Source organism: Hordeum vulgare, chromosome 6H, assembly GCF_904849725.1.
Source record: "Hordeum vulgare subsp. vulgare chromosome 6H, MorexV3_pseudomolecules_assembly, whole genome shotgun sequence".
Classification (NCBI taxonomy): Eukaryota; Viridiplantae; Streptophyta; class Magnoliopsida; order Poales; family Poaceae; genus Hordeum; species Hordeum vulgare.
In genome coordinates this window covers 446,124,064-446,196,152 of record NC_058523.1, presented here as the reverse complement: position 1 = coordinate 446,196,152, position 72,089 = coordinate 446,124,064, and the positions used below count along the sequence as shown (strand labels likewise).

At 44.7% G+C, this 72,089-nt stretch overlaps 2 protein-coding genes, 1 long non-coding RNA gene and 2 pseudogenes across 3 annotated transcripts; 3 read left to right on the top strand and 2 right to left on the bottom strand.

Annotated features, from left to right (window-relative positions):
* The first annotated feature begins 37,066 nt into the window (after positions 1-37,066).
* Positions 37,067-46,140, top strand: LOC123405581 (helicase sen1-like). Its single transcript, XM_045099218.1, is given in 9 exon segments — positions 37,067-38,572; positions 38,639-38,966; positions 39,091-39,295; positions 44,637-44,675; positions 44,677-44,691; positions 44,793-44,983; positions 45,132-45,190; positions 45,770-45,970; positions 46,096-46,140. Coding segments are annotated over 9 exon segments (2,361 nt in total). The 5' UTR covers positions 37,067-37,294.
* Positions 46,141-46,687: 547 nt separating this feature from the next.
* Positions 46,688-48,146, top strand: LOC123404323 (annotated as a pseudogene).
* A 22-nt stretch (positions 48,147-48,168) lies between these two features.
* LOC123404324 (protein SLOW GREEN 1, chloroplastic-like) lies at positions 48,169-49,364 on the bottom strand. Its single transcript, XM_045098245.1, has one exon. The coding sequence runs from the start codon at positions 49,178-49,180 to the stop codon at positions 48,485-48,487; it is 696 nt and encodes a 231-aa protein (XP_044954180.1). The 5' UTR covers positions 49,181-49,364; the 3' UTR covers positions 48,169-48,484.
* Positions 49,365-50,068: 704 nt separating this feature from the next.
* Positions 50,069-51,464, bottom strand: LOC123404686. The gene is made up of 3 exons (XR_006611893.1): positions 51,303-51,464; positions 51,099-51,196; positions 50,069-50,398 (listed from the first exon to the last, which is right to left on the bottom strand). It is a non-coding gene; the product is annotated as an uncharacterized LOC123404686 (long non-coding RNA).
* Positions 51,465-53,418: 1,954 nt separating this feature from the next.
* LOC123405580 lies at positions 53,419-55,062 on the top strand (annotated as a pseudogene).
* The last annotated feature ends 17,027 nt before the right edge of the window (positions 55,063-72,089 follow it).

The window sequence follows — 72,089 nt, the reverse complement described above, 5'->3', positions numbered from 1 at the left end:
TTATGCAATGCACCTGCCACCTTCCAAAGATGTATGATGGCTATATTCTCTGACTTTTGTGAAAAGATTGTCAAGGTTTTCATGGATGACTTCTCCGTTTACGGGTCTTCCTTTGATGATTGCCTCAGCAACCTTGATCGAGTCTTACAGAGATGCGAAGAGACCAACCTCGTCTTGAATTGGGAGAAGTGTCACTTTATGGTTAATGAAGGCATTGTCTTAGGACACAAAATTTCTGAAAGAGGCATTGAAGTTGATAAGGCTAAGGTTGATGCAATTGAGAAAATGCCTTGTCCCACAGATATCAGAGGTATACGAAGTTTCCTAGGTCATGTTGGTTTCTATAGAAGGTTCATTAAATACTTCTCTAAGATTTCTAGGCCTCTTACCAACCTCTTGCAGAAGGATGTTCCGTTTGTTTTTGATGAGGATTGTGAGGAAGCCTTTGAAATACTTAAGAAGGATTTGATAACCTCACCTATTGTTCAACCACCTGACTGGAACTTGCCCTTTGAAATCATGTGTGATGCTAGTGATTATGTTGTTGGTGTTGTTCTAGGACAAAGAGTTGATAAGAAGTTGAATGTTATTCACTACGCTAGTAAAACTCTAGACAGTGCCCAAAGAAACTACGCCACTACGGAGAAGGAATTTTTAGCAGTCGTGTTTGTATGTGAAAAGTTCAGATCTTACATAGTTGACTCCAAAGTCACTATTCACTCTGATCATGCTGCTATTAAGTACCTTATGGAGAAGAAGGACGCTAAGCCTAGGCTGATCAGATGGGTTCTCCTGCTACAGGAATTTGATTTGCACGTCGTTGACCGAAAGGGTGCTGATAACCCTATAGCAGATAACTTGTCTAGGCTAGAGAATGTCCGTGATGACCCACTACCTATTGTTGACAGCTTTCCTGATGAACAACTAAATGTCATCCGCACTTCACATAGTGCGCCTTGGTATGCCGATTATGCAAACTATATTGTAGCCAAATACATACCACCCAGTTTCACCTATCACCAAAAGAAGAAATTTTTCTTTGATTTGACACGCTACTTTTGGGATGATCCTCACCTTTATAAGGAGGGAGTAGATGGTGTTATTAGACGTTGTGTACCTGAACATGAACAGGGACAGATCCTGCAGAAGTGTCATTCCGAAGCCTACGGAGGACACCACGCTGGAGATAGAACTGCCCATAAGGTATTGCAATCAGGTTTCTATTGGCCCACTCTCTTCAAGGATGCCCGTAAGTTTTCTTGTCTTGTGACGAATGCCAAAGAATAGGGAATATCAGTGAAATGCCTATGAACTATTCACTTGTCATTGAACCATTTGATGTCTGGGGCTTTGATTATATGGGACCCTTCCCGAGTTCCAATGGGTACACTCACATCTTAGTTGTTGTGGATTAAGTCACTAAGTGGGTAGAAGCTATCCCCACTAAAAATGCTGATCACCACACCTCTATTAAGATGCTTAAAGAAGTCATTTTCCCAAGATTTGGAGTCCCTAGATATCTGATGACTAATGGCGGTTCACACTTCATTCATGGTGTTTTCCGCAAGATGCTCGCTAAGTATGATGTCAACCATAGAGTTGCATCTCCTTATCATCCTCAGTCTAGTGGTCAATTGGAGTTGAGTAATAGGGAGATCAAATTGATCCTACAAAAGACCGTCAATAGATCTCGAAAGAATTGGTCTAGCAAACTTGATGATGCACTATGGGCTTATAGGATTGCCTATAAGAATCCCATGGGCATGTCACCGTATAAAATGGTTTACGGTAAGGCCTGTCATTTACCTCTTGAGCTGGAACACAAAGCTTATTGGGCAATCAAAGAGCTCAACTTCGATTTCAAACTTTCCGGTGAGAAGCGGTTGTTTGATATCAGCTCATTAGATGAATGGAGGGCCCAAGCATATGAGAATGCCAAGTTGTTCAAGGAAAAGGTTAAGAGATGGCATGATAAACGAATACAGAAACGAGAGTTCAATGTAGGTGATTATGTCCTGCTATACAATTCTCGTTTGAGATTCTTTGCATGCAAGCTTCTCTCTAAATGGGAAGGTCCCTATGTTATCGAGGAAGTATATCGTTCCGGTGCCATCAAAATCAATAACACAGAAGGAAATTTTCCTAGAGTGGTAAATGGGCAAAGAATCAAGCATTAGATCTCTGGTACTCCCAGAAATGTTGAGACCAATATCATCAATGTCATAACTCCAGAGGAGTACATAAGGGATGTTTATCAGCCTGTTTCAGACCCTGAATATGAAGAGGTATCTATTTCGGTAAGAAATTGGACTCCGATGCTTTTCCAATAGGAAATTTCCTCCGTTTTGAATTTTTTGGAAAATTAGAAAAATATAAAGCAGTCCGGAGAGCGCACGAGGCGGACACAAGCCCTGCCACCGCCCCCTACCCCCTGGTGGCGGAGGGCAAGCTTGTGGGCACCTCGTGTGCCTCCGAGACTCCGTTTTCTTGCGGAGCACTCCTTCTGGTCCAGAAAAAAAATCAATATATACTCCCTCGAAGGTTTTGATCTCCGTATCGCGCAGTTTTTCTCTGTTTTCGTTTCGAGCCTGTTTCTGCCGTAGATTTAGGTCAAGATGTCTTCTCAAGATTCAGAAGTAGAGATCTATGTGGCCGATGATCGTGCTAACTCTAGGATCTATGGGGACTTGGAATCATATGGCTGGACCACTGATGAGGAAGAGGACTATGAGCCCAAGGGGAAGGAACAAACGAGTTTCGATGAAGAGGAGGCTCCTCTACCTCAACCTGCAAACACCCATGTGGAGTTCAAGAAGTCAAGCCTCCCCAACTCCAGGAGGAAGCCTAAGACCATATTTATCCCCTCTCGTTTCTTGCAGGAGAGTAAGCAGGAGCTTTGCCATAGAGTGTTGAAGCTTGAGGAGGAAAATGATGATTTAAGGGAGCAGAACTTTTTGCTCAAGTGGAAATTAGACAAGCTCAAGACTGTTTCAACAACTCCACCACCATCACCACCAAAGGAATACAACTACGCATTGGTATGGGCAATCCCCTTGGCTTCTGCCAAGCTTGGGGAGTTGCCCTGGTATCTTATCACCTTTATATCTTTTGCTTTTACCTTTGTTTTAGTTCTTTCCTTTTCAGTTTTTATTTCTTCTCTTAGAGGAATAAGTCTTTAGTGTTTAGTTTGAGTCTTTTGCTTTTGTCTCTCCCCCGGTATATTCGAGCTTACGAGCTATATAATAAAGAGTATCTTAGTCAAGGGCTTTGCTTTGTGCCATGATCAATAGTATGAAAAGAACGATAGCATGAGAGATCATGAGACGATCTTATGGAAAGTGATGACTTCACTTATGACACGTATGATGATTGAAACTTGTTGAGAAGAAATCAACATAGACCTCAGTCATTGTTGCAATTAATAAGAAGTAATAAGGAAAGAGAGGTTCACATATAAATATATCATCTTAGACACTTTTTACAATTGTGAACACTCACCAAACTATTACATGCTTAGGAGTAGATGTTGGACAAGGAAGACAACATAATGAATTGTGTTTGCTTGGTTCCAAACAATGTTATATGATTAGAGATCCCTTAGCATGTGACGATTTCTTCCACCTCACTATTAGCGAAAACTCCCGCACCAAGTAGAGATACTACTTGTGCATCCATAAACCTCCAACCCAGTTTTGCCATGAGAGTCCACCATACCAACCTATGGATTTAATAAGATCCCTCAAGTAAGTTGTCATCGGTGCAAGCAATAAAAATTGCTCTCTAATATGTATGATCTATTAGTGTGTGGAAAATAAGCTTTGTACGAACCTGTGATGAGGAAGACATAAAAGCGACAGACTGCATAACAAAGTTCTTTATCACAAGAGGCAATATAAAGTGACGTTCCTCCGCACTAAGAGGACACGCATTCAAACCTCAAAAGCGCATGACAACCTCTGCTTCCCTCTGCGAAGGGACTATCTTGTACCTTTACTTTTTACCCTTGTAAGAGTCATGGTGATCTTCACCAATTCCCTATTTTTGCCTTTGTCTTGGCTACTGTCACATGTTTGGGAAAGATCTATATTCATATATCAACTTGGAGTTGAGTACTTATGCTTTATTATTGTTGACTTTACCCTTGAGATAAATCGTTGGGAGGCAAAACTATTAGCCCCTATCTTCCTCTGTGTCCAGCTGAAACTTTGACACCATGAGTACCACGTGAGTTGTAAGAATTGTGGAAAACAAAAGAGATGATTGAGTATGTGGATTTGCCTTACAAGCTCTTATTTGACTCTTTCTGATGTTGTGATAAATTGCAATTGCTTCAATGACTATGGATTATTGTTGGTTACTTCTCGGTAAGGTTTTTGCTTCATGCTTTGCTTTGTGAAGGAATTTTTACTTTCCCATAAGAATCTTTATGATGTATTGTTGTTCTATGTGTGATCATGATGCCCTCATGTTCGTATTATGTTTTATCAACACCTTCGTCCCTAAACATGTGGACATGTTTATGGAACTTGGTTTTCGCTTAAGGACAAGCGAGGTCTAAGCTTGGGGGAGTTGATACGTCCATTTTGCATCATGCTTTCATGTTGATATTTATTGCTTTATGGGCTGTTATATTACTTGTGGTACCATATTTATGCCTTTTCTCTCTTATTTTGCAAGGTTTATTTGAAGAGGGAGAATTCAGGCAGCTGAAATTCTGGACTGGAAAAGGAGCAAATCTTAGTCCACTATTCTGCACATCTCCAAATGCCCTGAAAAGTTACGTGGATTTTTTTGGGATTATATAAAAAATACTGGGCGAAAGAACTACCGGAGGGGGGACACCAGGGCTCCACAAGCCCTGCCACCGCCACCCCCCTGGTGGCGGAGTGGGGGCTTGTGGGCTCCCTGACGGCCCACTAGCCCCCCTCTTTTGCTATATGAAGGGTTTCGTTCCAGAAAAAATCAATCAGGAGCTTTTTCGTGGTTTTGCCGCCGCCATGAGGCGGAACTTGAGCAGATCCAATCTAGAGCTCCGGCAGGACGATCCTGGCGGGGAAACTTCCCTCCCGGAGAGGAAAATCGTCGCCATCGTCACCACCAAAACTCCTCTCGTAGGAGGGGAGGCATCTTCATCAACATCTTCATCAGCACCATCTCCTCTCCAATCCCTAGTTCATCTCTTGTAACCAATCTTTGTCTCGCGACTCCGATTGGTACTTGTAAGGTTGCTAGTAGTGTTGATTACTCTTTGTAGTTGATGCTAGTTGGATTACTTGGTGGAAGAGTTTATGTTCAGATCCTTGATGCTATTCATTACACCTCTGATCGTGATTATGATTATGCTTTGTTAGTAGTTACTTTTGTTCCTGAGGACATGGGATAAGTCATGCTGATAATAGTCATGTGAATTTGATATTCGTTCGGTATTTTCATATGTTGCATGTTGTCTTTTCCTCTAGTGGTGTTATGTGAACGTCGACTACATAACACTTCACCATATTTGGGCCTAGAGGAAGGCATTGGGGAGTAGTAAGTAGATGATGGGTTGCTGGAGTGACAGAAGCTTAAACCCGAGTCTATGCGTTGCTTCGTAAGGGGCTTATTTGGATCCACTAGTTTAATGCTATGGTTAGACGTTCTCTTAATTCTTCTTTTGTAGTTGCGGATGCTTGCGAGAGAGGTTAATCATAAGTGGGATGCTTGTCCAAGTAAGGGAAGTATCCAAGCTCCGGTCCACCCACATATCAAACTATCAAAGTAACGAGCGCGAATCATATGAACATGATGAAACTAGCATGACAGAAATTCCCGTGTGTCCTCAGGAGCGTTTTTGCTCCTATAAGACTTTGTTCAGGCTTGTCCCTTGCTGCAAAAGGGATTGGGCCACTTGCTTCACCGTTGCTACTACTTGTTACTTGTTACTTTTTGCTTGCTACGTTTCACCTCGCTACACAATCACTTGTTACCGCTACTTTCAGTGCTTGCAGTTATTACCTTGCTGAAATCCGTTTATCAAAGCCTTCTGCTCCTCGTTGGGTTCGACACTCTTACTTATCGAAAGGACTACGATTGATCCCTTGTACTTGTGGGTCATCACCAAGCATAGTTGTTTATCGTCTTTTGGGAGAGAGACATCACTAGTGAACATCATGTGACTCCGGTCCATATCACCATCATTGTTTACACCTCCACCATTTACCGTTTTCATTTACTTTTCTGTTGCAATCACTATTACTATTCCCGCTTGTGTTTTGATCCTTTGCAAAGTACAAGGCCGGAGAGATTGACAACCTCTCTGTACTTGTTGGGAGCAAAGTTATTTGTTGTGTGTGCAGGTCCACCTCTTCTGCTAGACAGAGGCAGCGTACACCTGCTTGTTGATCCTAGGAGTCCTCCTAGTTCGATAAACCTTACAGTCTCCATGTGAGGGAAAACTTCCTGCCGACTATATCTCAACCTTCCACTTGGGGTAACCAACGAGGAGCGAGAAGTATATACATCATCTCGTCATCAATGACCCGACCCTTGGGGGCTATACGAGGATATAGGGAATGAGTTATTGCCGAACAGCATACCTCATATCTTTTCTTCATCATATTCACCAGGCTGGCTTCCATATCCCGGTACATGGAGAGGCGGCTGAAATATCCACCATGCAGTTCTTCAAAGTCAAGTTTTTCAATATTGGTATGCTCAAGTTTACCTTTCCCTTTCTCTACTTCGGTTGTCGCACCCTTTAAAGTATGCTTAGCCAGCACGGTGAAGACGGGTGCGGTGTGGCCCGTCCCAGTAATGACAACAATTTCTTCATCACACACATCATCTTTGGTTGTCTTTGGAGGACTTGACGGATTAAGAACGTTTTTCTGACTCGACTCCATGGTCGTATTGTCAACTTCTACCGGATTAACTTGGACATCAGGAAGATCGTCAATAACATTTGTATAAGTGTCAGGAAGCTCGCTACGAGTGTCAGTCAGTTCAATCGAAGCTTCAAGGATAGTAACATCCACTTCCTCCTCTCCAGGCGCTTCACGATTGTGCAGTGACCCGTCAGTTTTTCTTCTCTTGGCCTAAGCCCCAAAGGAAAAAGGTTGAGACATACATAATGAAGTATAAGTACTAAGGCAAGTGCTGGATATACAAATAAGGAATTACCCTAGAAGACGAACAAGAGGTGGAAATTTTGAAGATGTTGAGTCGCCCGATGAAGGCGGTGATACCTATTAAGTTGAAACTCAGAAAGTTTGAGCAGTCAACAAATATAATTTATTGATAAGAAAGGAAGATCTAGGATGAGAAACACCTCATTTCAGGCTTTATGACTAGTTGTTTTCTCGGTCAAACCCGCCATAAGATCGCCTGAGGAACTACGGGTGTGGCGCTTTTGAGTATAAATAGCCTTCTTCAAAAGGAAGTCAGGATCCAAATAAGCATCCAGATTAGTCATTGGAACTTTCCTACAAACCCGCCTTGGAGGCCTTGTGAAGGAAATTTTGAGACAAAAGAGATTGAAATTACCTCGACGTCCTCAGCATCGCTCTCAGTGTCATCCTCCTGAGATTGAACAAAATGTTTAGTACAACACACATCAAAATAAAGGGATAGATGAAACATTTACTTAATATTGGTCTTCGACGGTCTGTGACTCGCCCATAACAGATGACTTGCCACTAGTTGCTTTGTTTTTCCTTTTCTTCTTCGGGGCGGCTTTGACCTTCTTGACAGTCGTTTTCGCTAGTTTCCGCTTCCAGAAGGGCGAGTTTTGCTACAACAATATTGATAAGAAAGTAATTTCTCAAAGGTGTAAAGGGAAGAATACGCAAGGCGAGTAATGGCTAAAGATATTTACCTCAGGAGCCAGGTTCTGGATACAGAATGGCTTCGGTCCAGTGTTGGAACAGATTTCTTTAGGCTCGCCACATAGCTTCTTCACAATGCTATTGACTTCATCAGAGTGAAGCATAACATTGGAGAAACATTGTGTATTGTTTAAGTTGCCATCATATTTTCACATCAATCCATCCCGGTGGCTTAAGGGCATAATTCACCACTCCACTCAACACCGGATCAAGTCAATTTCGGTTAAACCATTGGCGTTTAAGGCCCTAAGTTTTGGCCAGACAAAAGCAAGGGTGGCATGTTCTTTTGTAGTGAGTGAGCCAGGAAGTTTAAAGTCCATCGGAAGGCTCTCCTCTCTAAACCCTCGCAGGGGATTCTTGTTGGCAGTTGCATTAATCTTACAATAAAAACCAAGTTTTTCCCCGGCCCTTGGGGTGACTGGGAAGGGTAACAACAGGAAAACCACATTCTCGCCGCCTTTGGATTGTGACTCTGCCAAGTTCTAAGCTAGGACCATCGGCCCATTCCGTCTGGCGGGTCAAGTTAGAAGAATTCCCTAAACAAGGGAACAGTGGGCTCTATCTCCAAGTATGCTTCGCAGAAAACTTGAAATTGGCATAAATCGTTGATTGAGTTGGGGGCCAGGTCTTCAAAGTGAAGATTGTAGAAGTGTAGGGTGTCTCGAAAGAATTTTGACCCACGGGGAGAAAAGCCTCATTCAAGGTGATCGATGAAGACCATAACTTCTCCTTCGGCGGGTCGTGGACGTACTTCTCCAGCGGCGGCTCGCCATCCGATTTCTTCCTTACATGACAAAACTCCTACAGTTACGCATTGCTGAAGGGAGACGTCAGAAATGTCTGACGGCACTCAGTCACATTTTGAAGGCTTTGACATATTGACATGTTCAGGAAGGAAAAGAGTTGCAGAAATATGTTGGCGGGTTATCTGGATGGACATGATTTGTTTTGAAAAAGCAAGGGACTCGGGAAAGAAAATAGCCTACAATGTTCAAGTCGCCCTAACATAAAGACGGTTTACCTAGATGACGGGTTACGATCATATCAAAGGAGGTGGTGTGAACATAAAGGTGACTTAAAGGAATATAATGACTATAGTTTCTTCTAAGCATGGGACAAACCGATTCCTATTGAAGGGCACAAAAATATGGATCTACCAATGATTCCATAAAAAGGGAAAATTCAGTGGCGCTTGGATGACAGTACAGTAAGGAGCAACAGTAGTTCATTATTTGAGTCCAGATTCTGCAAGGCATTTCAAACAAATTACAGGAAATGGATCCCTACATCTAGTGCAACACATACAATTGGGAAAGTTTTCATCGAAGAACTAAGCAAATCTGTAATGGCGATGAACACAGATGAACTCCAACGAACCCTACTAAACCATGGTGGATTCATAGATGAATCTGGGGGAAAGAAAGAACTTAACTGACAGCACTGATGGTGGCGGAGAAGACCCTCAACTCGAAGGGAAGTCGCACGGCGAAAAGCTCCTGGACCAGATCGGCTAATGATCGGGGTTCTCTAGCGGCGGTGTGGTGAAGATATGGGATCGAGCAGGAGGAAGAAGATGGGAGCAAGGTAAAACTAAAAGATGTCCTCCTGAGTATTTAAAGGCGAGAGCTAAAGTCAAAACGGTAGGCGCAGAAATCAAGGAGGCACAATAAATTTCAAAACTGATGGCGCCTTGATTTTCGGGCTAAGTAGATAAGCCAAGAGATCCGTTGGAATGACATCATTAAGATCCCTAAAATTTTGGGGCGGGTGACATCGCTGACAAAACAGAGCAAGGGCTTCAGTGGACATTTGAAGCCCACATTTTTGCCTAGGAAGGTAAGACCCGGGTTGTACATGAGTCGCCAAGATTAAAGTAAAGTTTATTGCCATGAATAAATTCAACTCAATCCGGGGCCTAATGTTGGGGATACTATCCCGCCATATGACCCGCCCTAATAGGTCGGGTCAAGATGGTGACGGCTCAAAGTTCCTACTCAATATGGGCCCTGACCTACAAAGCGGGAGGCGCAAGGCGGTCTACCAACGGGAACCGGCAGCATCCCAAGACATGAAGATGGCGGGTCATGGCCCACAAGTGAGAAGGTCGCCAGGAGTTTCCTTGTTCAAGGAGCAAGGCGAGTTAGAGACATAACAAGTCATAGATCATAATGTGACCCGGACTCTTGTAAACCTAAGGGTCTCGACCTATGTATAAAAGGCGAGTCTTTAGGGCTGGTAGACTTAAGTGACAATCGATCGACAGCTAGGTCACGCGAATCTGCACCCTTGTAATTGATTTCATCATCAATACACGCAAAGCAGGACGTAGGCTTTTACCTCCATCAGAGGGGCCGAACCTGGGTAAACTCGTCTCTCGTTCCTGATCAACCCCTTTTAGTCGCCACATAGTTGCGATGGCTCCACTACTAAGTCCTTTCATGAGGACATCTGTCGTGACAAAACCACGACACCAAGTACACCAAGGACTTAATCAAGAAGTTCAACATGCAAGAATGCAAAGGTATGAGAACCCCCATGCCTACTAATGGACATGTTGACCTCACTAAGGAGGACAAACCAGTTGATCAAAAGGTATATCGATCAATTATTGGTTCATTGCTATATTTATGTGCCTCCCGTCCTGACATCATGTTGAGTGTTTGCATGTGTGCCTGATATCAAGCGACACCTAAAGAGTGTCATCTATTGGCTGTGAAAAAATAGTGAGATACCTCATACATGCACCAAACTTTGGCATATGGTATCCCAATGGATCATCTTTTAATCTTGTTGGTATTCCGACTCGGACTATGTCGGAGACAAGGTTGATAGAAAATCCACCTCGGGTACATGTCAATTTCTTTGGAGATCTCTTGTGTCTTGGTAATCCAAGAAACAAAACTCGGTATCTTTATTTACTGCCATGTGAAATATATTGTTGTTGGATCATGTTGTGCGGAATTACTATGGATGACTCAAACTCTTAAGGATTATGGCATTCATGTTACAAAAGTTCCATTGTTATGTGATAGTGAAAGTGCAATTAAAATTGCCTATAATCCTGTGCAACATTCTCGAACAAAACATATCCAAGTGTGTCATCAATTCATTCGTGATCATGTTGGTAAAGGAGATATAGATCTCAAGCATGTTCGTACTGACAAATAATTGGCTGATATCTTTACCGACCCACTTGATGAGAAAGTGTTTTGTCATTGGAGGAGTGAGTTGAACATCATTGATGCTTAAAACTTGAGCTAGACTCACTCGGATGCATGCAAGGGCATTAGCTTGATAGCCTATTCCATGATGCTATTGATTTGACTATCTCATATCTTGGAAAACTATGCTCCCTTGTATTGCATCTAATATTTTGTAGGTACCTTGAAGAACTGCATTCCACAAGATTGCAATCAACTCTCCTCAAAAGCAATCTTGACATGGCCAAGTATCAACAATCCCTTCTTCGGAGATGGAGGAAAAAGACAACCAAAATCATATCATTGACTATCATTTGTTGCATTCATTCACTCTTTTCATTTGGATATATTATGGTCTTCCTTGCATGACTAACCAGTGCACGTGAAAAGTGAACCAAAACGATAAGGATTGCTCCTAACTCAAGATGATCTTCATCAACTTTGAGAATCCACAACAAGTTCACCTACATGCCACATCATGAACATCATTCGAAGGTATGTACTCGTATCATTGATAAAGCTTTACACCAATTCATGAGGAAAAGCAACTCAAGTGATATGAAGAAATTGAAATGCTTAATCGAAAAATGGGTCGCTTAACGATAATTATGACCTATGATCAAGCATTCTTTCTTGACTCCTCAAATCAAATACTCTAATATAGGTGACCTAGTCACCGCCCAACATCTAGATGGATATTCTTGTATGGTTCATGATTTTAATGTTCGATTTCTTGGAACCATTCAACATTCATCTATATATGTTTAAAATTTTCAAAAAAAATATTCTTACTGTGTCATCCTGATCTGTCTCAATTGGAATCTATTACAATTGGTAACCCATCAATTGGAATTTTCACAATTGGTATCTATTCAAGGAGTTGATCTACAATGCAACTCGGTTTCACCGAATTGGAACAATCGGTCCCACCGACTTCTTCTAGAGGCCTTATTTCACATACTCGGTTCTACCGAATCACAATGCCTCGGTAACTCCAAGAATTATCTCTGCCTATCTTTCTTCGTGAAAATTTTCTGAATATTTGCCAAAGGGAGAGAAATATTTTCTCTGATCCCATGTTTATAACCTCCTAAAATTAATTGAACTCTTCACATTTTCAAAGGAGGATATAATTTGTTCCCCAAATCTTTCAAAAGAAAAAAGTTCACAAGAGGGAGAAACATCTAGGATCCCTAACAAACATGGGAAATCTTTCTAGGAACTCTTATCCATTAAAGGGGAAGATGACTCAATGAAATCATATCCATATCTAAGGGAGAGCAATATTTCAAGGAACCCTTATAAGAAAGAGATGCATCCAGGATCCCTTACTCTCAATGTGCCCTTCCCTCTGACCTTTTTGGAAATTAATGCCAAAGGGGAAGAAATATCAAAGCTTCCAACTAAACCTATATAAAGGGGAGAAATATCACCAATAAGCTTACAAGAGAAGGGGAGATATATCAAACCTTACATATTCAGGGGGAGCAACACCATTAAGGGGGAGAGAGATAAAATTCTTTCAGATATCATTGCCTTACTATTGTTATTTTCTGGATTGAACTTGTCTCACCCTATCTACTCCCAATATATTTAAGTGCTCTAATTTGGGGGAGAAGAAATCATATATTCTTTCCTAAGGGGAGAAAGTTCCAAATATTCTTGGATGCATATCTATTATCAAATCATATTTTCTCATATGTTCTCCATATCTTGGTATTCTTGAAGCTCTTTGCATCTTTACAATAGTATACTCTTGTGTTATCTAACAAATGTTTTCTCAAGTGTACTCCTACTGCTAAGATGCTCAAGATCCTCAAGGTAAGTATACGCATCATATCCTTGTTCATGATGATCTCTTGTTTCTTGCACATATTGTTTGCAAGAGGGAGTCTTGAACATGGAAGCTCTTCATTCACATGTTTGATGCATATAGCCTGGATGTACATGACTTGTCTTGTCCTTTATACCATGTGTGTGCCCATGCATTCCCAAGTAACTATCCTTTTAAAAGGCGATTGCACACACTTAGGGGGGGCTTGTACTAGTCATGTATCTTTCAAAATTGTCATATTCTAAAGCCTAACTTTATTTGAAGCTTTGATTGTATGTTGTCATCAATTACCAAAAAGGGGGAGATTGAAAGCACATATGCTCCCTTGGTGGTTTTGATAATTCATGACAACATGCATTGTCTATTGGACTAACACTTTTACCTAGTATATTTTAGGACTAGTCCATAGAGAGCATTGGCTAAAGGCTTATGTGGAGATGCCCCTTGATGCAAGAAAGGAATAAGATTGGCCCAAGCTTCAAACTAGAAGACTTTTCATTTAATATTTATGAGAAAGCACTTTTCGGTCCATATGAAAGTCGATACTATTAAAAGGGGTGAGGTATTAAAATGAACTTGATGCTCAAGTGCTCAGAGTTGGCCACTTTAAGTGTAACAGTTAGATTTTGGGGACTGCCTATATATACCCCTCCACCATCTCTCATTCGAGAGAGAAGCACTCAGAACACACACTTCATTGCGAGATCCATTTTTCTGAGAGAGAGCCACCTACTCATGTGTTGAGACCAAGATATTCCGATCCAATCATTTGAAAATTGATCTCTAGCCTCCTCAAGCTGCTTTCCACCAAATCAATATCTCCTGCCCATGTCTATTCTGTAAGAGAGTGATTATGTGTTGAGGAGACTATGTTTAGAAGCACAAGAGCAAGGAGTTCATCGTTCTACCACATTTATTACCTTTTGGAGGGCGATGCCTCCTAGATTTCTTATGTGTCGCTTGGGAGCCTCCTACTTCCTCTTGTGGAGTTGAACCAAGATGTTTGTAAGGGCAAGGAGATCGCCTACTTCGTGAAGATCTACCGTGAGTGAGGCTCGTCCTTCGTGGGCGGAAGCCATGGTGGAATAGACAAGGCCGCTTCTTAGTGGGCCCCTTGTAGGTGGAGCCCTCTGTGGACTCTCGCAGTTGTTACCCTCCGTGGCTTGAAGTCTCCACTAACATGGACGTATGATAGCGCCACCTATCAGAACCATGCCAAAAAATCGTCGTGTCAACCTCTTTGCGTTTGATCTCCTAAACTCTACTCCTTATGACATGTGCAAAGTCTTTACTTTTCCACTGCCATATATGTTGACTAGCATGTGTAGGGTGTGCCAGACTTGCCAACCATAAAATTGGGAAAAGTCTAGGATTTTGATCTTGTCAAGTAGTCTATTCACCCCCCCCCCCTCTAGACACACCTTCTATCGATCCCACACAATGATATGATGTAGACAAAGACAATCCAATTAATATGAATTAACCCCATTGTTTTATCCTTAGTGGCAACAATGCAAAGATGTGGCTTGTTCCTTTTTGTCACTCGGATGAAGAGCACCGCCATATTTAACCCACTACAACGCACCCCTCTCATTGAAGATAGATTAATCCAGTTTGCCAAACTACATCAATAGATCAGGGAGATTTCCGAATCTATAATAATCATGCAAAGAAGAATCATATAATTCAAAGAAGACTCAAATATTTTATCATGAATAATCTGAACATAAACCCACAATTCATCGGATCCCAACAAATGCACCGCACAAAGTTATTATATCGAATAGATCACCGCGAAGAGGCGATGAACTTTGTATTAAAGATCGAGAGAGAGAGATAGCCATCTAGGTACTAACTACGAACTTGTAAGTCTGAGGTGAACTACTGACACATCACCATGGGAATAGCAAGGTTGATGTAGAGGCCCTTCGTGATTGATCCCTCTCCGACAGGGTATCTTAACAGGGCTCCAGATGGGCACACGGCGAACAGAGACTTGCGGCGGTGAAAAAGTGGTTTGGGTTGCTCCGTAGGGTTTTTAGAATATATTGGAATTTATAGGCCAAAGAGGGGCATCGGGAGATGCTAGGGGGGCAGCACACAACAGGGCGCACCACCCCACCTGAGCACACCCTAATGTGTGTTGCCTCCCTCGTGCGGCCCTCGGTCTCCTCCCGAAGCTTCCAGGTCTTCTTTTGGTCTACAAAAAATCATCAAAAAGTTTCATGGCAATTGGACTTCATTTGGTATCGTAAACCTGAAAAGCCAAAACAAGGAGAAAACAGCAGGTGGCACTAGGCGCTTGGTTAGGAGGTTAGTGCTAAAAAATAATATGAATCAGCAAATAAATGCCCAAAAGGTATCCTAGAATAATAATATTATAGCATGGAACAATAAAAACTTATAGATTCGTTGGAGACGTATCATCATCCCCAAGATTAGACGCTTGAATCTTCCTAGAATTTGACTTGTGGTGCCTTGGGCATCCCTAGGCTCTTTTCCACTCCTTATTCCTTCATCCATCGTGATAGCACCCAAAACTTGAAAACTTCACCACACAAAACTCAACAGAAAACTCGTGAGATTCGTTAGTACGATAGGCGAACCATAAACTTTAGGTATTGTTATAGATTGATTCATATTTTATTATTGCATAAGGTACTGTATTCTAACTTCTCCATGACTTATACCCCCTATATAATCAATGTCATCATGAAAACAAGTAAACTATGCAAGAAAAAACAGAATGCGTCTAAAACAGAATAGTCTTTAGTGATCAGCAAAATCACCATACTTCTGTTACTCCGAAAATTTTGAAAATTTCGGATAACTTGAGGAATTTGTATACCTATACTATGTAAATCATTCACATCAAAAATATGTTTCAATAATTAGAGAAATTCCACACTGGATGTAAAAGTTTTTGTTTTTGCACCATATCGATTCTACTTATCATTCAAATCACCCCAAAGGTTTTACTTGCCACAAACACTAATTTAAACATGAAAACACAATGATTACAGTAGCAATAATCATGTTGACTCACACAAATAGAGAGTGGAACAATAAAAATAAGATAACTATTCGGTTGCCTCCCAACAAGTGTTATTTTTTTATGCCCCTAGCTAGGTATAATGCATAGATATCATCTACCTTAGCTACTTTAGCGGTACCCTTATCGGATCCCGGGGGCTCCTTCCTTTATTCATAAGCTATGAAAGGGAAGTCACCAATTTCTCAACCGACTCGGTTTTTTTAATGGAGGTAGTGGGAAAAGAAATCATACGATGAAGGCTAGGGCCTAAAGTTTTTATAGGTTCACCAACCTTTTGTATTTCACTAATATTTTTCTGCAAACCTCCCAACTTTTCTTATATTTAGATTCACTCATGTGTAAAATAAAATATCTGAGGTAATGGAGGAGTTCCCACTATCCCTTCTACTATTTCATATGCAACATTATGATCTAATTCGGTAAAATTTCCTTTTGCAATAAAGTCAAGAACTTGTCTATTGGACATTCATAGTCCTATATAAAAGTTACGAAGAAGGATCTTCGTATTAGTTTTTATAGTAGCATTGCAGTGAGACTCAATTATACGATACCAATCATCCTTCATACTCTCACCCTATTTTCTAAAAAAATAGAGTACTTCTAAATCAGGGGAAACATTAACGGATCGTGCAGACATGGTAACGAGCAAAGCAAGTAAACTAGCAAGAATAAATATTTTTGTTTTTTTATAGCAAGAAAAATATAATATCAAATAAAAAGTAGGACAAGTGAATGATAATTTGTGAGAATATACTTGATAGGAGATGATATTCCATGGCAACGACGCCGGAAACCCTTCCACATACTTCTGATCTGCGTTGGGTTTTTCCTCAAAGAGGAGGGGATGATGCAACACAGTAAAAGTAAGTATTTACTTTAGTGAGAACCAATGTTATCGAACTAATAGGAAAACCATGAAACTTCCCATCTTCAAGGCCTACACACAAAAGAGCACACGCTTGCACCCAACGCGGGCAAGTGGGTTGTTAATCCCCTTGAACTCATTACTTGCAAGCGATAAGTAGTGATAGATAGATAGTTTAAATACATTGAATATAAAAATTAAATACAAACAATAAAATGCATCAAGGTATTTAGAGTTTTTGTAAATATATTTATGAATAGATTCGGGGGCCATAGTTTTCGCTAGACGCTTCTCTCTCTCGTATAAAGCATACGATGGGTAAACAAATTATTGTTGGGCAATTGATAGAAAAGCACATGGTTATGCAATATTCTTGGCAATGATCACACATATAGGCATCATGTAAGTAAGCAAGTAGACCGACTCCTGCATGCACCTATTACTATTACTCCGACCATCGACCACTATCGAGAATGCATCTAGAGTATTAAGTAAAAACAGTGTAATGATTGGAGGATAATGACATGATGTAGACAAAGTGAATCAAATTAATATGTATCAACCCCATCGTTTTACCCTTAGTGGCAGCAATGCAATATGTGGCAGGTCCCTTTCTATCACTGGGATTGAGCACCGCAAATTTGAATCCACTACAACGCACCTCTCCCACTGAACATAAATCAATCTAGTTGGCCAAACCGCATCGATAGATCAGAGGGAATTATGATGTTGTCACAATCATGCATATGATAATTCAGAGAAGACTCAAGTATTATCATGAATAATCTGAACATAAAATCATAATTCATCGGATCCGAATAAATGCACCATGCAAGAGTGATTACATAAGATAGATTACCGCGAGAATCATGGTGATCATGGCAACGAAGAATATAGAGAGAGAGATCGCCATCTAGGTACTAACTACGGACCCATAGGTCTGTGGTGAACTACTCACACATCACCATGAGAGCAGCAAGGTTGATGTAGAGGCCCTCCATGATCAATCCTCCCTTCGTGAGGGCATTGAAACGGGGCTCTAGATGGGCACACTACATAATAGACACTTGTGGGGCGGAATAAATGTTTCGGGAGGCGCCCTAGGGTTTTTGAATATATGTGAATTTATAAGCTAGAGAGGGTAGGGTTGGAGAGCTGGTAGGTGGCCCGAAGCCATCAAGGCAGCGACACCCCCTTGGGCACGCCCTATTGGCTTGGGGCGCCTCATATGCCCTCCGGTCTTCCTCCGAAGCTTCCAGGTCTTTAATTGGTCCAGAAAAATCATCAAAAAAATTGTGGTATTTGGACTTCGTTTGGTACAGTATTCCTGAAATGCTAAAAACGTACACAAAACAACAACTCGCACTTGGCACTGGGTTAATAGGTTAGAACACGAAAAATATAAAACAGCAAGTAAATGCCTAAAAAGCATCCTAGAATGATAATATAATAGCGGGGAACAATAAAAAATTATAGATGCATTGGAGACGTATCACAGGCCTATGCCGGGGAAGGCGGAGGCACGACTCAGACGACCACGTGCGAAATCGTTGCAAGATGGGACGCCCTCGCCACTTATTACTTTGACAAATCGCAAGCCGTCGAGAGAGAAATACCAGATTGTAAGAGCAAGTGAATCGACAGATTAATTGTATAATGGGATTTGATGGACATTGTATAAGATGAAGATGAAGAAGAATCTGTTGCCGTGGGGTGGTGAGGCACTTGGTTTGGGAAGGATACCATATGAATCATCACAGACGAAAAGAGAGGTGCATAAGCAAACTCCCTCGTCGGTCCTACAGGAAGTAACTGAAGCTAACATGGTTGTTTCATAGTACGCTCATGTGGGAGTGATGATGTTGTGGATAATATGCATGTCAAGAGAAATAGTATAGTGGGGATGAACTATTTGTACATTATAGATTAGTTTTCTCTCTTGTGGTTTCTCCCATGCTCATCATGCTCTTCGTGAGTCCATCACAAATCCACCTCCTTTCTCATAATCCCCAAGTGCAAGGAATCATCATAGCACTTTCCAAAGATGGAAGTGGTAAGTATGAAGTGTCGAACCCACAAGGAGCTAAAGATATAATCAATATTCTCTCAAGTCCAGTCTGTCACTGATACGACTCTACGTATACCGAGCGCTTGCTTTTATCTAGAAACGAGAAATGAAACTAGGTTGTGGGTACGGAGAGGATAGCTTTGCAAGATATCGGAGAACTAAAACATAATAATAGGTGCTGCCTAAATAAAGTTAGAATATATTACAAATAGCTAGTGTGAAATAATGATGGTATGGTGTGCGGAATTATCCTAGGCAATTGATAACAAGATTGATAATCATTATTGTAATTTTATATGAGGAAGAGACATGAGCTAACATACTTTCCATATTTGGATCATATGAACCTATAATTGGACCTCTAGCAAGCATCTGCAACTACTAGAAATCATTAAGGTAAACCCAACCATAGCATTTCATATAAAGTCCCCTTACTCTCATACGCAACAATCCCCTTACTCGGGTGTAAACTTCTGTCACTCTGGCCACCCAGTATAAACGAATCATGAATGTATTGCAAGACCCTACAACGGGAATCCCCGTGTGTGCGTGGCACGAAAGACATCATATGACAATACCAAAAGAAAACATAAAACTCAAATCAATCAAGATCATCAATCAACCCAAAGGACAAAAGAAATTTACTCAAAGACCATAGAATGTTAGCACATTATTGGATAATAATATGTGGCATAAAACACCATGTTCAAGTAGGAAATTACACGGGATGCGGGAGAGTGTAGCGCTAAAAAGAGATGAGGGAGGTAATGAAGACAGTAATGTTGATGAAGACGATCACAATGGCGATGGTTTCCCGACCGACACTCCGGTCCCGCCGAGAGAGTCTCCCCCTTAGACTTCCTCCTCCATGGCCTCCCCCTAGATGGGGAAAGGTTCTCCCCTTTGGTCCTTGGCCTACATGGAGTCTAGAGGGGCGAGGGGCCCTCCGAGAATGGATCTCTTTCTCTGTTTTTTTTCTCTGGTTCGCGTTTGTTTTTTGGCCTTTCACCATTTCTTATATTTTCGGAGATCCGTAACTCCGACTGGACTGAAATTTTGAGAACATTTTTCTCTGGAAAATATCTTTCTAGCGGCGAAATAAGGGCTTCAACCGCCTTACGAGGTGTCCACAACGCAACACGGCGCGCCTGAGGGGGTGGTCGTGCCGGGATACCTTGTGGGTCCCTCAAGCATCAACTTGCGTTGATTCTTCTTTCTAAAAATCACATATATACCAAAATAATTCTCTGTAAAATTTTATCATGTTTGTACTACGTATGGTATGATTTTCTGTGAAACAAAAAAATATAGAAAACAGGAACTGACACTGGACACTAGGTCAATATATTAATCAATGAAAATCGTATAAAAACCATATAAAAGTACACCAAAATCATATAAAATTATTATTAACATTAATAAATACTTCACAAATTATACTCCCTCTGTTCCTAAATATAAGTCTTTTAAGAGATTTCACTAAGGGACTACATACGGAGCAAAATGAGTGAATCTATACTCTAAAGTATATCTATATACATCTGTATGTAGTCCTCTAATGAAACCTTTAAGAAGACTTATATTTAGGAACGGAGGGAGTAGATACATTGGAGACGTATCATTTTTCATGAAGATCGGCACAACTGGGCATAGATTCACGCATGATACATTTTATTTCTTCTCTACGGAAATATTTGTACTTTTCATAGACTAAATTCGTCTACTAAAACTACAAATATTTCGGTACTGGGGATACTTTGCATGACACGACAATGCATAGAATGTACAGAAATCTCTAAATAAGGGAGTATTTAAATAAAAACTACCATAATTTATGAAACCATGCCTACAAACTATCATTTTATGATTTTGTCCCGAAAACTATCATTTTTTTCCTAACCTATGACTAAAAACTACCAAGTCTGAAAAATGCTAGTTTTTAGTCACAGATTAGGAAAAAATAATAGTTTTCGAGACAAAGTCATAAAGTGGTAGTTTGTAGGCATGGTTCCATGAATTGTGATAATTTTTGGTTAAATATTCCATTCAACCAGAGTATAGGTCGTACATTTGTTTAAGAAATATGATGATGGAGTGGATGCATACAACACGAGTCATCTTCTTCAAACCGGCAACAATATCCGCTCTAACTATGTGTTGCGTTCATTATAATGTATGTATGCCCAAATTAAATGCCAACAACGTAACAATGCACACGCAACCAGGGTATATATCATTCGATTGTAGCCTGCAGGATTGCCTATTTTAGACTATTGCATGAGAATTTTTTAACTTGTGAGCTAAGCTTGACTCAAGGTATGGACGAGCCCAAAAAGTTACCTCGGCATTGTGAGAGTTAAACACGTTGCCCCTATATATATAGGACTAGATTGTTGGTGGCGCGCGTTACTGCGCCCATCTATTTTGGCTCTTAGTTGGTAGGATATAAAGTTTGCTAAGAGATGGATCTTTAGTACTTACTGAAACAAGGAAAATTTCATGAGACATGCAGCCTATCACATAATAGATCTTTACAACCTTTTCAGTAAATGAATGGCATATTATTTAGCCACTCAATTGATTGTTTCTCTGCATCTTCTTCGATCGTTTTAGACTAAGTTCAAAGGACTTTCCATCATCAATTTCCAGAACCTTCTTGATGACCAGCATGACACATGTTAGTAGTTTCATTGCAAGTTGAATTACATGTAGTTACCACTCACTTAAATCCAAGTGAGCACACAAGCACAAAACAAAGAGATTGGAAATTAGAGCAGATGTATCATAGTTGCTCGAGAAAAAAAAATACAATGCATCTTGATGACAATTGGATTATCTTTTTTGTTTTGTTTAAGGAATCACCAGTGGGGGAGATCTCCAATCTGAATGAATTACAGCCAAGTCTATTACATAGACACGCTTGGGCATGAAGAGAAGTACAAGCGCCAAGAATTGGGATCAACCTTATGATCCGGTTTCATCAAAACGAAGGGACCAAATAGTGGAAGCCTTCAAGAAGAGTGTGATTACCATTAAAGCACATAAGATTACATAATAGCAACTACATAATCCAAAGATTGGATTTTAAACAAGAGGAATATTCATTGTTTAACCTATGATGCCTCGGTTGTTCACCAATAATATTGTAGGCAGTGTGGCATTGCAAATATAGTTTAGCAACCAATGTCCTTTTAATTAGATAAGGAAATGAAAAGTACCACGTGGTCGACGTGATTTATTTGACTTGATTGAGTAGCACACTCGATCTCTTCAACATTGCCTCCAAAATAAGAAGCCAGCTTTTTCATTGCACAATGGTTCTGCTTGTTATTTATGAAGCATCAAAACATAAAAAGTAGCAAAAGAGAAGAATTTTTGGATTTATACAACCAACAGAATGCAAAGTATGTACATGACAACACTCTAATAGTCTAAAAATTGCACAACTTTTTGCGATGAATCATTGTAGCATTTCTGAGCTTGTTCACAATAGTGTGCATAAAGGTAGATAATGGTTCTGCTTGTTATTTATGAAGCCTCAAAACCTAAAATATAGCAAAAGAGAAGAATTTTTGGATTTATACAACCAACAGAATGCAAAGTATGTACATGACAACACTCTAATAGTCTAAAAATTGCACAACTTGTTGTGATGAATCATTGTAGCATTTCTGAGCTTGTTGACAATAGTGTGCATAAAGGTAGATAATGATTCACACCATCTTGGTGCTTTCTTCTAATAAAAATGGTAGACACTTCAATGTTCAAATCAAGATGCTACTTACCTAAAAAAGCAAGATCAAATATATTCTCTATTTCCATGCGAAGATTTTAGAAGTGATGAACTTCTAAGACCACATGTGATGCTATTACTGGTTGAGAAACTTCTCAGTATTCACCGCATAATCTTTGTTGTCTTGCATCATAAATTCATAGGCACAAAACTCTGATAACTAAGAATGTTGTACTGTAAATATTACCTTGCATTTATTGTTGATGGCATACACTTATTAGTAAGGTTACCAACTCTTATATAGAATGACATGACATCCAATTACCTCTCGCATATTGCCAAAGATAGAACATGATGATATATATGTCCTCCTGGATTGCTCCCATCGACCATTCAGTAATTCTTCTGCAGCTGAACCAAAGTACCTCCTCGCCCATCTCTTGCATCGTCCCCATAAATCAACAACCATGCCTTTTTTCTTGTAACTAAAATAGATCAAAGTAATAATTGTTGGTCTATAGAAGCTACATAATTTCAAATGGCACAACAAAAAGCAAGACATGTCGTGCAGATTAAGTAATGTCTATACAGAGGTGAACGGAAGATCATCAATGAAGTTACTATTTTTCTAAAATGCATCAAACATAGTGAGCACTTAAAAAAGTAGCGACGAGACTGTGTAAACAAACAATAAGATACCTGCAGTGGTGTGGTTCACTCACTACTGTTCCATATGTCAACCTTTGACTGTCCACAGATTGACATGGAGAATACTTGAAAAAAAGATGACGATAGGGAGGGGACAAGTGGATGTGTTGGGATGAAATAAAAGTGAAACATGCACACAACAAAAATGAACAGAATTACTACATCATAGGATGTAGGTATTGGTAAACAACCGGACCTGTTCAGCAGCCAGGGTTGTAGTTACCGCATCACACTATGAGCACGGAAATACCTGTAACAACAACAAGAAGTCAGCTGGATACATATGCAGCATGTATACGACATTAGAGGGAGTGAGAACACATAAAGATAGTGGGAAAAGTGGAAAATATAAGCAAAGAAAATGTCTGAACAATGGCTAGAAATCCAAGACAGAATAGAGAAAGGAATTTATCCAGTGCATCATATTATAGGAGCAATGTGAGGATGACTAACACATCGATAATGATCAACAAGAGGACTTACCAACACATTTATGGAGGAAATGATTCACCGGGAGGGAGACAATCAATCTTTATCAGCACATGCAGCAGAACAGTAAAGTACCTCCATCAGTCGCTGTCGGCGGTTGGTGCATCTCAGTTTTATTGTTGAGTGGTTGTTAGCACCATCTCCTGGAACACGGACTTTTAATGGCAATCCATCCCATGCGAATTGCCCTAAACAGGTATATGCTACTCCGTGATTTGTCATGCCATCCGGAATAGCTATATTACCTCAACGATATCTCTTGATCATTATCTATTAACAATTGTATGGAATAGGTGATGGGCCCTCATTGTCTAGTTATGAAGTTGTACTTTCTGAAATTGTTGATTTCTTGGGTGGCTGATATATGTCAATGGAATCAGAGGCACCCCTGCAAAAGCACACAGCAATGATATTCTTTAGGAGATTATAAGCAGATTTGTCTATAAGGCGCCCTCACTCAACGCAGTATTTTCCAAAGATTGAGGAACAATAGGAGATTCATTAAGATAAATATTTCTCAACGAGGAAATCTAAACAGTAACATCAAATCACAAACTACACGAAAGTTTTCAAGTTAACGACAAGTAGAGTTGATGCATGTATACTTATTAGGTTCTCCTAATATTTGCAGTCACCCACAAGGTAGTGGTTGTTGAGCGTGAGGTTCCAAACTAATCCATAGGTCCAATCTGAACTTCAGCCCAAAATATAACAATGAAGTTATGGTGGGGCAGAGTCGAGGTGATGGGATCTGGGATCCAACCGTGCGAGGAGGTGTGTGTGGGGGGGTGTGCGATACCTCGAGGTGGCCGGTGTACTGGTGGGATTCTGGGTCGCAATGGGGATTGCAGTCGGGGGCGCTTGTAGTAAATTCAGGATCTCGCTGGCTTCAGCACCGCGACGGCGGCGGTACACCACCAGTTTGTCCATCAGTAGAGAGAACGATAGGTCGGGGAGGAGGTCACCTGAGGGAGGAGCAACGAACTAGGAGGTGGCGGCGCTTGATCGCACACATTGTGGGAGAGAGATGAGAGGTCGGGGAGACGGGAAGGCTTTCTTCTCCTGTGTATCGAGCACATCCCATCGAGCGAACAGTTTTCATCGATCGGCGTGTACCTAAATGGGCTTGCATAACAACCCATAGAAGCCCAATTAACCACGGGCCTTAGAAAAAGTCTGCAGAATAGCTGCCTATTAGGACAGCCAGCCCAGGTCACGGTAAACACCCACTTAGATGATGATCTGACGGCCAGAAACTAATCAAACACGAAATCCGACGGCTAGAAACGTTGGGGCGTGAAAGAGCTTCCTTTAGGCTCAGTATCAAATCACAAACTACACGGAAGTTTTCAAGTTAACGACAAGTAGAGCTGATGCATGTACACTTATTAGGTTCTCCTAATATTTGCAGGTCACCCACAAGGTAGTGGTTGTTGAGCGTGAGGTTCCAAACTAATCCATAGATCCAATCTGAACTTCAGCCTAAAATTTAACAATGATGTTATGGTGGGGCAGAGTCGAGGTGATGGGATTGTTGGGGAACGTCGCATGGGAAACAAAAAAATTCCTACGCGCACGAAGACCTATCATGGTGATGTCCATCTACGAGAGGGGATTTCCGATCTACGTACCCTTGTAGATCGCACAGCAGAAGCGTTAAGAAACGCGGTTGATGTAGTGGAACGTCCTCACATCCCTCGATCCGCCCCGCGAACCGTCCCACGAACCGTCCCGCGATCCGTCCCACGATCCGCTCCGATCTAGTGCCGAACGGACGGCACCTCCGCGTTCAGCACACGTACAGCTCGACGATGATCTCGGCCTTCTTGATCCAGCAAGGGAGACGGAGAGGTAGATGAGTTCTCCGACAGCGTGACGGCGCTCCGGAGGTTGGTGGTGATCTAATCTCAGCAGGGCTCCGCCCGAGCTCCGCAGAAACGCGATCTAGAGGTAAAACCGTGGAGGTATGTAGTCGGGCTGCCGTGGCAAAAGTTGTCTCAAATCAGCCCTAAAACCCCACTATATATAGGAGGGAGGGAGGGGAGGAGGCAGCCTCAAAACCTAAAGGTTTGGCCGAAATTGGAGGTGGAGAAGTCCTACTCCAATCCTACTTGGAGTAGGATTCCACCTTCCCACTTGGAAACTCTTTCCACCTTGTGTTTTTTCCTTCTCAAACCTTATGGGCCTTAGTGGGAACTTATTACAGCCCACTAGGGGCTGGTTTATCTCTTCCCATAGCCCATGAGACCCCTTGGGGCGTGACACCCCTCCTGATGGTCCCCGGCACCCCTCCCGGCACTCCCAGTACACTAGCGATGAGCCCGAAACTTTTCCGGTAATGCACGAAAACCTTCCGGTAACCAAATGAGGTCATCCTATATATCAATCTTCGTTTCTGGACCATTCCAGAAACCCTAGTGACGTCCATGATCTCATCCGGGACTCCGAACAACAATCGGTAACCAACCATATAACTCAAATACGCATAAAACAACGTCGAACCTTAAGTGTGCAGACCCTGCGGGTTCGAGAACTATGTAGACATGTCCCGAGAGACTCCTCGGTCAATATCCAATAGCGGGACCTGGATGCCCATATTGGATCCTACATATTCTACGAAGATCTTATCCTTTGAACCTCAGTGCCAAGGATTCATATAATCCCGTATGTCATTCCCTTTGTCCTTCGGTATGTTACTTGCCCGAGATTCGACCGTCAGTATCCGCATACCTATTTCAATCTCGTTTACCGGCAAGTCTCTTTACTCGTTCCGTAATACAAGATCCCGCAACTTACACTAAGTCACATTGCTTGCAAGGCTTGTGTGTGATGTTGTATTACCGAGTGGGCCCCGAGATACCTGTGCGTCATACGGAGTGACAAATCCGAGTCTTGATCCATACTAACTCAATGAACACCTTCGGAGATACCTGTAGAGCATCTTTATAGTCACCCAGTTACGTTGCGACGTTTGATACACAGAAAGCATTCCTCCGGTGTCAGTGAGTTATATGATCTCATGGTCATAGGAACAAATACTTGACACGCAGAAAACAGTAGCAACAAAATGACACGATCAACATGCTACGTCTATTAGTTTGGGTCTAGTCCATCACATGATTCTCCTAATGATGTGATCCCGTTATCAAGTAACAACACTTGCCTATGGCCAGGAAACTTTGACCATCTTTGATCAACGAGCTAGTCAACTAGAGGCTTACTAGGGACAGTGTTTTGTCTATGTATCCACACAAGTATTGTGTTTCCAATCAATACAATTAGAGCATGGATAATAAACGATTATCATGAACAAAGAAATATAATAATAACTAATTATTATTGCCTCTAGGGCATATTTCCAACAGTCTACCACTTGCACTAGAGTCAATAATCTAGTTCACATCACCATGTGATTTCAACGAATCCAACACCCATATAGTTCTGGGGTCTGATCACGTCTTGCTTGTGAGAGAGGTTTTAGTCAATGGTTCTGGAACTTTCAGTTCCGTGCGTTCTTTACAAATCTTTATGTCATCTTATAGATGCTGCTACTACGTGCTATTCGGAAATGCTCCAAATATCTACTCTACTATACGAATCCGTTTCACTACTCATAGTTATTCGGATTAGTGTCAAAGCTTGCATCGACGCAACCCTTTACGACGAACTCTTTAACCACCTCCATAATCGAGAAAAATTCCTTAGTCTATTTAGTTACTAAGGATAACTTTGACCGCTGATCAGTGATTCAATCCTGGATCACTCTGTGTACCTCTTAACAGACTTGCTGCAAGGCACACATCAGGTGCGGTACTCAGCATGGCATACTTTAGAGTCTACGGCTAAGGCATAGAAGACGACCTTCGTCTATTCTCTTTATTCTGCCGTGGTCGGGTTTTGGGTCTTACTCAAATTCACACCTTACAACACAGTCAAGAACTCCTTCTTTGCTGATCTATTTCGAATTCCTTCAAAAACTTGTCAAGGCATGCATCTTGTTGAAACTTCTATTAAGCGTTTTGATCTGTCTCCATAGATCTTGATCCTCAACGTTCAAGTAGCTCAATCCAGGTATTCCTTTGAAAAACTCCTTTCAAACAACCTTTTATGCTTCGCAGAAATTCTACATTACTTCTGATCAACAATATGTCAACCACATATACTTATCAGAAATTCTATAGTGCTCCCACTCACTTCTTTGGAAATACAAGTTTCTCATAAACCTTGTACAAACCCAAAATCTTTGATCATCTCATCAAAGTGTATATTCCAACTCCGAGATGCTTGCACCAGTCCATTGAAGGATCGCTGGAGCTTGCATACTTTTTAGTATCTTTAGGATCGACAAAACCTTCTGGTTGTATCACATACAATGTTTGCTCAAGGAAACCGTCGAGGAAACAATGTTTTGACATCCTATGTGCAATATTTCATAAATAATGCAGCAACTACTAACATAATTCTAACTGACTTTCAGCATCGCTACGAGTGAGAAAGTCTCATCATAGTCAACTGTTTGATCTTGTCGGAAACATCTTTGCGACAAGTCGAGCTTTTCTTAATAGTGACTTATCACCATCATCGTCTGTCTTCCTTTTAAAGATCCATCTTTACTCAATAGTCCTATGACCATCAAGTAGTTCTTCCAAAGTCTTTTGAGAGAAACCTTTCCTCGAGAAAGGATCCGTTTCTAGAAACAAACACTTTGCTTTCGAATCTGAGATAGGAGATGTACCCAACTGTTTTGGATATCCTATGAAGATGCATTTATCCGCTTTGGGTTCGAGCTTATTAGACTGAAACTTTTTCACATAAGTGTCGAAGCCCCAAACTTTCAAGAAACGACAGTTTAGATTTCTCTAAACCTCAGTCCATACTGTGTCATCTCAACGGAAATACGTTGTGCCCTATTTAAAGTGAATGCGATTGTCTCTAATGCATAACCCATTAACGATAGTGGTAATTCGATAAGAGACATCATAGCATGCACCATACCAAATAGTGCGTGGCTATGACGTTCAGACACATCATCACACCACTATGATGTTCGAGGTGGCATGAACTGCGAAACAATTTCCACATTGTCTTAACTGCGTACCAAAACTCGTAACTCGGATATTCATTTCTATGATCATATCGTAGACAGTTTATCCTCTTGTTACGACGAACTTCACTCCGAAACAGAATTGAACTTTTCAATATTTCAGACTTTGTGATGCATTAAGTAAATACTCTTGTATCTACTCAAATCGTCATTGAAGTAAGAACATAATGATATCCACTGCGTGCCTCAGCACCCATTGGACTGCATACATCATAATGCATCACTTCCAACAAGTTACTATCTTGTTTCATCTCAATGAAAACAAGGCCTTGATCATGTGGTATGATTTGCATGTCACTAGTGATTCAAAATCAAGTGAGTATAAAGATCCATCAGCATGGAGCCTCTTCATGCAATTTATACCAACATGACTCAAGCGGCAGTGCCACAAGTAAGTGGTACTATCATCATTACCTCGTATCTTTTGGCACCAATATCATGAACATGTGTAACACTACGATCGAGATTCAATAAACCATTGAAGGTGATTATTCAAGCAAATAGAGTAACCATTATTCTCTTTAAATGAATAATTGTATTGCAATAAACACGATCCAATCATGTTCATGCTTAACACAAGCACCAAATAACAATTATTTAGGTTTAAGACCAATCCCGATGGTAGAGGGAGTGTGCGACATTTGATCATATCAACCTTGGAAACACTTCCAACACGTATCGTCACCTCGCCTTTAGCTAGTCTCCGTTTATGCCGTAGCTTTCATTCCGTGGTACTAATCACTTAGCAACCGAACCGGTATCCAATACCCTCGTGCTACTAGGAGTACTAGTAAAGTACACATCAACATCATGTATATCAAATATACTTCTTTCGACTTTTGCCAGCCTTCTTATCTTACCAAGTATCTAGAGTTGCTCCGCCTCAATGACCGTTCCCCTCATAACAGAAGCACTTAGTCCTGGGCTTGGGTTTAATCTGGGGTCTCTTCATTAGTGCAACAACTGTTTTGCCGTTTCACGAAGTATCCCTTCTAGCCCTTGCCTTTATCGAAACTTAGTGGTTTTACTAACCATCAACTATTGATGCTCCTTCTTGATTTCTACTTTCGCAGTGTCAAAAATCGTGAATCGCTCAAGGATCATTGTATCTATCCTTGATATGTTATAGTTCATCACGAAGCTCGCACAGCTTGGTGGCAGTGACTTTGGAGAACCATCACTATCTTATCTGGAAGATCAACTCCCACTTGATTCAAGCGATTGTCGTACTCAGATAATCTGAGCACACGCTCAACGATTGAGATTTTCTCCTTTACTTCGTGGACAAAGAATCTTGTCGGAGGTCTCATGCCTCTTAACAAGGGCACAAGCATGAAATCACAATTTCATATCTTTAGAACATCTCTTATGTTCCGTGACGTTTCAAAACGTCTTCGGCGCCTTGCTTCTAAGCCATTAAGTATTTTGCACTGAACTATCGTGTATTCATCAGAAACGTGTATGTCGGATGTTCACAACATCTACAGACGACGCTCGAGGTGCAGCACACCGAGTGGTGCATTAAGGACATAAGCCTTCTGTGCAGCAACGAGGACAATCCTCGGTTTTACAGACTCAGTCTGCAAAGTTTGCTACTATCAACTTTCAACTAAAATTTCTCTAGGAACATATAAAAACAGTAGAGCTATAGCGCAAGCTACATCGTAATTCGCAAAGACCATTAGACTATGTTCATGACAATTAGTTCAATTAATCATATTACTTAAGAACTCCCACTCAAAAAGTACATCTCTCTAGTCATTTGAGTGGTACATGATCCAAATCCACTATCTCAAGTCCGATCATCACGTGAGTCGAGAATAGTTTCAGTGGTAAGCATCTCTATGCTAATCATATCAACTATATGATTCATGCTCGACCTTTCGGTCTCATGTGTTCCGAGGCCATGTCTGCACATGCTAGGCTCGTCAAGCTTAACCCGAGTGTTCCGCGTGTGCAACTGTTTTGCACCCGTTGTATGTGAACGTTGAGTCTATCACACCCGCTCATCACGTGGTGTCTCGAAACGAAGAACTGTCGCAACGGTGCACAGTCGGGGAGAACACAATTTCGTCTTGAAATTTTAGTGAGAGATCACCTCATAATGCTACCGTCGTTCTAAGCAAGATAAGGTGCATAAAGGATTAACATCACATGCAATTCATAAGTGACATGATATGGCCATCATCATGCGCTTCTTGATCTCCATCACCAAAGCATCGGCACGATCTTCTTGTCACCGGCGTCACACCATGATCTCCATCAACGTGTCGCCATCGGGGTTGTCGTGCTACTCATGCTATTACTACTAAAGCAACGTCCTAGCAATATAGTAAACGCATCTGCAAGCACAAACGTTAGTTTAAAGACAACCCTATGGCTCCTGCCGGTTGCCGTACCATCGACGTGCAAGTCGATATTAACTATTACAACATGATCATCTCATACATCCAATATATCACATCACATCGTTGGCCATATCACATCACAAGCATACCCTGCAAAAACAAGTTAGACGTCCTTTAATTGCTGTTGCATGTTTTACGTGGTGACCATGGGTATCTAGTAGGATCGCATCTTACTTACGGAAACACCACAACGGAGATATATGAATTGCTATTTAACCTCATCCAAGGACCTCCTCGGTCAAATCCGATTCAACTGAAGTTGTAGAAACCGACACTCGCCGGTCATCTTTGAGCAGCGGAGTTACTCGTAGCGATGAAATCAGTCTCTCGTAAGCGTATGAGTAATGTCGGACCGAGCCGCTTCGATCCAACAATACCGCGGAATCAAGAAAAGACTAAGGAGGGCAGCAAAACGCACATCACCGCCCACAAAAACTTTTGTGTTCTACTCGAGAAGACATCTACGCATGAACCTAGATCTGATACCACTGTTGGGGAACATCGCATGGGAAACAAAAACTTTCCTACGCGCACGAAGACCTATCATGGTGATGTCCATCTACGATAGGGGATTTCTGATCTACGTACCCTTGTAGATCACACAGCAGAAGCGTTAAAAAACGTGGTTGATGTAGTGGAACGTCCTCACGTCCCTCGATCCGCCCCGCGAACCGTCCCACGAACCGTCCCGCAATCCGTCCCACGATCCGCTCCGATCTAGTGTCGAACGGACGGCACCTCCGCGTTCAGCACACGTACAGCTCGACGATAATCTCGGCCTTCTTGATCCAGCAAGGGAGACGGAGAGGTAGATGAGTTCTCCGACAGCGCGACGGCGCTCCGGAGGTTGGTGGTGATCTAATCTCACCAGGGCTCCGCCGGAGCTCCGCACAAACGCGATCTAGAGGTAAAACCGTGGAGGTATGTGGTCGGGCTGCCGTGGCAAAAGTTGTCTCAAATCAGCCCTAAAACCCCACTATATATAGGAGGGAGGGAGGGGAGGAGGCAGCCTCAAAACCTAAAGGTTTGGCCGAAATTGGAGGTGGAGGAGTCCTACTCCAATCCTACTAGGAGTAGGATTCCACCTTCCCACTTGGAAACTCTTTCCACCTTGTGTTTTTTCCTTCTCAAACCTTATGGGCCTTAGTGGGAACTTATTCCAGCCCACTAGGGGCTAGTTTATCTCTTCCCATAGCCCATGAGACCCCTTGGGGCGTGACACCTGATGGTCCCCGGCACCCCTCCCGGCACTCCCAGTACACTAGCGATGAGCCCGAAACTTTTCCGGTAATGCACGAAAACCTTCCGGTAACCAAATGAGATCATCCTATATATCAATCTTCGTTTCCGGACCATTCCAGAAACCCTCGTGACGTCCGTGATCTCATCTGGGACTCCGAACAACATTCGGTAACCAACCATATAACTCAAATACGCATAAAACAACGTTGAACCTTAAGTGTGCAGACCCTGCGGGTTCGAGAACTATGTAGACATGGCCCGAGAGACTCCTCGGTCAATATCCAATAGCGGGACCTGGATGCCCATATTGGATCCTACATATTCTACGAATATCTTATCCTTTGAACCTCAGTGCCAAGGATTCACATAATCCCGTATGTCATTCCCTTTGTCCTTCGGTATGTTACTTGCCCGAGATTCGATCGTCAGTATCCGCATACCTATTTTCAATCTCGTTTACCGGCAAGTCTCTTTACTCGTTCCGTAATACAAGATCCCGCAACTTACACTAAGTCACATTGCTTGCAAGGCTTGTGTGTGATGTTGTATTACCGAGTGGGCCTCGAGATACCTCTCCGTCATACGGAGTGACAAATCCCAGTCTTGATCCATACTAACTCAACGGACACCTTCGGAGATACCTGTAGAGCATCTTTATAGTCACCCAGTTACGTTGCGACGTTTGATACACACAAAGCATTCCTCTGGTGTCAGTGAGTTATATGATCTCATGGTCATAGGAACAAATACTTGACACGCAGAAAACAGTAGCAACAAAATGACACGATCAACATGCTACGTCTATTAGTTTGGGTCTAGTCCATCACATGATTCTCCTAATGATGTGATCCCGTTATCAAGTAACAACACTTGCCTATGACCAGGAAACTTTGACCATCTTTGATCAACGAGCTAGTCAACTAGAGGCTTACTAGGGACAGTGTTTTGTCTATGTATCCACACAAGTATTGTGTTTCCAATCAATACAATTATAGCATGGATAATAAACGATTATCATGAACAAAGAAATATAATAATAACTAATTATTATTGCCTCTAGGGCATATTTTCAACAGGGATCTGGGATCCAACCATGCGAGGAGGTGTGCGTGGGGGGGTGCGATACCTCGAGGTGGCCTGTGTACTGGTGGGATTCTGGGTCGCAATGGGGATGGCAGCCGGGGGCGCTTGTAGTAAATTCAGGATCTCGCTGGCTTCAGCACCGCGACAGCGGCGGTACACCACCAGTTCGTCCATCGTAGAGAGAACGATAGGTCGGGGAGGAGGTGACCTGAGGGAGGAGCAACGAACTAGGAGGTGGCGGAACTGTGGCGGCGCTTGATCGCACACATCGTGGGAGAGAGATGAGAGGTCAGGGAGACGGGGCGGCTTTCTTCTCCTCTGTATCGAGCACATTCCGTCGAGCGAACAGTTTTCAGCGATCGGCGTGTACCTAAATGGGCTTGCATAACAACCCGTAAAAGCCCAATTAACCACAGGCCTTAGAAAAAGTCTGCAGAATAGCTGCCTATTAGGACAGCCAGCCCAGGTCACGGTAATCTCCCACTTAGATGATGATCTAACGGCCAGAAACTAATCAAACACGAAATCCGACGGCTAGAAACGTTGGGGGCGTGAGAGAGCTTCCTTTAGGCTCAGTATCAAATCACAAACTACACGGAAGTTTTCAAGTTAACGACAAGTAGAGCTGATGCATGCTACTTATTAGGTTCTCCTAATATTTGCAGGTCACCCACAAGGTAGTGGCTGTTGAGCGTGAGGTTCCAAACTAATCCATAGATCCAATCTGAACTTCAGCCCAAAATTTAACAATGATGTTATGGTGGGGCAGAGTCGAGGTGATGGGATCTGGGATCCAACCGTGCGAGGTGGTGTGTGTGGGGGGGTGCGATACCTCGAGGTGGCCGGTGTACTGGTGGGATTCTGGGTCGCAATGGGGATGGCAGCCGGGGGCGCTTGTAGTAAATTCAGGATCTCGATGGCTTCAGCACCGCGACGGCCGCGGTACACCACCAGTTCGTCCATCAGTAGAGAGAACGATAGGTCGGGGAGGAGGTCACCTGAGGGAGGAGCAACGAACCAGGAGGTGGCGGAACTGTGGCGGCGCTTGATCGCACACATCGTGGGAGAGAGATGAGAGGTCAAGGAGACGGGACGACTTTCTTCTCCTCTGTATCGAGCACATCCCATCGAGCGAACAATTTCCAGCGATCGGCGTGTACCTAAATGGGCTTGCATAACAACCCGTAGAAGCCCAATTAACCACGGGCCTTAGAAAAAGTCTGCAGAATAGCTGCCTATTAGGACAGCCAGCCAAGGTCACGGTAAACTCCCACTTAGATGATGATCTGACGGCCAGAAACTAATCAAACACGAAATCCGACGGCTAGAAACGTTGGGGGCGTGAGAGAGCTTCCTTTAGGCTCAGGAGCGAACAGTTTTCAGCGATCGGCGTGTACCTAAATGGGCTTGCATAACAACCCGTAGAAGCCCAATTAACCACGGGCCTTAGAAAAAGTCTGCAGAATAGCTGCCTATTAGGACAGCCAGCCCAGGTCACGGTAAACTCCCACTTAGATGATGATCTAACGGCCAGAAACTAATCAAACACGAAATCCGACGGCTAGAAACGTTGGGGCGTGAGAGAGCTTCCTTTAGGCTCAGTTTTACTGTCCTAAATTAGGAATTAGGCTCAGTCCTAATAGTATTCTGTTTGCTAGTCCAAGTCTCGTATAAACGTGTATATAAGCACCGACATGGCAGCTATGTACACAACCAGATCATCGAGAAGCAGTACAAAGTATCAGACTCGATACGAGCATGTTGGCAATACATCGATTAATTTTTCACCGAGTTAGAGTATTTAATAAAAAACTATCACAATTCATGGAACTATGCCTACAAACTACCACTTTAAGATTTTGTCCCGAAAACTACCAACTTTTTCCTAATCTGTGACTAAAAACTTACAGAGTAGGAAAAAAATGATAGTTTTCGGGATAAAATCGTAAAATGATAGTTTTTGGTTAAATGCTCTAAATAAAGACAGGGGGTGAATATGAAATCTCTCAAAAATATGTTCTTTCCAACTTGCCTCAATCAGTTGACGGTTAGGATTCGATCCTCCCATCTTATACCTCGTAAAATTTCAAAATCTCCGCCTGTACTCGTCCTATTCGATGCAGCTGCTGGGAAGCTGAAAGGTGCAAGCTCGTAATCAACCTTAAGCGCTTGGCTCTTCGCATCCCGACTCAGAAATTAATTGGCAGGCAGACGGAATCCCACTGGCCAGCTCCCGTGCGTGCCCTTTTATATCCATCATCATCGACACACCTTGCCGCAACCTGAAACCTAGCTAGCCACGCATTTGCAAAGCCTGCCACCGATCGAAAACTCCCGTCGCGGGAGGGGCAAGATGAGCTTCTACAGCGACGACGACGATGACGACCTCGTGCTTGTGCGGCATGGAAACGAGAAGAATTCAAGGGCGGCAAATGATAGCAGGTACAGTATGTGGACGCAGACCGAGATGGAGAAGCAGATGTTCTCGTGGTCATTTGAAGACGTGCGAAACAGGAACCTTCTCAAGAAAAAGGTAATTCCTCTCGGTTAGCTTGTTCAATCTGTTTATCTTCATTTGTTTTCCAGGTGATTGCCTAGGTGCACGTTAGCAGATGCCTCTTCTACTTCTGAATAATCAACGCGTGTTCGATCGTCAAAAAATAAGCATGTATCTTTTGTGCAGACAAATTTATTATAGCGTCATGAATATTCACTACCTTTTTTATAGGATCTTGTTGGATGCTTTGGTTTTTGTTAGAAAATAAGTATCTGAAATGTGTCGTGCCAACATACTACTCCTACAAAATATTTAACCCGGCATAGTATCTGATAGGAGCAGTATACATCGGAAAGGAAGCATGTATCTGACTAATAGGGTTTGATAAAAGAGCTATTAATCTGAGCATAGTATGTGTTCATCAAACTGTAAAGTTCAAATGCACATTCATGGAAAAAAATATACACTGTGTTCTGTGCTCTAGTCTTATTCTGTTACATGTAAACACACCAAATAATGACGCCGAACTTCAGGTTAAGAAGGTACCAAGAACTTTCACTTCACTAGAGAAATACATGGGATCATTTACCATGCCACTAATCGAAGAAACTCGCGCCGATCTTTACTCTGCACTGGAGGGCATCAAGCATGCACCAGCGACCGAAGTGAAACGGGTCGACGAGCTTTGCTCAAAGCAGTCCATCTTCAGCATCTCGGTCAAGAAGGCAGACCCTATGAACACAAACCCAGGGGAGGTCTATACAAACCCAGGGGAGGTCTATACCCTCAAGGATGCAGATATATTTGTGTTCTTGGACCGGAAGCCGAGGCATATCTCTGACTTGGGTCGCAGCAAGGTGCCCTACGTTATTGCCTCGGTGCTGAAAGCAGAGGATGCCAATGGCAACGCGATCGTAAGGCTGTCAGGTGGGAAACGAGACCTCATGCCGCCCCTCGTCGCGGTGTTCCTGATCAACATGACCACGTACAATCGTATATGGAATGCATTGGACGTGCATGTTGCTGGCCTTAGGAACACCAGCATCATTGAGAAGATTGTCCATTATGCTCCAAAGGTTTGTACTCCAATAAACCTTCGACATGCTTTATGTATTGTAGGAACTAGTACATCTTTTGAGCTATTTAATGTGTGTTTTCTTTGTGATGGTTGGCCAGGAGGACAGTTCAGAACTACCTCTACATTTGCCAGACAGATCACTTGGCCTTGAAAATTTTAGCCTAAACAAGTCGCAGAAGATGGCAGTCCTTGACTGTGTTTCAGCAATGGAGCAGCAAGGTACGTACCCTGTGCGCCTGATATGGGGACCTCCTGGCACGGGTAAGACCAAGACGATCAGCATGCTCTTGTGGTCCATGATGGTCAAGAACCATAGAACTCTGACCTGCGCTCCGACCAACACTGCGGTGGTGGAGGTCGCGTCTCGGATCCTCGGACTCATCGAGGAATCCTCTGCCGGCGGTGGAAATGGCTGCTTTCTGAGTGATGTTGTGCTGTTTGGAAACGAGGATCGAATGACCGTCGATCAGGACCTCACAAAGATCTTCCTGGAGAAGCGTGTTCGCCGTCTCCAGAAGTGCTTGATGCCAAGTTCAGGGTGGACCAGCTGCCTGAGCTCCATGGTACGGATTCTTGAGGAACCTTTGGTTCAGTATGCTTCCTACGTTGAGCAGACTAAACGGCTGATCGAGGAACGTGCCAAGAGGGAAAAAGAGGAACTTGCGAGGAAGAAGGCGGCGAAGAACAAAGACTTGGAGATGAAGCAGGACGTTGCAAAGAAGGAAGCTGATAATAAGAAGAGCATAAAGATACAGTCGTTCAAAGAATACTTCATGAGTAGCTACAAAAGTATTGAGAAAGAGCTGCGCACCTGCATCGAGACTTTCTGCGACGATCTCCCAAGATCCGCCACGCCTAGAGAGAATTTCCAGTGCATGACAGAGGTTCTGCACCTGCTTACAGAGTTTGGGAAGCAAGTGCACCCCGAAGCAGAGAAGCAGCTGCAGACGCTGTTCAGGGACACGTCGGACGGGAAGAACAGCGGCCTGTTTCAGAGTCTGGTGTCATACGCTCAAGACAGCGTGCGCTCAGAGCTTAGGCAGGCGAGAGCCCAGTGCATCGACAAGCTGAACTACCTGTCTAACAACTTTGACCTTCCCAATATTTTCGACAAGCGGTCGATCGAGGAGTTCTTGCTGCAGAACAGCAGGAGCGTGCTCTGCACCGCGTCAAGCTCGGCTCGCCTGCACTACCTGCAGAAGGCCGAGCCGTTTGACATCCTCGTCGTCGATGAGGCGGCGCAGCTCAAGGAGTGTGAGTCTATGATACCCCTGCAGATCCCTGGGATCCGGCTCGCTGTCCTCATCGGCGATGAGTACCAGCTGCCGGCACTCGTGAAGAGCCAGGTGATCCGACGTCGTCCTTGGTGTTTTGTCCTGTTGATCGATAGCTAACTCTTGCGGTGCGTGCAGGTCTGTGATGAAGCCGACTTCGGAAGGAGCCTGTTCGAGAGGCTGAGTTCGCTGGGGCACCCCAAGCACCTTCTTAATGTGCAGTACAGGATGCACCCGGGGATAAGCAGGTTCCCGGTCTCGAGCTTTTACGGCGGCCAGATCGACGACGGCGAGAACGTCCTGCGCAGGGACTACGAGCGGAGGCATCTGACCGGCCCGATGTACGGGTCCTACTCCTTCATCAACATCGAAGGCGGAAAGGAGAGCTCCGGCAAGCATGACAAGAGCCTCGTCAACACCATCGAGGTCGCCGCCGTGACCCGCATCGTGCAGAGGCTCTTCAGAGGTAGTACAAACGCACGCTAGCTACCTAGCTAGCTTCGCTCTGAATCCATGGATGATTTCTTCCTCCATTATATTGCTTTCACCATCTAAGTCATGAACGGATGATGATTTCTGCATGCGCGTAGAGTCGGTGGAGACGGGGAGGAAGCTGAGCGTGGGCGTGGTGTCGCCGTACAAGGGCCAGGTCCGCGCCATCCAGGAGAAGCTGGGCAAGACGTACGAGACGCACGGCGGGTTCTCGGTGAAGGTCCGGTCGGTGGACGGGTTCCAGGGCGCCGAGGAGGACATCATCATCTTCTCCACCGTGCGGAGCAACAGCACTGTTAAATTGTGATCCAAATTCTACCGTATTGGACTAGACGTAGTACAAACGGTGTGGGCTTTTGCGTTGGTACCGACGCGTACGAGTACAACTCGTTTACTTGTCCTCCAAGGACTCTTATGTATTGCCCCTCATATATACTCCATGTAGTCGCACCTAAAGACGGCCTGTCGTCTCGTGCTTGTAATACTCCTCCTCATAGTGATTGCGCCTTCGTGCGTCCGTGGTTTTCTCCCGCAAGGGTTTCCACGTAAAAATCCGTGTCTCTCGTGTCTCGTTGATCCCGTTTTATCTAACAAGTGGTATACAGAGCTGAGGTTCTACGTATACGAGATTTCAGACGAGAGCTAGGGTTTTCCTCGCCGCCGCCACGTCGGGCGATCCGCTGATCCGGATCAATACAGGAGCCGAGTTCGACACGATTTCTGCTACAGCGGTTGTACGTCGCGTGCACTGCCGCCGACACGCGATCCGGCGATCCGACGCCAGATCGAGCAAGACACCGAGTCCGACTGAAGTTCTGTTCGTACGCACGCACGCGTACAAATCGCGCCGAGCCGCTGCAGCTGCTGTCTCCAAGTCGCACCCCTGTTGCCGCGCTCGGCCCGCTGCGTCGACTTGTCCAATCCACTGAGTTTTTCCGCTTACGTCCTGCTGGTGCCGCTGTTAACGCAAGTTGCTGCTGCTGCCCACAGTGAAGATCGAAGCGCTACAGGGCCAAGGCTGCAGCTAGTACAAAGTACTACTCACGTGGAGGAGCAGGCTGAGTGCTAGTTCAGTTTTTTTTTGGACTTTGCCATCTTTTGCTACATCTACCCAAGAGCTACCAGGTGCTATTTATTCTATTTCGTTTCATCCGCATATTAATTTCATCAAGAATTTTTCTGCCGGCTTGTACTACTTTGTGTACACAGATTTATCTACTCATGGCATCCATGAAGTACGATCTTCCGCTGCTGGACCGTGACACAAGGTTTACCCTATGGCAAGTCAAGATGCGGGCGTTGTTGGCGCAGGCCGACTACGATGATGCACTGGATAGTTTTGGGAAGAATAGAATTGAGGATTGGACTGCTGAGGAGAAAAGAAGGGATCGTAAGGCTTTGTCACAAATTCAACTCCATTTGCATAATAATATTTTGCAGGAAGTTTTGAGCGAGAAAACTGCCGCCGCTCTATGGTTAAAGCTGGAAGGGATTTGCATGACTAAAGATCTCACCAGCAAGATGCATCTGAAGCAAAAATTATTCATGCACAGGTTACCCGAGGGAGGTAACGTTTTGAATCATATTTCAGAATTTAAAGAGATCATATCCGATCTAGCTGCAATGGAGGTTACGTATGATGAAGAAGATACTGCTTTAATGTTACTTTGTTCGCTGCCAAGTTCTTATACCAATTTTCGAGACACCATATTATACAGTCGTGATACTCTCACGCTTAATGAAGTTTATGAAGCTTTGAACTCTAAGGAGAAGATGAAATTAATGGTGCCTCATGATGGTTCGAGTTCATCCCAAGCCGAGGGATTATCTGTTCGTGGCAGGACAAAGGAGAAGAACTCACACAATGGAAACCGTGGCAAAAGTAAGAACGGCCAGAGGGGCCGGTCGCAATCTAAAGACAAGAAGCAGTCTTGCAGGTATTGCAAGAGAGACGGGCATGACATCTCAGAATGTTTCAAGTTGCAGAACAAGGAAAAGAGGAATGGTACATATAAACCGAAAGGTAACAAACAAGGTGAAAATTCTGCTAATGTTGCTCGTGATGAAAGTTCAGATGATGCTCTTGTTGTTATTGCTGGATGTGCTGAGACCAATGATGAGTGGGTACTTGACACTGCGTGTACTTTTCATATGTGCCCGCATAGAGATTGGTTTACTACTTTTGATTCTACTACTGCCGCTGGTTCCGTTTTGGGTTTTGATAATTCACCATGCAAGATTGAAGGCATAGGTTCCATTCGTATCAAGATGTTTGATGGCACAATCAGAACTTTGACAGATGTTCGGTATATTCCGAAGATGAAGAGAAATCTTATCTCTGTGAGTGCCCTTGATGCAAAGGGCTACAAGTATTCAGGTGGAGATAGCGTTTTGAAGGTCACCAAAGGTTCTCTCATTGTGATGAAAGGTGACTTAAGTTCGACCAATGGTCTTTATTACCTTCGAGGTTCTACCGTTTCAGGTAACGCTACTCCAGCTGTTTCAAAGAATTCTGGTTGTGATGCTTCTAACCTTTGGCATATGCGTCTTGGACATATGAGTGAACTTGGTTTGGCAGAGTTAAATAAGAGAGGTCTTCTTAAAGGATACCAAACTGGTAAATTGAAATTTTGTGAGCATTGTATCTTCGGCAAGCACAAGAGGGTGAAGTTCAACACTTCGACTCATACAACTGAAGGTATTCTTGATTATGTGCATTCTGATTTATGGGGACCATCTCGCAAAAGGTCATTAGGTGGTGCTCGTTACATGTTGACTATTATTGATGATTATTCGAGAAAGGTTTGGCCTTATTTCTTGAAGCATAAATGGCAAGCTTTCTCAGCTTTTAAGGAGTGGAAGATTATGATTGAGAGACAAACTGAAAAGAAGGTAAAAATACTTCGCACTGATAATGGTATGGAATTCTGTTCTAAGCAATTTGGGAATTATTGCAAGTCTGAAGGCATTGTCAGACACCACACCGTTCCTTATACTCCTCAACAAAACGGTGTTGCTGAGCGTATGAACAGGACCATTATTTCCAGAGCCCGTTGCATGTTGTCCAATGCAGGTTTGCATAGGCGTTTTTGGGCTGAGGCCGCTTCCACTGCTTGTTATCTCATCAACCGTTCACCATCTATTCCTCTTAATAAGAAAACTCCAATTGAGGTATGGTCTGGTTCACCTGCTGATTATTCACAGTTGAGAGTTTTTGGTTGCACTGCTTATGCTCATGTTGATAATGGGAAGTTGGAGCCTAGGGCTATTAAGTGCATCTTTCTTGGTTACAAATCTGGTGTTAAAGGTTTTAAATTGTGGAATCCTGAAACACAAAAGATTGTTATTAGCAGGAGCGTTATCTTTAATGAATCTGCTATGTTACATGATGTTGCATCTACTAATGTTCCAATTGAGAGTGAACAGCAGTCTACTGTTCAGCAGCCTACTGTTCAGGTGGAGCATGTTATTGATTCAGGTGATACTTCTGATAAGGAAAATGTTGATGCACATGATGAACCCGTCTTTGATGATGAACATGTCACTCCAAATCAGCCTATTGTTCCACCTAGTTGGAATCTCGCACGTGACAGAGTTAGGCGGGGTATTAATGCACCTGAGAGGTTAATTGAGGAGTGCAATATTGTTTCTTTTGCTTTATCTGTTGCAGAAGAAATTGAAGGTAATGCTGAGCCTTCTTCATATTCCGAGGCTATTATTTCCGGTGATAGTAATAAGTGGATGACTGCTATGCATGATGAGATGGAATCACTTGAAAAGAATGGCACTTGGGATTTGATAAGATTACCTAGAGAGAAGAAACCTATTCGTTGCAAGTGGGTTTTCAAAATAAAGGAAGGTGTTTCTCCTAATGATGAGGCAAGATATAAAGCAAGGTTGGTTGCTAAAGGTTATAGCCAAATTCCAGGTATTGACTATAACGAAGTCTTTTCTCCTGTTGTGAAGCATAGCTCTATTCGCACTTTACTTAGTATTGTTGCCATGAATGATTTTGAGCTTGAACAATTGGATGTTAAAACTGCATTCTTACATGGAGAATTAGAAGAGGATATTTATATGGAACAACCTGAAGGTTTTGTTATTCCTGGAAAAGAAAAGCTTGTCTGTAAGTTAAAGAAATCTCTTTATGGATTGAAGCAATCCCCTCGACAGTGGTACAAGAGATTTGACACCTTTATGCTCTCTCAAGGTTTCAAACGGTCTAATTATGATAGTTGTGTTTACTTGAAAACTGTCAATGGTTCAGCTATTTATTTGCTCCTTTATGTTGATGATATGTTAATTGCTGCAAAGAGCATGTCAGAGATTGATGAACTAAAGAAGCAATTGAGTAATGAATTTGAGATGAAGGATTTGGGTGCAGCAAAGAAAATACTTGGCATGGAAATATCCAGAGATAGACCGTCTGGAAAATTATATCTCAGTCAGAAGGGATATATTGATAGAGTTCTTCGTCGTTTTAATATGCATAATGCCAAGCCAGTAAGTACTCCGTTAGCTGCACACTTTAAATTATCATCAGCCTTATGTCCTGAGTCAGATGCAGATATTGAGTACATGTCTAGAGTTCCCTATTCGAGTGCAGTTGGTTCACTTATGTATGCCATGGTTTGTTCTCGTCCGGATTTATCTTATGCACTGAGTGTTGTTAGTAGATACATGGCTAATCCTGGAAAAGAGCATTGGAATGCAGTTCAGTGGATTTTCAGATACCTGCGAGGTACTTCTAATGCTTATTTACAGTTTGGGAAAACTGGAGATGGACTTGTTGGTTTTGTTGATTCTGATTTTGCTGGTGATTTGGATAAGAGAAGATCGCTCACAGGTTATGTTTTCACCATTGGTGGTTGTGCTGTGAGTTGGAGAGCAACTTTGCAGTCTATTGTGGCTTGTTCCACTACTGATGCCGAGTATATGGCTATTTCTGAGGCATGCAAAGAAGCTGTCTGGTTGAAAGGTTTGTACACTGAGCTTTGTGGAGATTCATCTTGCCCTACCATATTTTCTGACAGTCAAAGTGCTATATATCTTACAAAGAATCCAATGTATCACGAGAGAACAAAACACATTGATGTCAGATTTCACTATGTTCGAGATGTTGTTGCTAAAGGTGATTTGAAGGTATGCAAGATAAGTACTCATGATAATCCAGCTGATATGATGACAAAGCCAGTTCCTACCAATAAGTTTGAGCTTTGCTCAGGCTTAGTTGGTATTTCTCACTAGTCCTATGGACTTTGACGCATGAGGTGTTTAAGCTGATTTGGATGGAGTTATTCACTTTCTTCGACTACTGGAGGGAATTTGGCTCAAGGTGGAGATTGTTAAATTGTGATCCAAATTCTACCGTATTGGACTAGACGTAGTACAAACGGTGTGGGCTTTTGCGTTGGTACCGACGCGTACGAGTACAACTCGTTTACTTGTCCTCCAAGGACTCTTATGTATTGCCCCTCATATATACTCCATGTAGTCGCACCTAAAGACGGCCTGTCGTCTCGTGCTTGTAATACTCCTCCTCATAGTGATTGCGCCTTCGTGCGTCCGTGGTTTTCTCCCGCAAGGGTTTCCACGTAAAAATCCGTGTCTCTCGTGTCTCGTTGATCCCGTTTTATCTAACAAGCACCGGCTCCGTCGGCTTCCTCAACAACGTCAACCGCACCGCTCACACGGGCCAAGTGAGTCGGCCTTCCATTCACGGCTGGCTTATGCCAGTATTTCCTGCCATGGGTCGCATGTGATTTTGTGTCGTGGACTTGTGGCTGCTTGCGCCCTGCAGGCACTGTCTGTGGATCGTAGGGAACGCGACGACATTGGTGACCAGCAAGACGGTGTGGCAGAAGATAGTGGTGGACGCCAAGGAGAGGGGCTGCTTCTTCAACGCCAACGACGACAAGGACCTCTCGGGCGCCATCGTCAAGGCCGTCATCGAGCTTGACGAAACGGAGAGTGTGCTGAGCACGGAGATGGGTAACCTCCGCATCGGTTGTGGGTCACGGTCCGGGGTACGAAACAACCAAACCCCGTGTAGAAATCCTAGCGCCAGTTACTAGCTGACGGCGTTTTACACTTCATGCATTTCATCTCACACTCTAAATAAACACTGTTTTTTCTGCAGAAATCCAAGACAAAGTGGTAGAAGGTATTACCAGCCATGTGCTCTGTAGGACAGTAGAAGTAACTCTTGGATGCAGCGACGACTGTAACCGACCTTTCCCTATTGTCTTGTACTGATGTGTTCAAGATTGTTTCAAGAACATGCTGCCTGGTCAACTATTTACACTTCTTAATGCAGCAATTTTTATTAGTAATAGTAAGTATTAAGCTTAAGATACTTATTTTGTGATGGAGGAAGTATGATATATGTCTTCAAGGGTGGATGCCGAGCATCCTCGCAAATATCCTAACTGTCGCATCAAAGCCCACTGGCTCATCTTAAGCGCCGGGTTTCAGTGAACGATGCACGCTCATACTAAAAGTCCCAAGTCTGGTCCAATCAGGCAATCACCAGCATTGAGCCGTTGAATCACAAGATTCCCACTTGAGCCCATCCACTTTGCTCACCTGTCAGCAACTCTCCAGTTCTAACTTCTGTGCAAAGACCATGCATGCTGGTAAAAAGGTAGTGGGATAGCGCAGGTTCTATAGAAGCAACATCCCCGTTACAATCGCAAGAGCCCGAAGGCCCGAAGGTTCTATAGAATTACCTTGGGCGATGGCGCTGAAGCCAATTTCTGGAATGATGCTTGGCTGCAGGGGCAATGCCCGAAGGTCGCTGCGCCAGCTCTATACAACATATCAATGCGCAAGAACCGATCGGTGAAGGAGGCGCTAGCACATGACACATGGCTTATGGACCTTCAAAGTGGACTGACAGAACAAATGACCGACGAGCTCACGAAGCTGGCTGCCCTGTTGGATGATGTACAGCTGCAATCTGACCAACAAGACAGCATTGTATGGCGCTTCTCACAGGAAGGAACCTACTCAGCCAAGTCTGCATACATACTACAATTTGAGGGGGCAATTAAGTTTGATTGCCATCATCTGATCTGGGGCGTGTGGGCTACTGTTAAATGTAGGTTCTTCGTCTGGACTGCAATCTTGAGCAAAATACTTACTGCTGATGTCTTGCTACGGCGGGAATGGTCGAATAATTACTTTTGCCCATTGTGTATGAGGAATCTGGAAACCACTTTTCACCTTCTTGTGGACTGCCCATGGTCCAGATTTATTTGGGATGCCATTGCCACAATGACAAAATTGCCTTCTCTGGAATTGGCAACATGGACAACATGGAATGACTCCTCTGACCTCAAAACCTGGATGAATATGAGATTCAGGCTAGCTCAGGCAGACAATAGGAACAAAGTTCTAACAGTGATGCATTTGGTTCTTTGAAAAATATGACGGGAGAGGAACCGTCGTATGTTTAGCCTCGACTCTCGACAGATTAATGTTTTCCTAAACAAGGTAATTTATGAAATTCATCATTGGAATATGGCAGGCGCAGGAATCCCCTTTGACCCGGGTTGAGATGGAGATGTTTCTACACCTTTTTCTAGTCTTCTCTTCTTGTTATTTCTTTTTTTAATTTGGGTGGTCGCTTGCGCACCATGGTTTTTCGTGCTGTTTCCTTTGGAATAGCTTTGTATGTCTTACTTTCTCCCCTGATCAATTAATTCCGCAATCCATTGCCGACATTCCAAAAAAAAAAACAATCACAAGAGCCATTTTGAGTTCCCAGTTTGTGCTGCTTTAGCTGCTGGATTATGCGCAGCATGGACTACGACATGTTCAGGAAACCTCGAGATCAGCAGCACAAGCGCTGCAGGTCCAGTGCCCTGGTTCTACTTGTCGTCGTCGCCACGAACACAGCCACCTTCCTCTTCTCCGCCAGCTCCGCAATCGGCATTCGCTCCAGCGAGCACGACCGGTGCATCGCCTTCTGGAACTCGACTAAGCTCACTCCACGACATCAACATCACGGAGTATGCGCTGGACGGTAGCCGCGACGAGCTCCTGCACCTGCACGACCGCCTCGCCACGGCAAGCTCCCTTGTCGTGACCCTCCTGGGCATGAACGACAGTTCCAGCAACATGGCAGCCGCCAGGGACGGGCAGAAGCATGTGGGAGCCGACGGACTGTGGCAGCCGGAGCTCACCGGCGAGCTCCAACTGGCCGTCGGCCCCCACAAACTGCCGTTAGGCTTCACCAAGAACCTGGGGTCCGATCAGCTGTTCCCGGCGGTGGGCAAGCGTGCCGCCTTTTCCCGCACGAGCTGGAGCTCTATATGAACTACAAGCCTGGCGGCGAGTGTCCGTCCGACGAGCAGTTCGAACAGCGGCTCATGCTCAAGGGCTGCGAGCCACTGCCACGGCGGCGGTGCCGGACACGCAGCCCGGCAGGGTTCGCTGAGCCCACACCACTGCCGGCAAGCCTGTGGTCCATGCCGCCAGACACCAGCATCATGTGGGACGCGTACAAAACTACTCCTGCCTTTCTAATCGCAGCAAGATCAAGGGATTCTACGACTGCAAAGACTGCTTCGACCTGCTCAACGGCCGAGAAAAGGGCCGGTGGATGCACGACGATGGTGCACTCTCGTACTCCATCGATGCCGTGCTTGCGACGAACCCAAACGGCACAGTGCGCATCGGGCTTGACATTGGTGGCGGGTCAGGCACGTTCGCTGCACGGATGCAGGAGCGTGGGGTGACCGTGGTGACCACGTCCATGAACTTTGATGGCCCCTTCAATAGCTTCATAGCTTCCCGGGGTCTCGTCCCCATGCACCTCAGCATCGCGCACCGGCTACCGTTCTTTGACGGCACACTCGACATCGTGCACTCGATGCATGTGCTCAGCCACTGGATCCCTGATGTGATGCTCGAGTTCATGCTGTTCGACATCTACAGAGTGCTGAGGCCTGGAGGATTGTTCTGGCTCGACCACTTCTTCTGCCTCGGCACGCAAATGAACACGACGTATGTGCCCATGGTCAATCAAATCGGTTTCAACAAGGTGCGGTGGAATGTGAGACGGAAGCTGGACCGAGGGATCAAGTTGAACGAGTGGTACCTGTCGGCACTGCTCGAGAAGCCCACGACCTAGGTGACCATTTGCTATAGATTTGTCACTCCCAGACATTATATTCCAGCAATTTTATCATATAACAAAGTAAATGAAGCAATGTATCCATTCGACAAATCAGTGGTACACTGTACTCATCAACACTCTGAAAATCGATCAGCTTGCCATGATCGCTTCAACTTATTCTAAAACCATGCAAATTGCATAATTCTTAGCCTACACATCAGAACTGCAAAACATGAATTACCGTCTCGAATTTCTCTCTGTTTGTATGACTCTACTGTACCATTAGAGCATCATGGTGACATCCTATATTTTTCCTTGAACAGAAGGGACCAAATGCCTACCTTTATTTGGTAATTCCGAATCCATTCCGCTCACAGTTTCTCCCCCTCTGCCTCTGTTCCCGTCTTCTCTGTCACGGACTCTGCCACTGCCTCTGCTCCTGTCTCCACCTCCTTGGTCGCCGAGACCGGCATTGTCAAATCGGCGCTGAATTTGTCGCCGGCGATCGCCTGGCAGCGCTCGAGCATCGATTCCGACTCCGCCGCCCTGCCCAGAACAGAGTACAGAACGAACTGGCAGAACAGAGGGCGGTAGTCGCCGGGGTCCTCCCGCGCGAGCTCCTCGAAGGCAGCGATCGCCTCGTCTGCCTTGCCGTCCACGAAGAGTGTCTGCGCCGCGAGGAGCCGGTCATACTGATCGCTGCCTCCGGCGGCGGAGAGGCGGGCCCGCGCGGCCCCCGCGCCGCCGGAACGGGAGAGGGCGGCGGTCTCGACGATGAGCTTCTCGAAGGGGTGGGAGTCGTCCTGGATGGCGTCCTCGGGTGAGACCGTGACGGTGAGCGCGGGGGGCGGAGGCGGGGACGGCGTGCACGCGATGGCCGGGGAGGTAGCCGCGAGGAGGACCGCGGCGGAGGCGGCGAGGCGGAGGGAGGAGATGACGGGGTTGGGGGGAACCGAACTCGAATTGGTGGTGGCTTTCACAGCCGTGGGTAGATCATACCGGCGCCGGGAGGAGGAGCCGAGGGAGAAGGCGCTGCGGATGGAGGATGCGCCGGCGAGGAAGGCCATGGCGGCGGCTAGGGTTTGCGGCGCGGAGATTGCCAAGGTTTGAGTTTGCAAGTCAGGATTCAGGAACAGAGATGGAGAGAGCAACGGCGGAGTTTTGTTTTGCTGGAGAAAAGAATTGAAATTTCGGTTGGTACGCTGTTTGGTAGGGCTAATTTTTCTTAGGCAAGTTTGGCAGGCGTGGAAGGTGGCGTCGGCGCCTCCGACTATTCTTTATTTTCTTTTTCTCTAGTAGTACTGCCTATATGCGTAGATGTTTTTGCTATATGCGTAGTACTCCCTTTGTCCCAAAATAATTGTCTCAACTTTGTAATAGTTATAGTATAAATTTGTATTAAGCTTAAGACATTTATTTTGGGACGGAGGGAGACTCCATGATCAGTATGTCATGAATCTAGTCAATGTCATGTTAGTAATTATTTCATGGATTCATCTATTCGGAAAATTGCCTATTTGCTTAACACTATACGGCTGAGCGGCCGATCTCCACGATTAGCTTGGTATTCCGCGGTAGGTTGGTATTCCGCGGCAACTCCTTCACGTCCCTGCCCGCTAATAAGTAACATCTTTGCACACTATCCATTTCCAATAGGCTAACAAAACGTCCCCTCACCCCAAACCGTCCCTTCCCTTTGTGCTATCGCGATCATATATTTCCGCTATCATGATCATATATAGATGTTAACAATCATATGTACCAAAATTCAAGCCAACCAAGTGGACACAAAAATTGTATGATTTGAACACCAATCTAAAAGATACTGAAACCTAGAAATTAAGAGAATCATTGTGGAACTTCATTGTATCCATACCTCGAAAGTCCACGTGCATGAGAATAGATACAATCTACTTTAAAACAATGGGTGCTTAACCTGTATTGGTCCTTGTGCAGACGGATAACTAATCCTCTAATGGATATATTAACAATTCAAACTTGAGAAAGAATAGATACATAGGGAGGGTAATAACTGGCCAAATATTTTTGTATAGTAGACTATCAAAAGTACCTATCCCTATGCGGCTATGCAGAATCAACTCGGTTCAATCAATGACCGAAGGGAAAAGAGTCCATCGATACAACAGAAGCAATGCAATTGAAGCTGGAGCAAAAGCACCACCAGATAATCACATCAAACAATTAGCTTGTGGAGAACTGTCAATACTTCCACGTTAGTTATTAAAGATGTCTGACACAAACAAATGTTCTTGGTTGTAGATTTTCTAAAATAAGGAGTAACAATTAATCAATGATGATGAAGCTACCGACAGTATCATCTTTATTACCTTACACTGACCCATACTAAGTAAACTCACCAGGAAATGAAAGAGCGTATTTGGGCTCTATGAATCAACATTCTTAAATAGAAAACAAATACTCCCTCCGTCCCAAAATAAGTGTCTTAACTTTGTACTAGCTCTAGTACAAAGTGATACTAAGCTCGAGACACTTATTTTGGGACGGAGGGAGTATAAGTTTGAGTGAGAAATGAATACTTCTCTACATTTAGTTTTGTACAAAGATGAAAAAGGAAACATACAGGTATGTGGCATATTAGTCTCTTTGGGTGGTCACTGAATGTCTGAAACATGTTCTCTGATATTCCATATTGCAAATCAGTCTAAATTTTTGACTCTAATGCAACATCTAATACTCCTTCATATATGCATCTAATACTCCTAACATCAACTGTATTGAAAGTAACAGTCCCATGTTATATGCAAAACAAATTGCAGAGTGCAGATTCATCATGAAAGTAGTTTTCTCTCTGTATGTTTCTCTTAAAACTAAGCAAGATACAAAAGGAAGGAAATAAATGCTTGTGATTAGGAAAATGACGCACCAGAGGGAGTATATAGACACAAAAGATCAAACGATGCAAAATAACTGGAGGAACACAATATGAATCCCGAGATCAACTACATTGTTACCAGGATGATTCTCGCGGTGACAGGTGGGCTGGTCGAGTATGTGATCGTCTTCCTAGAATCCCAGTCATCAAGGATGTCTGAATGTTCATCCTGTCATTTAATTTGGTCGATTGTTGAGCCATGAACAAAAAGTATAACTGAATAATTACACATGTCATGATTGTATTTTGATATGCTTATAAGATAACACCTGTACCTCTCACATACATCCAACTATGGGTCATCATAAGGTTCATGTTCCTGCAAAAGAATAGGAAAAACAATGAGCAATTTAATCCGAAGAAGGAGAAGATCAACAAAAACTACAGGAAATCAAAAACAGCTAGGTGCCATGTCAAGATCCTTAATCAAAAGCGAACTATATATACTAGTCTCTACTATTAAAGCAGGATCGAACGTCATGATGGTTCAACCTACCGATGGTTCGACCTCCCAGCGATCCCACCTCGTCCCCGAACAAAAAAAAAACGAAACAACCTCGCAACCCCAGATCTCTCTCCCCCACCCCCTCCCTCGCAACCACCCCCTCTCCCCGTCGGTCTCCATCCCCAGATCTCTCTCCCCCACCCCCTCTCGCAACCACCCCGTCCCTCTCCCAGTCTCTCCCACCTCTCGCCCCAGATCCGTCCTGTCCACGCCGAGCGTTCCTCATCGCCAACGCCGCTGCCGCCGGTCGAGATCCCGCGGTCCCCGGCCACCCCGACGCGCCGGCGTCGTCGGAGGACGTGCTGCTGCGAGTCCCCCAGCGCAGCCTCATCGCCAACGCCGCTGTCGCCGGTCGAGATCCCCGGTCCCCGGCCACCCCCGACGCGCCGACGCCGTCGGAGGACGTGCTGCTGCGAGTCCCCCAGCGCAGCCACCCGCTGCCCGCCGACGACCTCTCCCTCCACCGCATCCGGGCCGGAGACACCTCCCTGGCCGCCATCGAGCATGCCGGTCGTGTCAGAGGTGGGCATCACGGTGACCGCGGCCACGGCCATGGCGTGCCCCTGCCCGGGGTCGTTGTTCCCGTACCCGCCGCCGCGTGCCGGGATGGCCGTGAGCCGGAAGTGCCTGCGGGCGGCGCACGCGGAGCTTGGCGCGGGGATGCTCAGTGGCCTGGTCGAGTCCATGCGGGCGTCGTCCCCCACGCACGCCAGGGCCGCTGCCGCCCGAGCTGCCGGCGTCGACGACGAGCACGCGGCCTGGATGGCCAGGCACCCCTCCGCCCTGGCCAAGTTCGAGGAGATCGTGGCCGCCTCCAAAGGGAAGCAGATCGTCATGTTCCTCGACTACGACGGCACGCTGTCCCCCATCGTCGATGACCCCGACGCTGCCTTCATGAGCGAGACGGTGAGCCACTCCCTGCCTCCCCTGTTCGCTCTGCTTTCCTTCCTAAATTCATTCCGCCACCATGCGCCTCTGCTCACGACCTGCATGCGGGCACGTTATTAATTTTTCTGATTTGGAATGAGCAGATGCGGATGGCCGACCGATTTATTGTTAAGATTAATTACGCTTCAAGCATCCGATCTATGGCTTTCTAGAGTAAGCACAAGCAGAACTCAGTAATAGAAAATATGAAAGTTCTTAACTAATCATTAATTGGATAAAATAAGCAAAATGTCACAGTTACCAATAGGCTTGTTTGAACAGCAGATATAGTTCAACGGATGAAAAAAATGGAAGGCCATAAAATTGGCTTCTTACACGATGGTTGGGTGGTCTGCAGGTTGGGTTCGTCAGAATGGTTTGCACCAAGCCAGAGCGGAACATGGACATGTCCTTCACCTTCCACAATAGCAACATCATGAATCGCATACTATTGAGTTCCAGATGTATATTAGAGGTACAATTTCCAAGTTTTGCATTGTGGCCTTGTGGGTACCATTGCTGGATGTTGTCTTGACTGTGTGATTTATCAAATGATATAAGTTTATTCTTTATTAGAAATAAATAATGTAGGTTGTTATCACAGTGTAGGCGCCAAGAAAAATTCAGTAATTAGAATTATGTACTATCTTAACCATTGCTGATTTATTAAATAACTATTTGAAAGATAATAGGGGCCGGGAAATATAGTCATACTGTTTAGTCTATAACGCTTGCTAATCATTATACTTTAATGTAGTTTCTTGTCTCCTACCACAGTTGAAGCAATTAAATATGAGATCCGCAACTATATAACCATCTCCATCTAACCAACCATATGCAAAAAATTATACGTCTTCCGCAAAAATAAACAACATTATACGTAATCCGGGAGGTATATTTAGTTCTCGCTAGGCATATTAATATGATACTTCACTACTGGCATTTCGCTACGATTGAGATGTTACCATAGTTTTTTGCTGTCTTTTGAGAGTATAAAGTTATGTAAAGTGCATCTTTCCAATCCTCGTTTTTGGTCTGCCTTGATTGCTGCTAGACTGTGATGACGATTTGATGTGGTTTGATTTTATCCACCTCCGAGCGACGGATCTGATTTCTTATTGTTTCTGCCGTGCAACCTTAGGTGGTGGTGGTGGTGTCCCCACCATGGGCAAGCACAAGGCGGCCACGGCCGGCAAGCCCGACCCCAAGAACACCCGCCATGCCCTAGGCGACATCGGCAACATTGAGGCCAACAACCAGCGCGCCCCCTGGGCGACATCACCAACGTCGTCAACCTCCTCGCGGCTGAAGGGTAAGGAGGAGAAACCCACTACCCATTCCAGTACGACCCCCTTCTTCTTCCTATGGATCTTCCGCTAATGCTGCCTTCTTAGAAACAGGAAGCCGCAGCTACATGAGCCCGCGAACCGCCCCGTCACGAGGAACTTCGGCGCCCAACTCCTCAAGAACGCCCAGGAGAAGGCCAAGAACCCGGCGGCGAGACCTGCGCTGCAGAGGGTTCATATCAAGCCCGTCCCTCCTCCACCAGAGCACGTGATCGAGATCAGCTCCGATACCGACGTGACCAAGTCGGAGGCCGACAGCGTCAACTCCGTCCGCAAGTACTGAGGAAGAAGGTGGTCACCACCCTCAGGCACGTGCTCTCGGTACGCTCAAAGGTGCGCGCGTCACCCGTCGACAGCCAAACACTAGCTTCCTAAACATGTGCGTGCAAAGAGTCTGATTTGATTCCGATCCACCATTACAATGCCAGTTTGCACCTGGAATCACGGAAGAACCACTGAACCAGAGATCCAGGAGTCCAGGACATCGACAAGCTTGACTGCGGAAGCCAGCTCGCCGTCGTTGATTACATCGAAGATATCTACAAGTTTGCCGAGGTAAGACCATCGACTCCCCCTTGATAGCAAGTAGTGGGATGTCCCTGCTCTGCCACAGAACTTCTGAATCTGACGGTGTTGTTTCCATCCATGCTCTGTTGACAGAATGACTGCCGAGCCGGAGACTACAGGGGCTTGTAGGTGGAGATCAATGCCAAGATGAGGGGGCATCCTGGTGGACTAGATCCTGTAGGTCCACCAGAAATTTGATCTCATGTCGGAGTCACTCTATCTGACAGTCTACATCACAGATATGTATCTGTTGCTGCAGCTGGTGGGCGTCTCCGCCCTCCTGATATTAGAAAAGTTATTGGTTCCTTTTTTTAAAGAATATTCTTCTATGTCTTATTATTTTTATTTTGCTAATTTTTGTATCATGTCTCAAACTGTGTTAACTTCTGAAATTTGCAAGCTAATTGGAATTTTCCTTGTGCATAAAATATAATATTAATCGCAATGTACCAGGTTTGGTTTTAGTTGCATAACATAACATATTATCTGTGAACTTTTTTTTGGTGCTGACTATGATATTTCATTTGTTGAACTATAGGTTCAGCTGGGACATCATTTACTCCTCACATAATAACTGTCAAGCCTAATGAGGTACTTGAACAATGCTCCCTCCTCTCTGATGTCTATTCGCGCGGTCTGGTTGTTCCTAAGTTGCTTTTGGACATTAGTTGTGCAGTCAGGATCGAGTAGATTGCCCTGCTGGTTACCACTCTTGGTTGAGAACAGAGCTAAGAACAGAGTGTGTATTATGTGGCTCCTGGTACAAACAACAATAAGTAAAGCATAGCACTGAGTCGACCCTTAAGCATCTTTTGAATATTTTATCCTCTTTACTTCTGTTTTCTTGCGACAAATGTTTTCGGTCTTACCTTGGAATCCATGCCATTACTGCTTATTTATTACAGTATATAGTATCCAACTTGAACTTGCTGCTTATCCACAGGATGCATGGCACAATTCTTAAAGGATGGCATTACAAAACTAGGAGAGTATGAGTAATAAATAACTGTCGGTTCTATTTAGGCTGCTAGCTTCCATTCTCCTGGAATTACTTGGATACCTGTCATTATTCTGCAGTGCCAATCTACATCCTGCCTTAATAGATATTTGTTGAACCTATTCCTTGCTTGTCTGTACAAGAAAGTGAGGTGCTTGAATCTACATCCAGCGCTCCATCTATGGGCTGGTGCAAGCATCTCGGAGTTGGAACATTCGCTTTAATGAGGTGATTAAAGCGTTTGGGTTCATACAGGTTTACGGAGAAGCCTGTCTGTACAAGAAAGTGAGTGGGAGCTCTGTAGCTTTCCTCGTACTATATGTGGATGACATATTATTGATGGGGAATGATATAGAGATGTTGGAGAGCATAAAGGCCTATTTGAACAAGAGTTTTTCAATGAAGGACCTTGGAGAAGCTGCATACATATTAGGCATCAAGATCTATAGAGATAGATCGAGACGCCTCATAGGTCTTTCGCAAAGTACATACCTTGACAAGATATTGAAGAAATTCAATATGGAAAACTCAAAGAAAGGGTTCTTGCCAGTTTTGCAAGGTATGAGATTGAGTAAGACTCAGTCGCCGACCACGGCAGCAGATAGAGAGAAGATGAGTTCTGTCCCCTACGCTTCAGCCGTGGGCTCTCTAATTTATGCCATGCTGTGTACCAGACCTGATATAAACCTTGCGATAAGCTTGGTAGGGAGGTACCAAAGTAATCCCGGTGCGGAACACTGGACAGCGGTCAAGAATATCCTTAAGTACCTGAAAAGGACTAAGGAAATGTTTCTCGTTTATGGAGGTGACGAAGAGCTCGTCGTAAAGGGTTACGTCGACGCTAGCTTCGACACAGATCCGGATGACTCTAAGTCACAAACCGGATACGTATATGTGTTGAATGGTGGGGCAGTGAGCTGGTGCAGCAGCAAGCAAGAAGTCGTGGCAGCATCTACATGTGAAGCGGAGTACATAGCTGCTTCAGAAGCGGCTCATGAAGGAATTTGGATGAAGGAGCTCATCACCGACCTTGGAGTGGTTCCAAGCGCGTCGGGTCCTATGACACTCTTCTGTGACAACACTAGAGCCATTGCCATAGCCAAGGAGCCCAGGTTTCACCGGAAGACGAAGCACATCAAGCGCCGCTACAACTCCATCCAGGACCATGTCCAAACTGGATTGATAGATATTTGTAAAGTACACACGGATCTGAATATTGCAGACCCGTTGACTAAACCTCTTCCACGAGCAAAACATGATCAACACCATGATGCTATGGGTGTTCGATACATCACAATGTAACTAGATTATTGACTCTAGTGCAAGTGGGAGACTGTTGGAAATATGCACTAGAGGCAATAATAAAATGGTTATTATCATATTTCCTTGTTCATGATAATCGTCTATCGTTCATGCTATAATTGTATTAACAGGAAACAGTAATACATGTGTGAATGAATAGATCACAATGTGTCTCTAGCAAGCCTCTAGTTAGCTAGCTCGTTAGTCAATAGATGATCATGGTTTCCTGATCATGGACATTGGATGTCATTGATAACGAGATCACATCATTGGGAGAATGATGTGGTGGACAAGACCCAATCCTAAGCCTAGCACTAGATCGTATTGTTCGTATGCTAATGCTTTTCTAATGTCAAGTATCTTTTCCTTCGACCGTGAGATTGTGCAACTCCCGGATACCGTAGGAGTGCTTTGGGTGTATCAAACGTCACAACGTAACTGGGTGACTATAAAGGTGCACTACGGGTACCTCCGAAAGTGTCTGTTGGGTTGGCACGAATCGAGATCGGGATTTGTCACTCCGTGTGACGGAGAGGTATCTCTGGGCCCACTCGGTAGAACATCATCATGAGCTCAATGTGACTAAGGAGTTAGTCGCACGATGACGTGCTACGGAACGAGTAAAGAGACTTACCGGTAACGAGATTGAACAAGGTATAGGTATACCGACGATCGAATCTCGGGCAAGTTCTATACCGACAGACAAAGGGAATCGTATACGGGATTGATTGAATCCTTGACATCGTGGTTCATCCGATGAGATCATCGTGGAGCTAGTGGGAGCCACCATGGGTATCCAGACCCCGCTGATGGTTATTGGCCAGAGAGGTGTCTCGGTCATGTCTGCCTGTCTCCCGAACCCGTAGGGTCTACACACTTAAGGTTCGATGACGCTAGGGTTATAGGGAATTGTTATACGAGATTACCGAAAGTTGTTCGGAGTCCCGGATGAGATCCCGGACGTCACGAGGAGCTCCGGAACGGTCCGGAGGTAAAGATTGATATATAGGACGGATGGTTTCGGACACCGAAAGTGTTTCGGGCATCACCGGTAACGTACCGGGACCACCGGGACCACCGGAGGTGGTCCCGGGGGACCACCGAAAGGGGGCTGCGACCCCAAGAGGTAAGATGGGCTAAGTGGGGGTGGGAACCAGCCCCTAGTTGGGCTGGTGCGCCTCCCCACTCAGCCCATGGCGCAGGGGAAAGAGAAAGAGGGGGGGAACCCTAACTTAGGTGGGCCTTAGGCCCACCAGAGGGGTGCGGCACCCCCTCCTCCCCATCTGGCCGCCACAAACCCCATCTGGGAGGGCTGCCGCACCCCCTAGGGTGGGAACCCTAGGGGTGGCACCCCCTCTCCCCTTCCCCTATATATAGTGGGCACTTTTGGCCTTTGGAGGACACAGTTTTCCCTCTCCCTCAGTGCAGCCCTGCACTTCTTCCTCCTCCTCTCTGCCGGTGCTTGGCGAAGCCCTGCCAGGAGACCTCGTCTCTCCACCAACACCACGCCGTCGTGTTGCTGGTCTTCTTCCCCAACCTCTCCCTCCTCCTTGCTGGATCAAGGTGCGGGAGACGTCACCGGGCTGCACGTGTGTTGAACGCGGAGGTGCCGTTGTTCGGCACTAGATCGGAATCGCTGCGAGTACGACTCCATCAACCGCGTTCTAGCAACGCTTCCGCTTAGCGATCTTCAAAGGTACGAAGATGCTCTTACCCCTCTCTCGTTGCTGGTCTCTCCATAGGAAGATCTGAACATGCGTAGGAAAAATTTTGAATGATGCTACGTTACCCAACAGTGGTATCAGAGCCAGGTTTTCTATGCGTAGATTCTATGCACGAGTAGAACACAAAAGTTGTGGGCGATGGTTTGTCAATTTGCTTGCCGTTACTAGTCTTATTCTTTTCCGGCGGTATTGTGGGATGAAGCGGCCCGGACCGACCTTACACGTACGCTTACGTGAGACTGGTTCCACCGACAGACATGCACATCGTGCATAAAGGTGGCTAGCGGGTGTCTGTCTCTCCTACTCTAGTCGGATTGGATTTGATGAAAAGGGTCCTTATGAAGGGTAAATAGCTTTGGCATATCATCGTTGTGGCTGTCACGTAGGTAAGAAGGCGTTCTTGCTAGAAACCCAAATCAGCCACGTAAAACTTGCAACAACAATTAGAGGACGTCTAACTTGTTTTTGCAGGGTTTGACATGTGATGTGATATGGCCAAAGTTGTGATGTTGCATGTATGATGTATGAGATGATCATGTTATTGTAATAGGTTTCACGACTTGCATGTCGATGAGTATGACAACCGGCAGGAGCCATAGGAGTTGTCTTAATTCATTGTATGAGATGCAACGCCATGTGCTTGCTACTTTTACTTCATTGCTAACGGTTAGCCATAGTAGTAGTGATAGTAGTAGTTGGCGTGACGACTTCACGGAGACACGATGATGGAGATCATGATGATGGAGATCATGGTGTCACGCCGGTGACGATGATGATCATGCGATGCCTGAAGATGGAGATCGAATGAGCAAAGATGATAATGGCCATATCATGTCACTATATGATTGCATTGTGATGTTTATCATGTTTTACATCTTATTGCTTAGAACGACGGTAGCATAATAAGATGATCCCTCCTAAAAAATTTCGAGAACGTATTCCCCTAAGTGTGCACCGTTGCGAAGGCTCGTTGTCTCGAAGCACCACGTGATGATCGGGTGTGATAGATTCTAACGTTCGCATACAACGGGTGTAAGCCAGATTTACACACGCGAAACACTTAGGTTGACTCGACGAGCTTAGCATGTACAGACATGACCTCGAATACAAGAGACCGAAAGGTCGAACATGAGTCGTATGGTTGAATACGATCAGCATGAAGTTGCTCACCATGATGACTAGTCCGTCTCACGTGATGATCAGACACGGGTTAGTCAACATGGATCATGTATCACTTAGATGACTAGAGGGATGTCGATTTAAGTGGGAGTTCATACTTAATTTGATTAAATGAACTTAATTGTCATGAACTTAGTCTAAAAGTTGTCTTTATAAATATTGTAGATGTCCAACGTCAACCTCAACTTCAACGCATTCCTAGAGAAAAACAAGCTGAAAGATGATGGTAGCAACTATGCGGACTGGGTTCGCAACCTGAAGCTCATCCTTGAAGCAAGTAAAAAGGCTTATGTCCTTAATGCGCCGCTAGGTGACCCTCCCGCTCCCGCAGCAGCGCAGGACGTTCTAAACGTCTGGCAAGCGCTGAGTGATGACTACTCTCTGGTCAGGTGTGGCATGTTATACAGTTTAGAAACGGGGCTCCAAAGACGTTTTGAGCAACACGGGGCATATGAGATGTTCCAAGAGCTGAAGCTAGTTTTTCAAGCTCATGCCCGTGTCGAGAGATATGAAGTCTCCGACAAGTTCTTCAGCTGTAAGATGGAGGAGAACAGTTCTGTCAGTGAGCACATACTCAAAATGTCTGGGTTACACGGTCGTCTGACTTCACTTGGAGTCGAACTTCCGGATGATGCTATCATTGACAGAATCCTCCAGTCTCTCCCACCAAGCTACAAAGGTTTTGTGCTTAACTACAACATGCAAGGGATGGAGAAAACCATTCCCGAGTTGTACTCGATGCTCAAGTCTGCAGAAGTAGAAATCAAGAAGGAGCATCAAGTGTTGATGGTCAACAAGACCACTAGTTTCAAGAAAGGCAGGGGTAAGAAGAACTTCAAGAAAGACGGCAAAGCTGTTGCCGCGCCCGGTAAGCCAGATGCCGGGAAGAAGAAAAAGAACGGACCCAAGCCAGAGACTGAGTGCTTCTACTGCAAGGGAAAAGGTCACTGGAAGCGGAACTGCCCCAAATACTTAGCGGACAAGAAGGCCGGCAACGTTAAAGGTATATATGATATACATGTTATTGATGTGTACCTTACCAGCGCTCGTAGTAGCTCCTGGGTATTTGATACCGGTGCTGTTGCTCACATTTGCAACTCAAAGCAGGAACTGCGGAATAAGCGGAGACTGGCCAAGGACGAGGTGACGATGCGCGTCGGGAATGGTTCAAAGGTCGATGTGATCGCCGTCGGCACGCTACCTCTACATCTACCGTCGGGATTAGTTTTAAACCTTAATAATTGTTATTTAGTACCAGATTTAAGCATGAACATTGTATCAGGGTCTTGCTTAATGCGAGACGGCTACTCATTTAAGTCAGAGAATAATGGTTGTTCTATTTATATGAGTGATATGTTTTATGGTCATGCTCCGCTGGTGAATGGTTTATTCTTAATGAATCTCGATCGTGATGTTACACATATTCATAGTGTGAGTACCAAAAGATGCAAAGTTGATAATGATAGTCCCACATACTTGTGGCACTGCCGCCTTGGTCATATCGGCATTAAGCGCATGAAGAAGCTCCATACTGATGGACTGCTAGAGTCTCTTGACTTTGAATCATTTGACACATGCGAACCGTGCCTCATGGGCAAGATGACTAAGACTCCATTCTCAGGAATAATGGAGAGAGCCTCCGACTTATTGGAAATAATACATACTGATGTGTGTGGTCCAATGAACGTTGAAGCTCGCGGTGGTTATCGTTATGTTCTCACTCTCACCGATGATTTGAGTAGGTATGGGTATATCTACTTGATGAAGCACAAATCTGAGACGTTTGAAAAGTTCAAGGAATTTCAGAGTGAGGTTGAGAATCAACGTGACAGGAAAATAAAATGTCTACGATCTGATCGTGGAGGAGAATATTTGAGTCACGAGTTTGGCACGCACCTAAGGAAGTGTGGAATCGTTTCACAACTGACGCCGCCTGGCACACCGCAGCGCAACGGAGTGTCTGAACGTCGTAATCGCACTTTATTAGATATGGTACGATCTATGATGTCTCTCACCGACTTACCGCTATCATTTTGGGGATACGCATTAGAAACTGCAGCATTCACTTTAAATAGGGCACCGTCTAAATCCGTTGAGACGACACCGTATGAACTGTGGTTTGGCAAGAAACCTAAGTTGTCGTTTCTTAAAGTTTGGGGCTGCGATGCTTATGTGAAGAAACTTCAACCAGAAAAGCTCGAACACAAAGCGGAGAAATGCGTATTCATAGGATACCCTAAGGAAACTATTGGGTATACCTTCTATCTTAGATCCGAGGGTAAAACCTTTATTGCCAAGAACGGATCCTTTCTAGAGAAAGAGTTTCTCTCGAAAGAAGTAAGTGGGAGGAAGGTAGAACTTGATGAGGTAATTACACCCCCTCTCGAACAGGAAAGTAGCGCAACGCAAGAAGTTGTTCCTGTGGTGCCTACACCAACTGAAGAGGAAGTTAATGATGATGATCATGAAGCTTCGGATCAAGTTACTACTGAACCGCGAAGGTCCACAAGGGTACGCTCCGCACCAGAGTGGTATGGCAACCCTGTGATGGAAATCATGTTGTTAGACAACGGTGAACCTTCGAACTATGAAGAAGCGATGGCGGGCCCGGATTCCAACAAATGGCTTGAGGCCATGAAATCCGAGATAGGATCCATGTATGAGAACAAAGTATGGACTTTGGTGGACTTGCCCGATGAACGGCGAGCCATAGAAAATAAATGGATCTTCAAGAAGAAGACTGATGCAAACGGTAATGTAACCGTTTACAAAGCTCGACTTGTCGCAAAGGGTTTTCGACAAATTCAAGGAGTTGACTACGAAGAGACTTTCTCTCCCGTAGCGAAGCTGAAATCAGTCCGAATCATGTTAGCAATTGCCGCCTTTTATGATTATGAGATTTGGCAAATGGACGTCAAAACAGCGTTCCTTAACGGGAATCTTAAGGAAGAGTTGTATATGATGCAACCAGAAGGTTTTGTCGACCCTAAGGGTGCTAACAAAGTGTGCAAGCTCCAGCGCTCCATCTATGGGCTGGTGCAAGCATCTCGGAGTTGGAACATTCGCTTTAATGAGGTGATTAAAGCGTTTGGGTTCATACAGGTTTACGGAGAAGCCTGTCTGTACAAGAAAGTGAGTGGGAGCTCTGTAGCTTTCCTCGTACTATATGTGGATGACATATTATTGATGGGGAATGATATAGAGATGTTGGAGAGCATAAAGGCCTATTTGAACAAGAGTTTTTCAATGAAGGACCTTGGAGAAGCTGCATACATATTAGGCATCAAGATCTATAGAGATAGATCGAGACGCCTCATAGGTCTTTCGCAAAGTACATACCTTGACAAGATATTGAAGAAATTCAATATGGAAAACTCAAAGAAAGGGTTCTTGCCAGTTTTGCAAGGTATGAGATTGAGTAAGACTCAGTCGCCGACCACGGCAGCAGATAGAGAGAAGATGAGTTCTGTCCCCTACGCTTCAGCCGTGGGCTCTCTAATTTATGCCATGCTGTGTACCAGACCTGATATAAACCTTGCGATAAGCTTGGTAGGGAGGTACCAAAGTAATCCCGGTGCGGAACACTGGACAGCGGTCAAGAATATCCTTAAGTACCTGAAAAGGACTAAGGAAATGTTTCTCGTTTATGGAGGTGACGAAGAGCTCGTCGTAAAGGGTTACGTCGACGCTAGCTTCGACACAGATCCGGATGACTCTAAGTCACAAACCGGATACGTATATGTGTTGAATGGTGGGGCAGTGAGCTGGTGCAGCAGCAAGCAAGAAGTCGTGGCAGCATCTACATGTGAAGCGGAGTACATAGCTGCTTCAGAAGCGGCTCATGAAGGAATTTGGATGAAGGAGCTCATCACCGACCTTGGAGTGGTTCCAAGCGCGTCGGGTCCTATGACACTCTTCTGTGACAACACTAGAGCCATTGCCATAGCCAAGGAGCCCAGGTTTCACCGGAAGACGAAGCACATCAAGCGCCGCTACAACTCCATCCAGGACCATGTCCAAACTGGATTGATAGATATTTGTAAAGTACACACGGATCTGAATATTGCAGACCCGTTGACTAAACCTCTTCCACGAGCAAAACATGATCAACACCATGATGCTATGGGTGTTCGATACATCACAATGTAACTAGATTATTGACTCTAGTGCAAGTGGGAGACTGTTGGAAATATGCACTAGAGGCAATAATAAAATGGTTATTATCATATTTCCTTGTTCATGATAATCGTCTATCGTTCATGCTATAATTGTATTAACAGGAAACAGTAATACATGTGTGAATGAATAGATCACAATGTGTCTCTAGCAAGCCTCTAGTTAGCTAGCTCGTTAGTCAATAGATGATCATGGTTTCCTGATCATGGACATTGGATGTCATTGATAACGAGATCACATCATTGGGAGAATGATGTGGTGGACAAGACCCAATCCTAAGCCTAGCACTAGATCGTATTGTTCGTATGCTAATGCTTTTCTAATGTCAAGTATCTTTTCCTTCGACCGTGAGATTGTGCAACTCCCGGATACCGTAGGAGTGCTTTGGGTGTATCAAACGTCACAACGTAACTGGGTGACTATAAAGGTGCACTACGGGTACCTCCGAAAGTGTCTGTTGGGTTGGCACGAATCGAGATCGGGATTTGTCACTCCGTGTGACGGAGAGGTATCTCTGGGCCCACTCGGTAGAACATCATCATGAGCTCAATGTGACTAAGGAGTTAGTCGCACGATGACGTGCTACGGAACGAGTAAAGAGACTTACCGGTAACGAGATTGAACAAGGTATAGGTATACCGACGATCGAATCTCGGGCAAGTTCTATACCGACAGACAAAGGGAATCGTATACGGGATTGATTGAATCCTTGACATCGTGGTTCATCCGATGAGATCATCGTGGAGCTAGTGGGAGCCACCATGGGTATCCAGACCCCGCTGATGGTTATTGGCCAGAGAGGTGTCTCGGTCATGTCTGCCTGTCTCCCGAACCCGTAGGGTCTACACACTTAAGGTTCGATGACGCTAGGGTTATAGGGAATTGTTATACGAGATTACCGAAAGTTGTTCGGAGTCCCGGATGAGATCCCGGACGTCACGAGGAGCTCCGGAACGGTCCGGAGGTAAAGATTGATATATAGGACGGATGGTTTCGGACACCGAAAGTGTTTCGGGCATCACCGGTAACGTACCGGGACCACCGGGACCACCGGAGGTGGTCCCGGGGGACCACCGAAAGGGGGCTGCGACCCCAAGAGGTAAGATGGGCTAAGTGGGGGTGGGAACCAGCCCCTAGTTGGGCTGGTGCGCCTCCCCACTCAGCCCATGGCGCAGGGGAAAGAGAAAGAGGGGGGGAACCCTAACTTAGGTGGGCCTTAGGCCCACCAGAGGGGTGCGCCACCCCCTCCTCCCCATCTGGCCGCCACAAACCCCATCTGGGAGGGCTGCCGCACCCCCTAGGGTGGGAACCCTAGGGGTGGCACCCCCTCTCCCCTTCCCCTATATATAGTGGGCACTTTTGGCCTTTGGAGGACACAGTTTTCCCTCTCCCTCGGCGCAGCCCTGCACTTCTTCCTCCTCCTCTCTGCCGGTGCTTGGCGAAGCCCTGCCAGGAGACCTCGTCTCTCCACCAACACCACGCCGTCGTGTTGCTGGTCTTCTTCCCCAACCTCTCCCTCCTCCTTGCTGGATCAAGGTGCGGGAGACGTCACCGGGCTGCACGTGTGTTGAACGCGGAGGTGCCGTTGTTCGGCACTAGATCGGAATCGCTGCGAGTACGACTCCATCAACCGCGTTCTAGCAACGCTTCCGCTTAGCGATCTTCAAAGGTACGAAGATGCTCTTACCCCTCTCTCGTTGCTGGTCTCTCCATAGGAAGATCTGAACATGCGTAGGAAATTTTTTGAATTTATGCTACGTTACCCAACAAAGCAGGTGAGCTTGGCATCATATTTCCGTTTAGTGACTCTGCGATTGGTGTCCATGTTGATTCATTTGGCAATAATCTCCCAATAGCATTGGTCACCACACCTCAACTCGCACTGGTGCATCCACCGGCAACAGCCAACATCGGTGGCTCCCAAGATAAATCCCTTCCTGTGGCGGCGGCGACGACGACGGCGGCGGCGGTCTGTCCACTGTTGCGCACCTCGACTCCTTGCCTTCCCCCATTCCATTAGTATTTGCCCTCTTCTCTCTTCAATCCCATTGATTGATTAGTTCTTAATGCACTACCCCTCATTGCTTCCGTTGGTAACTTACCCACATGTAGGTCCAGACTCCAGAAGCTTCAAATGACGATGCTTCATATCCATCCCTTATGTATGTACCATATAGATCTCCACATTGCTGGTCACTTTGGATGGTGCCTCAAGCCCTTGCTATTGCAAATCAGGTAAGCAACAAATGCCAATACCATTGACAACTTAACAAGTGCTCTAATTTCTGTACGGGTCGGTTCAACTCATCTACAAACCTTCTGAAATTATTTCTATTAGGTCCACCTAGCCCAACTACAGTTCTGAAATTATTTATATTAGGTCGACCTAGGCCCAGCTACAGTTCAACAAGTAGAATATCTATGCTGCAGGGAATTACTGATGCACGGGATGCTCTACGACTACGAGGCAAGGCCACTGGAGGGTTGCACACGTTGATTGCATACAGCTAGGCAAGGGATTTTCTTGGCTGCCTTGGACTTGAGTTGCCGTTGCCACCGTCAAGTCTAGATTATGACTACTGACAATGATGCCACTCTTAATTTTTTGGAAAATACAAATGGTCTTTCCCTGTACTGTTCGTCCTATTTGATGTTCTAAATGTTATAGCAAATTTGGCTGATCTGAGTTGCCTCGCTAAGGGGGTTTATTCATTTACATATATTCATTGTTCCATGTCTTAAGTTAACAAGAACTCAAGAAGTCACCCTCCAGTAGAACCACCTGTAAGTACCCTATCTATATATGTAAATCTATTTTTGTTAAAGAACGTGTTATATACATAGGACATTACAAATTCTCTTGCTTCTTTCCTGAAAGGGTACTGACGTCACTGTTTTCTTTAAAGTGATGCGTTACTTGCTGCAGTCTAATTTGGATTTTTTTTTTAATTTTCATATTCCTACTGAAGATTACTTCCCAAGCACGCAACTATTTGATGGTATATCTGTATTTATGTTTCTTACGTAAGTCATATACATGTTTATACTGTTGGCTCCATTCCTTTTCTTTTGCCGATTTCCACAGTAATTTCACCTATACTTCCCTATGTGTAAGTGTTCCATATAGATTTTAGGTAAGAGCAAATAGTACGGATGCATAAATATATTATTCTAAAAGTTGATCTTTTGTGTGGTCGATGGCATATCACTGAATCTGAATAGTGCTCCATAAATTATGAATATTTTACTTGAATAGAAATTATGAACCTTATATGTTTTCTCAAGACAAGGTTATAACTTTGTTGAACATTCTCATGCTACTTCTGCTCATTTTGTTTGCTTAGCTACACTCAAGAGTTTCCTGTTGCTATGGGATTAGTCAAAATTTCACAAAGATACCAGTGAATGAGCACCTATGTGCGCCCAAGATTTGAAAAAAAACTTAGACCCACAAATGATATGTTTTTTTAGGTTGGGATAAATGATGATGGTTTATGCTAATCTGGTGTGAGAGCTTGTGCAGAAGAAGAAAAAATCCGCCCTTTCTGGTAGTCGGGTCTCTTTTTTCCTTTCTGGTAAGAACAAATTCTGGTTGCTATCCTCTTGGAAAGTCACATATTTATTCTCATAAGAATAGCATCAAATTGGTTACTGTTTAGGTTAGAACATGGCAAATTGGAGCCGATGAATAGTTCAGAATTTTGAGAACATGATAATTCACTATAGTAGCTACGTGTTTTTATGATGATTCATTTTCACCAGAATTTAGGTGCACTTTGACCATAAGCTTAGCCTTTTTTACTTTTAGGGAACAGTAATATAGCATGATGATGACTTCATAAGCTTACCATGGAGCGGAGTATCCATGGTCTTAAAACTTTTTGAGATCCATAAACAGAAATGACAAATTAATAGTGCTAATAAGGCAAATTCAAAGCCAGATTCATAGGATGATTTGTGCTTTTTCTTTCTAAGTTGTGTTTGGTTTACATTAAACGTTTCCCAGTCCTTTCACCCTTGCCGAGGCATTGGTTGATGTGAAGCCCGAAACAAATCCGATTGTGTGCGTCCCATGTCTTCCTTGATTAACGTGTGCCCTTCACATGTAACTATTTGTTGTAGGAAACAACAAGAGCTCGGCAACTATTCGGAAGAAATGCACACATAATAATTAAAGAAGCTATTACGAGCCCATAGATGAGGACCAGAGAGAGAAGTGGCCAAGCATGAGAGACATCATCATCATACTTTATCTTCTTCTATTTCATGTGGCACCTAGGTTTGTAGAGATGGACATGGTGATTGATAGGGATTCCAGTGGGAGTAAGACATACGACTCTGTAAAGAAATTAAAGACCTCCCGGTTTCAATACATGGTCAAAAAACTTCACTCTGTGTTGTATATAAACAATCTAGCTACCAATATGTACTTAGATTATTTTAAACATATCTCTTTGCGGTTCAAATTATTTTTAGTGGGCAAGCATATATTGATCAAATTATGTTCAATTTTTTATATCATTATCATAATTTGATATGGCTTGGTCTTTTTTTCATCTTCCCAACTGGGTGTTCTTTTTCCTTACTCCCTTTGATGAGTTATCACAATAAATTCAGGTTTGGAAAATACATGAAGCATTGGTTTGAATTGTTTGGTTAATACAAATTATAAATTTTCAGGGAAACAACTCACCATTCATGAACGTTATTAATCCGTACAAAAAGCAAGAGACACAACGTAAATGCTAAGTCGGTAACATATCGTGTCATCGTAAACGTTAACATACCATATAAGAGAAACACACACCTACGCATGAGCGTTTGTCTTGTTCGTAGGGTATGGTGTCCCGTGGCAACGCACGGGCGATCAACTAGTTCAATATAAACGGCAATATGAAAAGCATACTGATTAGGAAGCATTAGTTAAGCCAACATATGATTTCTCCTTCCTGACTACTTTATCCTTTCACATTCAGCTCCCTGAGCTCCTCCTCTTTGTCACATGTATCTTGGAAAAGTAGTCATCATGAAAGCTTTAGATGGAGTACAAGGGGATTCCATTAGCTTTAGAAAAATTCTAGTACTCCCTCTATCTCAAAATAAATTCTAGTACTAAGCTTGAGACAGTTATTTTGGGACGGAGGGAGTACAAGCGAGCGTTCTACTAGAAGCAGATTAGTTTTGGAATCCACACCATACACAAATTAAATTCTATTTCTGTTATATAACTTATTAAACCTTAGCCGACTTCATTGCATGCTTGCAAAGGTTTCCCTTCCTTAACCAGCTACAGTCACACAATGCAAGCTCAGAGCTTGGGTTCAGAACGGCATGGGACTTCTCCTTGTGTTTCTGGCAGACCACTCTAGCACAATTGCCTTCAATTACAATATCAGAATCTGGAATTTGCAATCCCTGCTGCCATGGGTTTGGGCCGGTTTTCCACTCACTCCTCCAGTAGCGAGAGAAACTGTCCTTCCCAGAAAATTCATCCAACCAATAGTAAGAGTGAACCTTTGTACCCAACTTGTGAACCAACCAGTCTGCACGTTGGTAGATGCTTTCATCTGCCTCATTCAACAGCCGAAGTTTTAGCAGGTGGTGGTACCTCTCAATTGCTGAAGCTACCTCAGCAGTAGCCAACGGGTTGGTCTTCAAGACGCTTGCCCCTGGAAGATATTGAGATTAAAAAGTTGGATAAGAGAACTTATCAAATAACTTGTAACAAGTAAAATCCAGGTACGACCAGAAAAGCAAGGTATATGGACCAACCAAGTCTTGGAAACCATAGAGCTTTGAAGTAGTCTACAAAGCCAGAGCAATCAATAAAATCTTCCAGGAAGGCCTGAAATAATTCTATATCACTGTTTCCTCTGCAGATGCTGGATATTGCCTCCCCAAGTCGTTTAGACATCATTGAACGCCTCTCAAAATCTGAACACTTGTTCATCAATTTTTTATGCCAAGCGTGACGGACACGCCATAAGGAAATCAACACCGGGCACAGAAACACTTCCCTGTTCAGCAAGCAACATACTCACGCACCACAAACCCAGGAAGCAGTACACTGGCAGAGAAGCATGAGTTACCTTATAGTGCGCACATCAGTCAATGGATCATCAATAATGAAGCCACCCAACTGCCATGTCGGGCCTTTTGTACAAACTCGATCATATAGAGCACCCATCCATCTATGTATTTCACCATGTGTAAAATTGGGAGTTATGATCCAAGCAACAGGAATTGCATTTTTCTGCTGGTCGAAAACAAGGATGCTATGTACAGGATACTGCAAAATTGCAAACAACGATACTACTATGAAATCAAGCAAACTAAACAGCTATGAAAAAACAAAAAATGAACCAGATGACATTGACAGACCTTTAACTTGTTTGTTCCAAACTTTGAATCGGAAGCCAGTAAACTGCGGTTGCCATACTGAATCATATGTTGTAGCTGCCAATCTGTGTGAATGCCCAGGACAAAGGTATCATTATCGAAAAAATCTTCAAAGAAAAATACACAGTCCTAGTTATTTTCGACCCACCTGTTCATACTAACAGCATCGTCAAGCCTGTCGGCACCGTCCCCCGGCGCCACTGCCAGCGCGCCAACGTACCGGAGGAACGCCTCGCCGCGGAGCGCGTCCCGGGCGAAGCCGGCGTCCACGGCCGCGACGGACGCGCCTCTGCGAAGGCCGGAGTTTTGGAACACCTGCCCCTTGGCAGCGGAGCTGCCGCACCCGCATGAGAGGCCGACGTCGACGCGGCGCGCGACCTCGGCCAGCGCGTCGTCCAGGGCAAGGGCGAACTCGACCTTGCAGTTGCTCCTTAGGCCGACGCCGGCGAGGCGCGGGAAGTCGTCGCGGAGCGGGGTGAGGTTCGCCGCGCCGGCCCACACGAAGGAGCCGTCGCGGCCCCGGTCGCCCGCCGCTCGCGCAGCGCGAGCCCCAACGCGTCCGCCGGGTCGAACACCTGCCCCGGCCACCGCGGGTAGCCCCTGACCTTCGCCCACACCATCCGGGGCGGCGCGAACCCGGAGCCCTCCTCCTCCTCGAACGCGCAGCCGTAGCGCGCGCGCCCGCGCAGCTCCTCCTCGGGCGCGGTCGGAGGCGGCTTCCTCACCCGCCGGCGGCGTGGGGTGGTGTTGGCGAGCGGCATCTCCGCCACGTCCGCGTGCATGTGGCGGAGCCTCTCGTCCTCGACGTTCTTGGAAGCCGCCGGGGCTCGCTCTGGCGCAAGAGAGGAAAACATGGCGTCGAGTATTGGGAGGCCGAGCGGGGGGGAGGCGGCGGGTGGGGCGAGCAGGCGGTGGGCGGGGCTGAGCAGGCGGAGGGCGGCGGGCGGGGCGAGTGGGCGGGGCGAGCAGGGGAGAGGCGGCGGGCGGGGCGAGCAGGCGGAGGGCGGGGCTGAGCATGGGAGAGGCGGAACAGGCGACGTGCGGGCGCGAGCAGGCGGAGGGCGACGCTGAGCGGGGGAGAGGCGGCGGGCGGGGCGAGCAGGCAACGGGCGGGGCGAGCAGGCGGGTGCAGAGAGGGGAGGGGAGGAGGCGGACAGGGAGGGGGAGTTGGACGCGGAGGCGGACGGGGAGGGGGAGGCGGAGGTGGAGGCGACGGCGATGGTTCAGGCCAGGGCGTCTGGCTGCCGTTAATTCTTCCTAAATTTCTGTAGTTGATTGGCTCTTTTTTTCCGGGGAGGTGCAACACTTGTTCGCTGTAGGAGGAGATGGAGCACGGTCAGCCTTTGTTAATTTGGTAACTGCAAACCGTCGGGCTGAATGGATGGTGGAAGGCCGTTAGATTGTAATTTGCTGACTAATTGTGTGATGGTGATTGATGTTTGTTTTTGTGGGGGTAATAGTTGTGTGTACTTAGAGAAGTTTTTGTTTGATCTTTTATTAATAGTACAGATTCAATAAAAAAACGATCTCAGTCTCAAATTAATCTATACCTAATCTATATACCTATACCTACCTAATAATAATAAAGAGGCTATTGCTTCCGTCGGAAAACCCACCGTGGCATTTTTATAAAAAAGCCCCTGTAATTTTTGTTATTCATCCCGCGCTCCATCATTTATCTGCAACGCAAAAGGAACAAACGATTCGCTGCAAAAATTATACTCGTACGCATCGCCTCCTCCCGTCGACCCTGGGCCACCCTGGCATGTGCCCAGGCCGCCGCCTCACCACTCGCCGCCGCGGCCGACCTCAACCGCCGCCGCTGCCGATCTCAACCCACCCGCCTCCGCGGCCGTACCTCTCCCCGCTCACTTCCCCGTTGCGGCGCTCGAGCGCATCGCGTCGACCCTGGTCCCTGGCGTGTGCCCAGGCCACTGCCA

Coding starts and splice junctions, on each gene's coding strand:
- LOC123404324 (XM_045098245.1), bottom strand. CDS start 49,180: ATGGCCTTCCTCGCCGGCGCATCCTCCATCCGCAGCGCCTTCTCCCTC.